Consider the following 72089-nt stretch of genomic DNA (forward strand, 5'->3'; position numbering starts at 1 on the left):
CAGGTTGCAAACGAATTTCAGCAAAGGAAAGCAAGGACAAATATTTTTACACTTGGCTGAAATTAAGCAAAATGTCAAATCGCGGCAAATTTAGTCGCGTGTGTCGAGTGCAATTACGGAGGGAGTATGAGGAGTAGCAAGTCGTTGTAAAGCTTGTTGGAAAGCTTAGAATCCCAGTTTCAAAATAAAAGTTAAATCTCGCTTCTATCACAAACGGTTCCGGAGATACGGCCGATTTAGTAAAGGTTGTTTTTCAAATTTTAAATTTGAAAGCTCAGAATGACAGATGACAGTTTTCAGGTTTAAAGATGACACCATGACACGATTCTAGGAGGCAGTTCTAAATAGGTTAAAATAGTTTGGATTAGATTATTTTAAACTAAGAGATTGGGTTTTGCACAGTTCTGGCGGTACTCACACTATATTTTGGACTAAGCCGTCAAGGTCTGGTCAGGTTGGACGGGACTTCCGGCGGGAGGTTCAGAAGTCCCGGCTATCTGGGTCAGCTCTGCTCTCTGGGTCTGTCAGGCACCGGTTCTGCTCACAACGGTCTGGTCTGTGGTTCTCTCTGGTTCCGGATACAGCGCTGCTTTCTGGATACTGCTACAGGTTCTTGCAAAAGTTCTTGGCAAACAATTCAAACAGCTCGCCCGGCTGTTGAATAGTTTGGTTGGTTTTGAGGCCTGCTGAAGAGAATTCAGCTTGTGGTTTAGGCCTTTGCTTTAAATTGTGGAGTCAGAGTTCTAAGTTCTGGTCTCTGTCTAGCTGGAGTCAGTATAGGTCTCTGGAGTTCTGGATGTGAATTCTGAAGTCAAAATGCTCCGCAGAAAGTGAAAAAGAAAAATCCTATCTGTCTTCCCTTGGCTCTTTTTATGTGTTTAGAAAGTGGGTGGGTCGGCTAATTCTGCATGCCCAACCCTCTCAACTTATCATTGGCGAGTTCCTCCTCTCTTCCTTGATTGGGAGAACTGGGTTGTGAGTCAGAGTGATGAGGTAGGTTTATGGTCAGAGGATCCTCCCCTTGTCAAATTGCACACAAATCTATTTCTGATCCAAATACATATTTATCTATGTACCATATTTCTAATATTATACGTCCAGTTAACATATTTTCTTTAGCATCAAACCATCCGATCCCTGTCTTTGTAAGATGTTGTGTCCACTTATGACAGAATTCTGCCCTTTTCATCCAGATCACGACCTCTGAACCTTTCCAGATTTTACACAAATGTGCACCAGGGATATGGGTTTCAGATGATAAAGTGTCAGATTTTTAACATGCATACATTTGGAGTAACAACCTTTTTTCCTCTACTATCCCCAAGAACATACCACAGGGTCCTAACACCTCTTAAAAGGTGCACAGAAAAATCACAAGAATGATGATGTTATTTATATAATTTTTACAAGTCCGCACTATGAATTATCCATCTTTTTAAAATTATGCTCTGGTCCCAAAGGGGTGTGGTTTTCCAAAACACATGGTGGAATTTCTGGTTTATCCACTTCCCCCAAGCTCAGCTTGCTCACAGATGCAGTGCCCCTCCCAGTTTCTCCCAAGAGGAAGCCATTTTACGACCCCCCCCAATATAACATTTGCCTGAGTCCAGGACAGGGCTTTGTTCAATTTCCTGCAGTCTGCAGGTACCACTCCCCTAATTCAATCAGAGAGGTGTCATCTCCTTTTGGCAGGGGAAGCAGGATGCAGCCAGGCCTGGGAACACAGCTGCTGAATTCCCTCTCCTGTCGGGGGTAGTTGTCAGGCAGAATACAGTTTCATTAAGCCAGGCTTCAGCTAAATGTCACTTTTGTTCCCAGTTTTTCTTTATTCAAATCAAACTCACAATTTTTACACATGCAGCTAGAATGCTGATTCTAAGTTCAAAACTATGACATTTAACAGTTGCAAACTATGTGACACTGAAAAGTAGGTCACTCATTTAATTTAAACATTTCGATTTTAGTGGTTTTAAATCCAATTTCAGTCAAGCTGCTGACATCCACAACTCAGCCAGTTTTGTTATAAACATTGTTTTGGGCTCTTCATCTTTCCAGATTTTGTATGCACACAAAACTTCATTCTGCCAGATGTCTGCTGGTGTTCAGTAAGATTTTTGAATATCATGCAATGTTTGAAATAGGCATTTTGAGCTTGCATTCAGGGAAACAAAGGTGATTTTAAAGCGCCTTTTTAGCCAACCGGCACTGCTGTTTTTCCTTTGGCACACATTTCACTCATGGCACTCCTGGCCCATCATGCTTGCACTGGTGGGTGGCAGGTTGGGCAACCATTTTGGTGTGCGCACAAACTGCGTTGTTTTCCTGGATTCTGGTGCAACTGTGGGCTTCTCCGCCATCTTGGATTTTCTAAGCCCACAGCACCAAATGTTGCAGCTTAATAGTCCAAACGTGGGTCAGGACACCCAACATGCGCTATACAAATGTAAAAATAAATAAATAAATACAGAAACATACCTCATTCACACCAGGCATTCCAGAACAGCTACATCTGCGCTTCCCATCACAAAGGCAAACCGCCACCTACAATTTATAACATTAACACACACAATGCATGATCACACACAACAATAAGCAAGACACTAAGAACACAGCAGTAACCATGCAAGTATCTACAACACGGTCCATTGACCCCACCCAGCTTCTCTGTCAGAACATGGCAAACCCAAAACACTGAACTCACCAGGAGACGTGAGCAGTGCTAACAAGCAAAGATCGCCCTCAAATCCTGCCTGCAGTGACTGCACAGGGAAAACACCACTCACACTAAGGATGTCACCTGATCTCACAACCAACCAGGAGCCTAGTGCACTGCTCGCGCACAAACTGAAAGAAGAAACAGAACGCCAAAGATCACTCTGGACAGCACAATAGAAGACACTAACCACACAGGAATCAAATGGCAAGCACAGACAAGCTGCATAGTGGACATACCTATATCCAGCTCTCCTGTTCCCCAAAGACATAGGAAGTAAGTAAGCTGAATTGTTCAGCACGCATAAAACCTGCACCGTAGTACACATAAACCATAGGGTGCTATGACGTACCGATTAACTAACCTAACAACATATATAAAACATGCAGTGTAGGACTAAGCATGTACAGCACAATGCATGCATTTGCAGAAACCTAACAATATATTCATCTCTTGGATGTGAAAACAGCGATGGCAGTAATCGTTAGCGAGGCCCCTGCAGCATTCATCCATCCCAACTAGGGAAATACAAGCACCAAGAAAGGAAAATACAGTCCTTGTTGTTAAAGTACTATGAATGGAATCCCTAGAAAAGAGCCACAACACTCGTGTAATAACAGATTCACATACGGATGTTTCCACACAATTTATGGGGAGACGATGCAAGAACTCGATGCTAACTACTCAAATATAAGCTACGGCGGAAGTGCAGAGGTGTGCACCCCCAATGTCTTTAATCATAGGACACCTCATGCACCCAAAGGACACGTGTTATCATTGTTATTAAAGATGTTGCTGGTTTGCGCTGTCTTCTCCTTAATGGATAGTGTTTTAGTGATGCATTCTTGCCTATAGGAAGTGATCTATATAACGTTTGCATCCGTTTGACCAGATCTGATAACATTAATTGCAGCAGAATGTCCGTTTTCAAGGAATTGATTAATTTACCTGGTGGCTGTGTGTCTCCAAAAACACGCTTCTTCAGAGCCCGGTCCGCATAGCTCCAGAAAAATACAAAAAAACGAATAGTAGAAGAGAACCCCCAGAATGCTTATCTTTCACAGTTCAGGTGGAGCACACAGGAATTAGACAAACAGCTTTACTCTGCAGCATAAGGACATGCAAACTATGAAGTGCTGCCAACTAACACAGTAAAAAGCGTTAGCTCCCATCTCCTGCCAACAAAAGATGCAACCACTTCTCCTTGCATTTGACCAATTATAGAGGCTTTTCAGCAGACCTGTACGGGCGCGCACTGGATGCCTTTCTAGAGTCAACAAACGGCGTGTACATCCCCGAGCTTTGATCAATCTGTCTTCTTGACAAATTGAATGATAATAGCTTCCTTCCAAAAAAAAAGAACAGACCTATGAGAGAAGCATGGCATTAAATCCTGCATTAAAAATTGCAGTCCAGATCTTCACCTTAATACATAAACAATTAATTGGCTACTGCATTTGGGCCTGCAGAATTCCCATTTTAAAAAAGTCGAAGCTTCTTTGACATCAGAATGCGTGCATGATTTATCCCCCCCCCCTATTTTAGATAATAGTAAATTCACCACAGAATCATTGCTGACCCTTTGCTTTATAGTGGCATGCATATCAAGCAATGATTCAAAATGGTCTCCCCATCTTCGTGAGTCGATGACATCTGGCGTGGTTGATGGGCCTCTACACATGTTTAGGCTTTTTGCAACAAGCATCCAGAAACCTGCATGATTATTCATAAGTGCTGCCTGTTCCAGAATATACCATCTTCCCCTTAGCATTTCCATGTTTTCCTCCTTCATTGTCCGTATTTAACTCAGCCCGACCCAAACTATCTGTAAATAGTTCTGCAGCAGATGCTGTAAAGCATCCAGGAGAGCCAACTTCTTTATTTGATGGATGACTCTCCTCTAGAACACAGAATAATGAGCACATTATGCACTGCATTTTCAAAATATTTAGCGCAGCGCAACGTGACTTTGTGCTGTGCTAAAAACCAATTTCACATTCATAGATGGGACTGTGCGCTGTCCCTCCACACTTAGCGCTCTGCACAAGTACGTTGTGCTGGAGATGTGGAAAGGGCCATAGCAAAGAACAGAAAGGGGGCGGAACATGCAAAATCCTCATTAAATGAGAAAAATGTGGAAGAACATGGGTGTGGGAAGGGAGGCACTGTGCAGCCAACAAACACATCAAGCGCTAAGTGAACTCTTTTCACAGAAACGATCATGCAATCATGATGACTCCAAAGGAGAGCTACCATCCAGCTATCTTACTGCTACATGTTACCAGTCGCAAAGTGCAAAGTGCATTGAAAGCTCACACATAAAAGTGCAATGCAACCCTAATCAACATAGGATTGCCACAATGCCGAATCCTGCATTGCTATTACTGATATTACGACATGGAAGGAGGAGGATGGAAGGAGCAGGATGGCCAGAAAATTCCAGCCAAGAACAAAATTATTCGGAAGATACCACTTCCCTCCCTATGTCATCCTGGACCTGGTCAGAAAGTGGGAGAATTACCTGGTATCACCCAGCATGTGCTCAGAAAAAGCATGCTCTTGTCAAAGTGCTTTCAGCCTTGCACTTCCTGGCCATAGGATAATTCCAGCATTCAACAGTCATTGTCGGCGGTAAATCACTGCCCACACAATCAAGATGAGTCCACAAGGTCTTTTGCTGCATCCTAGCATGTGTGCATAGGGACATTCACATGTCACACACACTGCAGGCAATGCAGAGAGTGTTCCCAGAAATCTATAAATTTGCAGACTTTCCTCAGGTTATGGAAGCTGTCGACTGCACCCATGTAGCACTTTTTCATAAAAGAATTGTAATTTTGTACAGGAATATTGTATTAGAGATATCTGTTTGACAGCAGCAAGCATGCTGTTTTTTCCAACGGTTGCCCAAAATGCATGGGCACCCGTAAGGGTCTAAAACCAGTGTGCACTGAACCTACCCTGCGCACCACTAAGATCCATAGAGGGTAGGACAACCCCCCCTTATTTCAGCTTTGCTAGCCCTCCAGTCCTTCCCGATTCAGGGCAGCCTCTTTTTGTTTCATCGTGTCATGATATAGCGCTTGCTATAATAGAGGCCTCTAAATCATGACCAAATATGAGGTCAGATTTTAGCCGGGCATAGGAGACCGATTTCCAACGTCTCCTTTATCTGCACTTCCATCCTGTGTTTTCTACATTCATTGGCATGGAACATTTTTTTACAAACAAACTGCCAGTTAAATGTACAAATGAATGCTTTATTTACCATGCCTTGGACCATTATATGTATGTCATAGTGAATGTTTAACTATGCTTTTGTGTTCCACAATGGACATTAACAATTGTCATATATAAAAATGTACTAAAATGCTTTGCATAAAGAAAACAAGCATCAGCTAATTAATAAAAAGCTGCAATTTTTCATAAAAGAATTGTAATTTGTACAGGAATATTGTATTAGAGATATCTGTTTGACAGCAGCAAGCATGCTGTTTTTTCCAACGGTTGCCCAAACTGCATGGGCACCCGTAAGGGTCTAAAACCAGTGTGCACTGAACCTACCCTGCGCACCCCTAAGATCCATAGAGGGTAGGACAACCCCCCTTGTTTCACCCATGTAGTACTTTGTCTATCCAAACCTCCCCACTCCTCGAGACACACAGCACATTTATCATAACAGAAAACATTGGCATTCTATCAATGTGTAAGTGATCTGTGATGCCAAGGAATACATAATGCATGATAGCTACATCTTCTGGCATTCCCCCATATAACAGGTCCTTGCATTGGGAACCTATGAAAACAGTCATATGACACACAGAAACACAGGAAGTCACAATACATGCATTGAATAACCATTTACTCCTTTGCAGGGGACGGTGCCCATCTGCTGTCACCATTCCTGTGGGCACCCATCAGAAATACACTTTCTGATGGGACTCTTCAGATGAGGCGCACTACAATGCAGCACACATAGCAACTACGGGCATAGTGGAGTGCATATTCAGAGTGCTTAAGTCACGCTTCAGCTCCCTTGACCATTCAGTGGAGTATTGCTATGTGCACCCCCTGCAGTATGCAAAATCATTGTGACATGTTTTGTCTGGAATAATCTGTTCTAGTACCTTCAGGCGTCTACACGCTAGATGGAATTACCAATAAAATGTCTCAGACCGAGCAACCAGACAGACTCAAAGAAGATATCAAAATACTGTTTTTATTTCAATGAAGGAAAGTAGGTTCAATCGTCATTCATCAAATGTATGCAGGATCACACATTTTCCCGATTACACTTAGTTTATATAATGCTAGATGTGTCATCTATGATGTCAACTTATGCAGCATATTAAAAAAAACCTATCCAGAGGTGGTATTGGATTAGGGGAACCTCTCTAAATATAGATTGCATGAGTGTTAGTCTCTCATTGGTGGTCCCTTGTCTGTAGGACACACCCTAAGCTACTTCTGCATTCGTAGTATACTGATTATAGCAAATAATATGGCAGCAGAATAGTAATATGCAACACTGTATATAAAAGTACATGGCAGGCTTTTCTGATTGGTTGGCAACTCAAATCCAACCGTTGACATTTGGCTTGTTAGCAGCACGTACATAGAAACGAAAACCCAGGTGCTTGAGATATTTCAACTCTCACCTTCTTTTCCAAATTAGTGTATCCTCTCTCATCAGTAGGCCTCATGCCAGTGTCCTCTGTTTGAAGATTAACCTTGCCAGTCTGCACTGCCCGGAAACATTCAAGGGAGTGTAGGCACACCATTATCATAGTTTCAAGACTAATGAATAGCCCTTGTTTGCGAGCTCTTCGTCAAGTGTTAAGAGCGCACACATGTGTCAATTTTGACATTGTATTTAACTCTATTTGATTCATTTATATTGGGTGCAGCTACTTCTCTTGGCCTTTAGAGACGTGCTCACTCTATCCCATATAAACTTTATATGCTTTTAATTGTCCAATACTTGGCATCCGTATTGTTCTTGTTTCTCCTAATCTTGAGAAACATGTTCTACCCACATTATCTTCTTGTTCGACTCCCTTCGTACCTTGCCTTCATCTCACAAAATAGCACCCTTGATCCCAGGCCAATATACTCCTTCATTTTGCAAGGGAAAAACAGCCTCTTCATCGTCTTTTTACTTCATGATCCTGGGCTCAAATTCCGTAGTAGCTGGGTTGATTGACATAAATCGTTGTCCATCTTCTTCTAGTGACCATCCTAAACATTGAATATATTCAACTAGAAGCAAGCTTCGATATGTTCTTTTTACCTTGTGTTACAGCATATTCACAGTTATTAACCAGTGAGTCACTTTGTTCTTCTTTGTGTTCATGATTACTCTATTATCAGTCTTAATGTTTCTCTTAGTGTTCCAGTTACATCATCATTCTTAAATATTTTTATATGGCTTCAGCATAGGTTCTTAGATCTTCTTTACAACATTATTTTTCTGTCATCAGACTTCGTTTTAATGTACATTCATTCTGTTCGTAGCTGCATTTTGACAGCTCGGCAAGTGGTATCCTTCTTGCTAGCATTCCTCCACTATGTCAGCTTGTGGGTACACTCTAAATGGTTGTCTGAGTGCACATTGTCTCTCATATACTCAACATGGTATAGTAATATTGCAAGGATTCATTGGTAACATGGGTTACCAATTCTGGGTTTTCATCTGCCATTCTAATGGGATGGTCCTAAGGGGGCAGAGACGAGGGAGAATGTATCTACCTGCTCCTCTACATTCCCCCCTCTGGTAGAGTTCTCAACCAAACTCTTTGCCACCTCTTCTGAAATATCTGCTCCATCTTCTATAATTTCAACATATTTTCCTTTCTTTGGGACCCATATCTATGTCACCCCCCTCAGGTGACCTGCATTTTATATGTTCAATCAAGAGTCCAGGTCATCAGATGGCAATCTCTTGCTGGTGCACAGAATATCCATCATCCCACATATTTCTCCTGATCCTTGGGATAATAGAAATTAGCTCCTGTAGTTGCAAGTGTACTTTCTTTTATGTTCTCACAAATACTGGCTTCAATTTGCACCTTTTCTGCAGTTATATTATCAATGTCAATTATTATCTTCATTGCAATAGCTTTTGTGGCTGTTTTTTTACATGGTCCCATGATGATGCTTATGAGTCAGAATCCTAGCAATACGAACACTAGTATTGCTCAAAGCATTTTGAAAGCATTTTCCAACCAAGTTAGGATCCATAAAAAGATGTAAACCAATCATCATTTTCAATTGAATCAACTTCCTTCACCATCTTCGTGTGCAGGTCTGTTAACATAGTTATTGCTTCTGTCAGGGTTCCATTTCCTTCATCATGAGTAGGTTTAAATGTACAGCTAGAAGGCCCGACCTTGGCACACATGCCTCTCTCTATCGCTGTTATTAAGTCCAAGACGTATCTCTCCTGGGGTGGGGGGTATAAGTCTTATTGCCCTCAATTCTTTTTTGATTGCATTAAATGTTGTATTAATTGTCTGCAGTAGCTCCAATCTGGTAATCTGGAGCCACTTAGTGTTTACTGCAGTTTGTATTCCTGGCATGAATATAGATGTAAATATCACTGCCATTCTGCTTAATCATTTGTGCTCATCTGGAAAGTCATAATAGGATTCTACTGATTTTGCTGAAAACCAATTCTATCTTTGTTGTATTTTTCGATGTAGAGCCCTTCTCTTCCTCAGCTGTGCATCCATCTTCAGGAATTCTGTAATCTGTAGGTCACTGTGTGGAACTACCAAGGCTGGTATGCTTACCAGTACCAAGGAACAAATTCCTCCCGATGTTGGTGGTAGCTTTACAAATGGTCTCGATACACAGGTCCAATAATGATCCATCAGGACTGTATCCATGTCTTGTATATCAAAGATTCAAGCACAATTGCTATTTTTTCCAACTTTCACTGTACCATTGGTTCTGAAACATAGAGAGGCATTCTTCAAGGGGGTATATCTGCAATGGCCACCCTTCATCATCGACCCAAGTCAACAGCATCACAATTGTAGGCCATTGGTCTCTACATTCTTTTTCCGCGTTTATGACAACTATGTCCCATTGTCCTGTCATGGCTCTTGCTTTCAACAAAATCACTCCTTCAGCCCATTGATCAGGAGTGAGCACAGTTCCTTTAATTTGTAATTGTCCTCTTTCCTAACATATCCATAGCTCTTCTTCATTCTTGCCTTGGCAATTTAGCAGCTTATTTCCTTTGACATTGATTCCTGCTCCATTTACTTCAGGTTGTTCATATTTTAGAATCAGATGCATCATATCTTAATGCTTTCTTGACTTTAGAGCTTGCACATAATCGTCTTCTCTTTGAGATGTTTTCTTGGTCATCCATACTAGGGATTCTGTTCGGCCCTGAAATTGTCCTCTTTTTAGGGAAAGTGCAAGGTGTGTCAAACAGTGTGCCTTTTTTTACTGATGCTTCTGTCGCTATGAATATTTTAGATGTTCACAAAGCATAAGGTATTAGGGAACATAACAATTTTCATCTGACCTCTCCTTCCCACCTCTTTCATATGCTGATACCACAGGCTATTTTTTAAATGAACCAAGTTCTCAAGGTACGTATCTATACCTTCATGTTTTTTTTCAACATTTCTTTTAAAGCAAATTAATCTTCTAGTTATATTACATAAGAGGCTAGCTGGGCTTACAGTGGCGACAATAGTAGATGTTTACTTCTCTCTTTCCATAATTGTATCATTTTGTAAAATCGTTCGCCATGCCATAATAATAAGGGGAAAAGAACAAATCATAATACCAATTGACACTATCATCAATATGCCATGGAATCCAATTGATCTTCTGGATGGCAATACTTCTCTTAAACGTTGGAATCTCTCCATTGTATGAATATGCAAATGTATTACCTCTTTTGTTGGTTGTGTAAAATGAGTTCTCATACAGCATCCAGTCACCAACTCTTGGGGCTCTAAATATTGATCTGAACCAGACTGATTGTACCTTCAATTAATTGTACAATGGACGTCATATTAAACCCTTCTTTAAACAACATACATCACCCTGCCGCTTTCTACATATAGTGTGTCTCATTTTCAAATGTGGTTGAATAATATGCAGCACGTTTGGCCTCTAATTCTATGGATTTGTTCCCATGAGAAATTAAATCTGTTCTTTTTTAATGTGCTGCGTACTTCACAATGGCTATGGTTTCTGGACATCTTAAGGTTTCAATGATCTTGTGTAATAGCTCTGCATGTTACACTGGAGTTCCGTCTGCGTGGAGGAAGCCCCTCCTTTTCCAAAATGAATGGCCTTTTTGAATGGTTGACATCAAATAGGTAGAGTCAGAGTACAAAGTCACGTCCTCATTCTCAAAAGGAAGACAACTGCTGCCCAGCCCACGAGCAAAGCTATCATGCAGTTTCACTTTGGAGAGAGACCAGCCTGCACCCAGTTCAATCCCGGAAAGAAACAGACCAGGGTACCCATAGATCCAGCTGCATGCAGTAGTGCCCCAGAGGCCGAGTTTTCACAGTGTGGTTAAGCCAAGTAACTGTCTTCATGAACCACATGGCTGCCCGGCACAGCAAACAGAAGATTGAAGGACTCCTGTTGCTTACCAGCCCCCAGCAACAGCAACACCCACAGGCCAGGCTAGGAGCATTATCCAGCACCTCCCCTCCCACAGAAGCCGCCAGCTGCGGTACTCTGGCAGCACCAGGAGGATCAAAAACCAGGTGGAAGGCCCGGTGACAATCGAAGCGAGAAGGTGCAGCGCAGCAGGAGCCAGAGGTTTGGCTCCAACAACACCGCAACCACGAGGCACTGCTTTAGCGGAGAGCGACCTTGTAAGGAGTAGGACTGGACGGGGGGCCGTAGTGTACAGCGGTCATGGCACCCAGGGCACACCTCACCTCCTTCCCACCCTTCCCCATGCCGAGGAGAGACCGCCATCAGAATAGACGGCTCAGGGCTCATTAACAAAGGCGCTATGGAGGTCCAGTCTCCGCAGTGTGGTGCAGTCGCCTATTAGTCCCCAAGATCCACGTGGCCACCTGGCACTATCAAGCAGGAGAGAGAAGAACTCCTGAAGCCAGCCAGCCCCCAGCAACACCCACAGACCCAGCTTGGAGCAACATCCAATACCCACCTGCATCACACAGAAGCAGCCAGCCACAGTACACCCGCAGTGCCAGGGCTATGCAAAACCAGATGAAAGGCCAGGCACAAACCAAAGGGGCAAAGTGCAGTACAGTAAGATCCAGAAGTGAGTCCCCAGCAATACGACTTCAATGAGGTACTACTCCCCAGGGTAGGGCTACCCGGTGAGGAGTAGGACCAGAGGGGGGGCCGCAGTGCATACCAACTGCAGCGCCCATTGTGCTCCTCACCCCCCGGACCCTTGATACCGAAGAGAGACCACCAACTAGGCGAGAAGCCCAGTACAAGCTAATAGGAGCAGAGGCCCACAGGCAAAGGATATAGACTCAGCTCCAAGGGGGCACACATCATATTACAAGTGAAACAATGTACTGTATGGCACTGCACCGGAGCACCTGTGTAATTCTCTTTGCCTGCATAAACCTTACAATGCAAACAACGCTAGGGGGGTACATCAAAGGACCAATCCAGCAGACCTGAGAGGGCCTACTCAACACCCCCCAGGGCACAAAGCCGAAGCGATGGTAGAAGTGGATTATCCTCCCTCCAAAATAGACATAGCAAAGAGGACTCTTTCCCCAAAAGAATAAGGGTTTTGGGAAGCCCACAGAAGCAAGCCAATCTCGCAAGGCACTGCCAGTCGACTGTGATCAACATGGACAAGGAATCCCCACGCCCACATACGAAGAAAGGTTTCCACAAGAAGATTCAAACCAGTAACAATCACAGGGTAAAACAGCATTGTGTAACCGCACCAGAGAGTGAGCAGTGATTGGGAGAGAGGCGCCACCTCCCCAAGCGCCTGAGGCAGGGCCCATACCAAAATCTGAAACTGCACTCCAAGAGACCCCATCAAAGGCATCCTTACACCTTCCCGCCTCTCACCACTGGAATCACCACCTAGCACTGACAAGAGCTAACCCCCCCTGCCAACAAAGCACGCAGTGCACCCAGCTGGCAGCCCGCTGACTCTGAGCCAAAATAAAGATTGTATCCAGCCGAGTGCACATACAAGGAGATCTGAACTCGCCCATAGCCCTGAAGCCACAAAAATTCCAGAAGCCCTCCTTAGGTGCCTGAGTGTCTAAGGGGATAGGATGTGAGGGAGGGGTTTGAGGCCCCCTGCACAGGATCTCCTTGGAGACCCAAGTCACACTCTAGATTGATTGGCTAGGTGGTTGTCCTGCCAGGACAGCCACCCTGCTGTGTGATTGACAGCCAGGCTTTTCGAATGGGGGAAAACTGCTTAAAAGCAGGTCTCCCGGACTTGGAAGGCAGAGTCACCACTGGAACGAGAGAACCAATGAGGAGCTGAAGGAAGACAACTGCTGCAGGTCTGAATTGCACAAAACTCCGACTACAGGGAAGATCTGCAAGGAATCTTCTTCCCTTACGCTTGGTGGGACCAACCAGCTCGCCAAACACCAAATGCTGGCCTTCCTCCCCTGGTCAAATTTGCTGTGCCTCGCTGCAGTGAACCGGATAGCCAAGAGGAACGGAACTTGTTTGGGTTTTCAGTGGCGCACCTTTTATTCGACGCATTGCTCTGCAGCTGGTTTCTTCCCTTGGCAGTGCATGAACCTCCAGTCTTCCTCCTTCTTGTCACCATGACAGTCGCTTCAGGAACCGTGAGCCTGCAGGAACTGCCAGGAACAACCGCCTCAGCTACAGCATTCTTCTTCATTTAAGGTACTGTGCAAATCCGGTTGTTCGTTCCATCCGACCGCAGGGAAAGTGTTTGAAATCTTTCACCTCTCTGAAGGCTCTGTCCTTCTCTTCTCCTTTGAATAACTTTTCGTCCAACAAACTTTGTTTTGAACTCTTGGCAAAGACTTAACCGCAAACTACTCTGAACTGTGTGATCCTCTACAAAGACTCTGAACTATTAACATTGGCCCAGGTCTATTGACTTTAATCCTAGTTGTAGTAAGCCTTTTCTAGATTGGCCTGCCTATCACCTGTTGGTGTTGTTGATTTTGGATAACCTTGTCTTTTCCTCCCTTTTAAATTGCTGGAGTGCCATTTTGCTCATACTTCATTTTGAGTTTAACTTTTCCGGAATTGATTGCGGGTTATTGTAGTGTATCAAGATTGTGATTTTCTGCTGCTTTATATTAGTGAACTGTTTTATAATTTATGGTGTACATAAATGTATATTCCTTTACTCAGAAACCTTGAATCAGTGTTTGTTTGAACCATAGCAATTGCTGTCCTTTGTGTAACTTCTGATACTGCTCACTTTACTCTTGAGATAAGTCTGGCTGCTCAGCCATCGCTACCACTTTACTGTGTAGTATGGGCTTGTACCAAAGGTGAATTTGTACTTACACTTGTAGTCTTAATTGTGTGTGGTGTTCCCAAAGGGTACTGCATATGATTCTGCCTAACACTGGTGTACAGTGATGAGGATAAAGTATAGTGATTACACTTAGAGTGCTGCTATTACCTTGGGTCAACTAACCACAATGCTAAACACCACTAAAAAGCAATTTTAAGCATGTCTGATATGGAAAGCTACAGTCAAGAGACCCTCCTTACTTACACTGTTGATCATTTGAAAAATCTGTGTAGAGATTGGAATCTCTCTGTTAAAGGCAAAAAGTCAGAATTAATTGAACATTTGTTGGAGAAACAAAGTCTGGGGAGTGGGTCTGAAATACCTGCCCCTCCAGCAAATGTGGAAAATGATGAGAAAGATAATGTGTCAAATATTATTGATGAGTTAGATGAGGCAGATGAGTCTCACAATGCCTCAACCGCGCTTAGAGGTCTATATAAACTTAACTTGGCCACTAATCTGACCAGTGTAAAACTGGCAAAATCCATTTTTTTGCCCAGAAAATTGAACACGCGCTGTTCAAACCTAAAGCTCTTTTCTCCATTGTGCACTCACTAGCTTCCTCAGAGACTCTTACCTCTATGGTTAAACCATCCCAGGAAGTGTGCAATGACTTGGCTTCCTTCTTAATTACAAAAATTGATGTCATTCGAGCTAACATCGCAAAATCTCTTGCTTTACTGCCTCGTGATACCACCTGTTTTGTCCCCCCTCTCCCTACTGACACTCTTGCAAGTTGGTCCTCGTTCCCTCTGTTCACTGAAGCAGAGGTCCTGGCAGCCATTTTAGAAATCAAATCCTCTTCTCCTGAGGATGCTATTCCGGCTGTTATGATGAAGACGATTGCCCCTGACATCTTAACTGACATCACGATGACGATAAATAACTCATACCAGACTGGCCTGGTGCCATAGGAGTTGAAATCAGCGAGAGTCATTCCACTCCTAAACAAGCCTTCACTGGACCCTACTATCCCGGCTAACTTCCGTCCTATCTCCCTTCTTCCTTTCCTATCTAAACTTTTGGAATCTTTGGTTACCCCTTTATTGTCTTCCTTTCTGGAATCCTCTAAAATCCTTAATCAGGCTCAGGCTGGTTTCAGGCCAGGCAGAGGTACTGAAAGTGTCCTTGTCTCTGTGCAAGATGACTTGTCCAGACTTGTCGATGCTGGTGGAGCCGGGGCATTGATCCTATTAGATCTCTCCGCCGCATTTGACATGGTGGACCATTCCATCCTCCTCTCCCGCCTCTCACAGATCGGGATCTCCGGCTCTGTCCTCGCCTGGTTTACTTCTTTTCTTTCTGATCGCACTCAGACCCTCGCTATGCCTCCTTTTCTATCTACACCCTGTTCCCTCACCTGTGGGGTCCCTCAGGGATCCTCTCTATCACCGATTTTGTTCAATATATATTTCTGGGCCCTGATTTGTCTCATCCGTTCTTATGGGCTTAACTGTTCCTCATATGCGGATGACACACAAATCCACTTAGATCAGGATCAATCTGAGGTTTCAGCCTGCCTCCATGACTGTCTTAGGGCAGTCGGGATATGGATGGATCAGAATTGGCTAAAGCTAAATGGGGACAAGACGGAGGTACTGTTGGTAGGATGCCCTCCCAACCCCCTACTGTGGACCCCTGCTTTTTGGCCTCTCTCCCTGGGCCCTTTACCTGGCCCAGTTATCAAAGTAAAGAACCTAGGGGTTATCCTCTCCGCTTCTCTGTCTATGGCTAACCAGGTCACGGCCGTTTGTCAGTCCACCCATCATCATATCTGGGTCCTTAAGAGGGTCATGCCTATGATCCCCGAAGCCCTTCGTCCTCCCGTGGTGGCTGCGCTAGTGCTCTCACGGCTGGACTATTGTAATTCGCTGTACCTGGCACAACCAATTGGTTTTATCCATCGTCTCCAGCGTATGCAGAACCTTGCAGCCAGGTTAGCCACTGGCTCCCCCTATGGGGCTCATACCATGCCAGTACTACACCAACTTCACTGGTTGCTGGTGCAGCAGCGAATTCATTTCAAGTCTCTGTGCATCGTCCACCGGCTATTCACGCCCAGGGTGCTGAATTTTTACAGTCTAAATGTATTAGATACATACCGGATCGGGACCTGCGGTCCACAACCTCTAACCGTCTGACCGTTCCTAGAGCTAATCGGGAAAGGCTTGGCGGCAGAGCATTCTCTATTGCTGCTCCCAAATTTTGGAACAGCCTCCCCCCTCTACTGAAAGCCACTGCCGACCATCTTGGTTTTAGAAGAGCTCTGAAAACCTACTTATTTTAATTTCTGGTCTTCCATCGGTTGTTCTTGGCCGAGAAGCCTCCTTTTCGAGCGCTATGATGCCTTTGGGCGACCGCGCGCTTTATAAATTGCAATAACATAACATAACATAACATAACCTGTGTCCACTGGGAGCGCTACAGGTCCTACACTCAGTCCTGAATGCATTGCTCTAGAAAAGATGAGACTTGAAACAGAATTCAAATGTATTATTGCTCAAACTGAACAAAAGCATCAAGAACTTAAGCTCAGCGAAATGGAGTTGAACCATGCACTAGAAATGAAGAAATTGTCTATTGAGAATGCTTCTCTCCCAGAGTCTTCTAGGTCTTCCAGTCATAAGAGACCACATGTGCCTAAAGAAATTGGAAGTATGTATGAGGCTAAGCTTGATATTTTGGATTGGTTGGCAATGTTTGAGTATAAGCATGGGATTCAAGACATTACAGGGAATCAGTTTTTCCCTGGCTCTTTTCTAGGCTACCCACTGTTGCATCTGATGGTGTGATAGAGTTGGGGGAGGTGGATAGGATGGATTGTGAGTGTGTGAAGCTAGCTTTAATTTTTCCTAGATTTGATTTGGGAAGACCCCTCCCCAGTACCTTAAGAGGTTTAGGGCCCTCAAAAAGCATGAAGGTACCCCCTGGGCTACCTGGGTATGTGAATGTTTGAAAAACTTAGATGGTTGGGTTAAGGGTTACAGAAATAACACTCATGAAGGTATGAGAAATCTTGTTATGTTGTAGTCAATATATGATGCCTGCTCTCCTGAGCTCAGACGGCACTTGGCTGATTCTAAGGAGATAGATCCAAAGAAGTTAGCTAAGGCTACTGACTTTTGGGTTGCCAACAGGGTTACTCACAAAGATTCTGGGGCAACTCAGAAGAAGGATAAGGGAAAGTAGCCAAAAAAAAGATAACAAGGAGAATTCTAATGCTTCCAATCCAAAAGAGGGCCCCAAATATAACAAGGGTAAGCCACAAGAGAAACCGAATCACGCTAGTGTACCTTCTATAAATACAAATACAAATACCTTCTGGACCCAAACCAGAAGGAGGTCAGAACAAGCCCCCATTCATCAAAACATTTGGGAAATGTTATGTTTGTGGGTCAACTGACCATGTGAAAGGGGATCCCATATGCAAGGGTAAACCTTCAGGGGTCCACACTGTCTCCGTAGCCTTCTCCTCAGAGGAAGAAGTACATATGGCAAGTGGAAATGTTCACCTACTGGCTGATGAACCCATGCAAGTCTCAGATAGTGTTTCTTTAGTGTCCCTTGGTTTGTGCGAACAACAGAATTTAGATGTCTATAATTCTATCCCAGATAATACTAAAGAGTATTATAAAGATAGTGTCTTGTGAATTTCAAGGAGACCCCTGCCATCAGAGACACTGGAGCCAGCATAACTGTGGTTGATTAATTATTTTTCAAGGTAGAGGATGTTGCTAAGGCACCCAAACACCTAACCAAGTTAAATGTTTCCCCAGTTACCAGATCTCATCCAGTTCAATGACATGACTGTCAAGATACCTGTTAATGTGCAGAGTGAAGTGCCTGGGAGAGTCCTGTTGGGTAATGACCTGAAAACTCTTGGAGTTGTGTCTAGCAACCCCAGGCCTCCAAGTAAAAGGAGACAGGAGCTCATTAGGCCTGCAATGGAGATGACCTTGATAGGCTCTCCAGGGGAATTGATTGAGGAAACTATCACCCCCAGTCCAAAAGACTTAATAATTGCTATCACCAAAAAGAAAGAGGCAAAAGGGAAACCTAAGACCTCCAAGAAGAAAGCATATAGCATCCCTGTGCTACCAACAAGGACATCCCCAAGATTGTCCAAAGTCACACGTGTGACTCCTCCACCAGCTGAGGCTGAGTGTAAAGTACAACCCTGTGTGGTTGATCCAGTTTCTGAAGAGTCAGATCTGGAAGAGGACCTTACTCTAGTTGGAAATCTGGATCCTGTTGACCATCCGTCACTGCAGTCTTTACTGGCAGAAGGTGGACCCAACAGGGTAGACTTCAGCGGAGGACAAAGAGAGTGCCCTACTCTTGAAGGTCTTCGACAACAGGCAGCTTCTCAGCTTGATGGCCAAGAGGCTGGGAAGCATAGGTTGCACTGGGTAGATGGCCTCTTCTACATTTAACAGACTGAGTCTGTCCCTGGGGACTGCAAAAGACTTGTAGTGCTCCTAGAAAACAGATTCCAGTTCCTACAGTTGGCCCAAGAGATCCCTTTGGCTGGTATTTGAGTTTCAAAAAGACCAAGGAAAGGCTCTCTTTATACTTCTACTGGTGTTACGCTCACCTGATATCCCCGGGGCGTCTGGAAGGCTCTGAGATCTGGAACCATGGATGCGTAGTTGCCCAGTGCTGAATAATGAATCTTAGTTTTTTGTAGGGTGAGCTATCCGTCCTGTGTTTCTTGTGCAGGGCAGTTTGATGTTTGTTGGCGAGCTGCCCGAGTTGCTTCACTGGTTCAGTTCGCCTTCCTTGGGCCCAGGCCTGCTCTGACCCCGAATCTGCTGGTAGGCAGGCAGGTTTGTTAATTGTAAGTCTTTGTTCTGTTTATGGTGGGAATTCGTTAATGTCTTTATCTCCTTCTTTTCAGGTGCGAAGGTCTTGATGCGGGCGTGATGATGGAGAGGCACGTTTCTAGGTAAGAGAAAGCGTGAAGCGCAGCGCCTTTATTGTCTTTTAAAGCTAAGCTGTGTTTTCTTCTTCTTCTCCTCACAGGCTGCTGTGGTGCTGCGAGTGGATGAGAGCGCGATCGAAACAGGCCCCCGGGCTCCGTTAAGGTAAGTACAGCACTGTGTGGTTGTTTAATATTGAAAGCGAACCTGAATATGTCTCTTTTCCTTTGCAGATGTTGCTGTGGTGCTCCAGATGGAAGCTTGGCATAGCACCAAGGAATTCAGGTACGACTGATGGAATTTGATGTTTTGGAAGAGTGCATTGTAATATTGTTTTTCCCTTTCTCGTTATTGCAGGTCGCAATGTTCTAACAGCAGCTTTGGTAGCGGTTTGGCGGAAGTCCTTAAGCTAGTATTCACAGGTGAGTGATGTTTCGTCTTCTCTCGGTTTCCACAGATTGCAGCCCAGGTGAGATGCTGAGTGCTGGATGGTGTTTTCTCAGGTAAGACAGAATAATCTTGTTCTTGCAGGATTACAGGAAGATGCTGTAGACCGGGAGCTGGACACGGTGAGCGTCACGGTGCTGGTGTAATAAACACTGTCGAGATAAGGACACGGCACAGCGATCTGGCAGTACCTTACCGGGCTCCTTCCGGTATCGTGGCGAATTGCAGTACTGCAGGCAGCGGTCTAGTGTTGCAAGCAGCGACCAACCTTTCCATGGCCACGCCCCTCTACGCACGCAACGCTTATCACGAGACGGCGACGGCAGTTCAGTGCGTTGCTACTCTCCACAGAGTTCTGAGACGCTTCGTGAGTTCGAACACTAACTATTTACTATTTGTTCTTCCCCATACTTAGAATTCCCTTTTTAGCTCCTCTGTCCTGATAGACACTTTAACCCTTGTTCTGGCTTTCGTCCCTATATGTGTTCCTAGCTTTCGGCAGAAGAATCCCTTCCTCACTTCCGAATCCCTCTGCCTGCACTTCAGGGCGGAGACGCCTCCTTTAACCACCAACGCTCACTGAGCGGGTACGTCTTTTCATATTTTTTCCCGCTGCTCTCTCTTTGTATAGTGGGGGGAGATCTTGTACCTTCACAGGTATCTCATTCCTTGTTTTCCTTCAGGCAAAAGCTTCATCTCATCTGTCGTGATTATATACTCCGACCCACGTTCGGAGCAGAGCCTTACTCACCATTTTATTCCGAGGGTAAGATTCCTCACGAATATCTTTAGGAAGTCAGTTCAACTCCCTCTGCTACCAGGTTCATATTTTTCTGTTTTGTTCACAGTTTTCTGGTTAGTTCCTACTAACATCCCGGGTCTAAAATCGGGGGACACTCCTTTCCTCACTCAAGGCTTATCTCTGGCTAGTTTTGGGTAAGCCTCCATTTCTTCTTTCTTAAACTCCATTTCTCAGTTTATGAATGTGTTGTGGGTAAATCTTAAATATCCCCTTATATTATTATCCAGTTCCAGTAGTCCTTACTGATTGCACGAAGATCATTTACTACATTGAGAAGTAACATCCCGATCATCTGGAACCTCCCCGGGGAGCAGCTATCTGGACGCCTCGAACCCCAGCAGCTCTTCTCGGCACAGGGTTTTTTCCCCTACGGGGGTTTTCCCTGGAGGGCTCACCCCTGGCCTGGACTTTTTTGTTCCGGCCAGTGGAGGGACTTCTAGGTATTTCCTCATTTTCGCCATAAATCGCCTGGAAAGGACTCAGGTAGGTGTTTTCTGTGTACTTTCTGGCCGTGTTAGAATATTTATGTGACAATTATTACAGTTAGCAACGCCCTGACGAAGAGAATTATTTTGACACGGCTTGAGCGTATCTGGGGAACACCTAGAGGAAGATGGATCAGCAAATCCAGCAGCTTATAGCTGCAGTACAGGCTTTAACTTCAGAAGTTCAGACCCTTAAACAGGAAAACGCTGCGCTGTTACAGAATCAGCAACAGGCAGCCCAACAAGCTGCCCAGCAACAGGTTGCACAACAGCAGGCAGCTCAGCAGGCTACAAGTGTGAGGATCCCTCAGTGTTCAGAGGTTCCTCCCGGGGCTCTACCAGGAGGAATGTTTTGATGGAAATCCTCATCGGGTAAAAGAGTTTCTTGATGCCTGTACTATACAGTTTGCTTTCAAACATGCTTATTTTCAGAATGATAGGGACAGAGTTGGTTATATGATTTCTCAAATGTCAGGACCAGCCCTAGCTTGGGCCACCCCATTGGTAACGTCCAATAATCAAATTCTTGACTCTTATACGGCATTCCGTAACAGCATCCGAACCATGTTCGCTAGGCAGGAGATTAGGGTGGCCTCTCAGGAACACTTGCTAGACATTAAACAAGGGAACCAAGACATACTAACCTATGTCACCCGGTTTAAACAGATGGCTAGCGAGACAACCTGGTCAGACGATGCTCAGGTGACTATTTTTCGTAGAGGTCTGTCAGAGGAGCTAAAAGATGAAGTGTCCAGAGTACCTCGCCCATCATCCTTGGCAGAACTAGTGGCATTGGTTATGCAGTTGGATTACAGAATCCGAGAACGGAACAATGAAAGACGAAGAGGCAGAGTCATGCGCCCGTTTCCTTCTCAGCCCTCATCGGTCTCAAACAAATCGAGTTCCGATGAACCTATGCAATTAGGAACCGCTACCCCTCGAGGTCCTTTGTCAATAGAGGAGCGTACCCGGAGAAGAACCAATAACTTGTGCATGTATTGTGGAGCCCATACTCATGTGGTTCAAGATTGTCCCATCGCTCCCCCTAGAAAGTCGGGAAACGCCAGCGCCCGGCCGTAGGAGGAACCACGGTTCGGGAACCCTCTCTAGATTTAGGTTCCTCACATAATTTGCAATGTTCACTTTGTCCTGATTCTTCTCTGACTTATATGTTGGTTCTAAAAGTAACTTTAAGAATCGGTGAAAATTTCCTTCCCGAGATATCAGCATTGGTGGACAGTGGAGCCGCTGGCAATTTTATTGACGACCAATGGGCCAGACAAAGAAACATACCTCGTTCGGCAAAACCCGAGGCTATTCCTGTCGAAAGTGTGGACGGGAGTCCGTTAATTTCTGGCCCAATTATGAGCCAGACGAATCCTTTGTCCATGTCAATATCCTCTCATCATGAAATCATAACTTTGGATATAATCCGTGCCGCCCACTATCCCATCATATTAGGGATACCTTGGTTAAGAAAACATAACCCTTTTATTAACTGGACGGCTGGATCCCTTTTCTTAGGGTCCGAGTTTTGTGTGAGGCATTGTATTGGAGATCCAGGGAAGAACAAAGAAGCTCCTACATTGTCAGCTCTAGAGAGTCCAAGGACCAAAATTGTCAGCTACATTTCAGGTTTACCGAAGGACTACCAAAATTATGCTGACGTCTTTTCTACCTCAGAATATATGCAATTACCACCTCATCGTCGCGATGATTGTGCCATTGAGTTGGTTCCAGCACAACCTCTCCCTTTTGGAAGAATGTATATTCTCTCTAACACCGAGAAAGAAGTACTACGAGAATATCTACACACTCATTTAAAGAACGGGTTGATTACCGAGTCTACATCCCCGGCGGCGGCATCATTATTCTTTATTCCAAAAAGAAATTGTTCAGAGCTCAGACCCTGTATTGACTACCGGGGCCTTAACAAGATCACCATTCCGGACAAATACCCTATGCCTCTAATTCCTGATATATTAGAAGCAGTCCAAGGGGCCAAGATATACACCAAACTTGATTTGAAAGGGGCTTATCATTTAATAAGAATTAGACAAGGGGACGAATGGAAGACTGCTTTCAGGACTCCATTTGGTCACTATCAATATCAGGTGATGCCCTTTGGTCTTTCTAACGCTCCAGCAGTCTTTCAGAGGTTCATGGACCATCTCTTCTCCGACCTTCTACTTCATTCCGTTATTGTCTATCTTGACGATATTTTGGTTTTCTCGGATAATCTTTCAGAACACAAATCTCAGGTCCAGGAAGTCCTTAGCAGACTGCACCGAAACCATTTACACTGCAATATGGAGAAATGCATGTTCCATCAATCACAGGTGACTTATCTGGGGTACATTTTGTCGGTTCAAGGTATTTCAATGGACCCAGAGAAGGTTTCAGCCGTTAAGGATTGGCCAGTACCCACAAACTGTAAGGATATCCAGAGATTCGTGGGATTTTCTAATTTCTACAGACGATTTATTCCAAATTTCTCCTCTCTAACACAACCCATGACTAATTTACTAAAGAAGGGGGTTCAATTTGTCTGGACCAAATCTATTCAAGATTCTTTTGAGGAATTAAAGAATCGGTTTACCACCGCTCCCATTCTGAAGACTCCGAATCAAAAGCAGGGTTTCATCGTCGAGACTGATGCCTCCCAACATGCTCTAGGAGCCGTATTGCTACAACAAGACGATCAGGGCCAAGAACGACCCATCGCATATTTGTCTAAAACATTATCCTCTTCCGAATGGAATTATACTGTCTTGGAAAAGGAACTGTTGGCTATCAAAAGAGCGTTCGAAGAATGGAGGCATCTATTATTAGGGGCCGTCATTCCAGTGGAAGTTAGAACAGACCATCACAACCTGCGTATTTTACAATATGCTCAAACATGCAACAGCAGACAGGCTCGATGGGCTCACTTTTTCTCCCCTTTCCGGATCTCCTTCTCATTTATTCCTGGGAAGTACAATTTGCAAGCGGATGCCTTGTCTAGAAAGGACCCTACTCCCTCGAGCCTCTTCCGTTCAGAACCCATTTTCTCTTGCTCCACGTTGCAGGTAAACAAACCCTTCGATTTTGTATCACGTCTGGAAGAACAATCCGGGCCGGCAGTATTGAAGAAACTTTCCCTAGCCCACCAGAAAACGCTGACCAAAAAGGAGGGTTGTTATTTCCATGGTCTTCAGGTTTACGTACCAACCAAGGTACTACGGAAGGAGGTGTTGAAGTGGTGTCATGATTCCAAGACTTCGGGTCACCGAGGACGGATTACCACCCGAGAATTGATCTCCCGTTATTTCTGGTGGCCAACGATAAGAAGGGATGTTCAACAGTATGTCAATTCTTGTCCTACATGTCTTCAGACTAAGAGTCCCCGTCAACATCCGGTAGGGACTTTAGTAAAGATGCCATTACCCACAAGACCATGGCAAATCATCTCCACTGATTTTGTGGTCGATCTACCTCCCTCAGGAGGTCATTCGGCCATTATGGTAACCATTGACTCCTTTACTAAATTGGCACACTTCGAGCCACTTAAGGGACTTCCGTCCGCAGCTCAAATGACCCGGAAGTTTATTGACAAAATCTTTTCCCGGCATGGATTACCGGAAGTCATCATCTCTGATCGAGGGTCACAATACACATCTAAATATTGGAAGCAGATTTGTAAGATCTTAGGAATTACACAAGCTTTAAGTTCGGGGTATCATCCCCAAACCAACGGCCAGACTGAAAGGCTCAACCAGACCTTGGAAGGTTATCTAAGAAACTATATCTCAGCTGCTCACGATAATTGGTCAGAGTTATTACCTCTAGCAGAATTTGCATATAATAATTCTTATCATTCCTCACTTAAGACCTCACCATTTTTCTGTTCATATGGATTCCATCCAACCGCATTTCCCAAGACCAAACACTCCGATGTCAAGTTTCCTGATGTTGAACAGCTGATGGGACAGATTCATGATGGTCATCTCGCTGCCTCAAAAGCCCTATCGGATTCTCAAGAAAGAGTGAAGAAGTTCGCTGATCGCCTCCGGACCCCATCTCCGGTTATCCAAGCCGGTGACTGGGTTTGGTTGTCCTTTCGTTTTCTCCCCAGACATCTTCGGCCTTCAAAGCTTTCACCGAGATTTCTGGGTCCATTTCGTGTTGAGGCAGCAAGGGGCCCAGTCGCCTTCAAATTAAAACTCCCAAGGACCTGGTCCAGAATTCATCCGGTGTTCCATGTCTCCCAATTAAAGCCAGATCTCAGAAGTACTTTTCATCCTAATATTTCGGTACGTCCTCCCCCCTTATTAGGGTACTCAGGTTCGGAATATGAGGTATCAGGAATTTGTGACTCCAGACTTCATCATGGAAAATTACAGTATCTGGTGGATTGGAAAGGGTACTCCCCTTCAGACCGCACTTGGGAATCTGAGAAAGCAGTTCATGCCCCCAAACTTGTGCGTCTATTTCATTCGAAACATCCTAACAAACCAGGGGGCGGTACCCTTAGGAGGGGGCATACTGTAATAAACACTGTCGAGATAAGGACACGGCACAGCGATCTGGCAGTACCTTACCGGGCTCCTTCCGGTATCGTGGCGAATTGCAGTACTGCAGGCAGCGGTCTAGTGTTGCAAGCAGCGACCAACCTTTCCATGGCCACGCCCCTCTACGCACGCAACGCTTATCACGAGACGGCGACGGCAGTTCAGTGCGTTGCTACTCTCCACAGAGTTCTGAGACGCTTCGTGAGTTCGAACACTAACTATTTACTATTTGTTCTTCCCCATACTTAGAATTCCCTTTTTAGCTCCTCTGTCCTGATAGACACTTTAACCCTTGTTCTGGCTTTCGTCCCTATATGTGTTCCTAGCTTTCGGCAGAAGAATCCCTTCCTCACTTCCGAATCCCTCTGCCTGCACTTCAGGGCGGAGACGCCTCCTTTAACCACCAACGCTCACTGAGCGGGTACGTCTTTTCATATTTTTTCCCGCTGCTCTCTCTTTGTATAGTGGGGGGAGATCTTGTACCTTCACAGGTATCTCATTCCTTGTTTTCCTTCAGGCAAAAGCTTCATCTCATCTGTCGTGATTATATACTCCGACCCACGTTCGGAGCAGAGCCTTACTCACCATTTTATTCCGAGGGTAAGATTCCTCACGAATATCTTTAGGAAGTCAGTTCAACTCCCTCTGCTACCAGGTTCATATTTTTCTGTTTTGTTCACAGTTTTCTGGTTAGTTCCTACTAACATCCCGGGTCTAAAATCGGGGGACACTCCTTTCCTCACTCAAGGCTTATCTCTGGCTAGTTTTGGGTAAGCCTCCATTTCTTCTTTCTTAAACTCCATTTCTCAGTTTATGAATGTGTTGTGGGTAAATCTTAAATATCCCCTTATATTATTATCCAGTTCCAGTAGTCCTTACTGATTGCACGAAGATCATTTACTACATTGAGAAGTAACATCCCGATCATCTGGAACCTCCCCGGGGAGCAGCTATCTGGACGCCTCGAACCCCAGCAGCTCTTCTCGGCACAGGGTTTTTTCCCCTACGGGGGTTTTCCCTGGAGGGCTCACCCCTGGCCTGGACTTTTTTGTTCCGGCCAGTGGAGGGACTTCTAGGTATTTCCTCATTTTCGCCATAAATCGCCGGGAAAGGACTCAGGTAGGTGTTTTCTGTGTACTTTCTGGCCGTGTTAGAATATTTATGTGACAATTATTACAGCTGGTTGCAGAATAACATGAAGCGTGTTCTGCAGTCAGGGTGTGGTATATATAGCCCAGGTAAAGTAGTACCAGGGAAAGTAGTTCCAGGTCTGCCACACCCAAAACACTAGACCGCATGGCTTGGTTCTTAGAACTAGACTGTGAGGGTGCTTCCATGTTGGATTTAAAGGCCCATGTACATAAATGGGACCTAGTTTGAACAGCCCTTCCTTCCTACATATGAGCCTGGTGCCAAAGGCACCAGGACTGGCTCCAGTAGCCGTTTTGCAGTGGTTGTAAGGCCGTCAGGGTTCTGGTAGGAACCTGCTTGTGGCCCAACGTGTGCCCCCTCACAATGGTCATGACAACTGGACTAAGATGGGTGCAGAAGTTGATACATTCTGTAGGAGCTGTCAAACTTGCCAACCCTCTGGCAAGAGTGGAGCCCAGAATGTGGCACCATTGGTGCCTCTCCCAGTGCAGGGAGTTCCTTTTGAGAGGGTGGGCATCGACATTGTTGGTCCCCTTGAACCTCCCACATCTTCAGGAAACAGGTTTATCCTAGTTGTAGTAGACCATGCTACTAGATATCCTGAGGCGATACCTATGAGAACTGTTACAGTTCAGGTTGTGGTTAAGGCTCTACTTGGTATTTTTACCAGAGTAGGTTTTCCTAAGAAAGTGATATCCAACAGGAGATCCAATAATAGGTCCCACTACATGCAAGCCATGTGGGAAAACTGTGGTGTCACTTACAAGTTCTCTACAGCCTACCATCCACAAAGCAATGGACTGGTAGAGAGGTTTAATCGTACTATGAAGAACATGATAGGTGCTTTAGAGAAACCCCTTAAAAGAAAGTGGGACCTTCTACTGTCATGCCTTCTCTTTGCTTATAGAGAAGTCCCTCAGGAGGGACTTGGATACAGTCCCTTTGAACTTCTCTCTGGCCATCCAGTCAGAGGTCCTTTGGCCCTGATTAAGGAGGAGTTGGAGAGTGCTCCTTCCCCCAAGCCAGTCAAAGTGACTGACTATGTGATAGGTCTCCAGAGGAGAATGTCACACATGATGGCAGAAGCTAGTGATAACTTGCAAGCAAGTCAGGCTTTGGTCAAACATTGGCATGACCAGAAGGCCAACATGGTTGAGTTTGCTCAAGATCAGCTTGTACTAGTTATGGTGCCAACAAGGCAGAGGCCCTTGCAGGACAAGTGGATAGGACCCTTCAAGGTTGTGGGAAAACTTGGAGAGGTAAACTATCTGGTGGATTTAGGCAGACCTAAGGAGGCTCCCAGAGTCTTTCACACCAACCGTTTCAAGGCATATGGCTCGAGACCAGAAGTGGGAGCTTTGCTTCTAGCTTTAGCTCAAGAGGAGGAGAAGAGTGAACCTCTACCCGACCTACTCAGAGGACAAACTTTAGATGAGAAAATAGAAGGAGTTAATCTCTCTTTTAATCTGACATCTGAACAACAGGAGGAGTGCAAGTTTCTGTTAAATCAGTTTGCCTCCCTGTTTTCACTATCACCAGGGTTGACCCCTTGGGACCAGCATACGATTCTCACTGTCAACTCTTTACCTGTGAAAAGCAGAGGGTAAAGAATGTGACCATGCAAGAACCCACATAAAGGAGGAGGTCAACAAGATACTTGACATCTGGGTTCAAGAGCCATCTACAAGTCCATGGTCTAGTCCAGTTTTTCTAGTACCAAAGGCAGGATCCAAGGAGTTGAGATTCTGTGTGGACTATAGAGCTCTAAATGCAGTCACAAACACGGATGCCCATCCTTTAACAAGGACAGATGAACAGGTGGATAAACATGGTGCAGCCAAGTACCTCAGTATATTTGATCTGACGTCAGGGTATTGGCAAATATCCCTGACAGACCATGCCAAGGAGAGAACTGCATTTTTGACCCCAGCAGGCCTCTACCAGTTTAAGGCTATGCATTTTGGATTAAAGAATGCACCTGCAACATTCCAAAGGATGATCAATTAAGTTCTGAATGGGATGAAGGACTTCTGCATGACATACTTGGATGACATTCCAGTGTTCAGCCCTACTTGGAAAAACATGTCGATCACTTCGGATATGTATCGCTGGATCTTCAGCAAGCCCATCTGACCATAAAGGCAAGTAAATATCAAATTGGTCAGAGCAAAGTTGTCTACCTTGGTCATGAGGTAGGAAGGGGTGAAATAAGGCCATTGCCTTGCAAAGTACAAGCTGTACAAAACGGGGCCACCCTTCCTACTCAAACCTAGGGGAGATCCATGTTAGGTCTCACTGGGTACTACAGGAATTTCATAGAGAACTATGGGACCATAGCTTCTCCCTTGAATGTAGTCGCCTCTCCAAAATTCCCTAAGAAGGTTAGATGGAATGAGGAGTGCACTCAAGCCTTTGAAAACCTGAAGAAAGCCCTTTGTCTAGCTCCAGTCCTAAGAGCTCCCGATTATCACCAACCCTTCATTGTGAAGACAGATGCATCAAATACAGGTATAGGTGCAGTCCTTAGTAAACTGGATGAGAAAGGTAGGGAGCACCCCATTTGCTTCATCACCAGGAAGCTGAAGGAACCAGAAACAAGGTGGGCTACCATTGTGCATGAGCGCTTTGCTATTGTGTGGTCTCTGAAGAAGTTTAGACCATACTTGTATGGATATACTTTTGTGATTCAGACATACCACCAACCCTTGAGAGGGTTAATGCAAATGAAAGGGGAGAACCCAAAACTACTAAGATGGTCAATGTGCCTGTAAGGGTTTGATTTCACCATTGAGCACAGGTCAGGATGTCACCACCAAAATGCCGACTAGAGTGAAGAGATTCATCCAGGAGTGATATGATATGATATGATATGATGTGATATTTTATTTGTATCGCGTTCGTACACAAGTGTTTCAGAGCGCAACTAAGCAAGAGAGGGGAACAAGGGAGAACACAGCACAACATAAAAACGATCTTACTAGGCCCAGTGACATTGAGAACACGCAAGTGCATGGGAAAGGGAAAAGGGAAACAGTGCATGGAAGGGGCAGAGTGGAAAGTGCAGGAGTCGAGGAGCGCAGATAAATAAAATAAATAGAAAATTGAGGCAAACTGTGGTAGCGCAGCCAGCAAGTGGCAAGTGCTGTGTTTAAGGCAGCAGACTGGGTAAGTCTGAATAAGTGCAGACAAAGAAGAAACATTGGGGGGGGGTGTATGGGTACAGATACAGTCCCCAGTGCAAGGGGTGGCCAGGAGGCAGTTCAGGAAGGTGGCAGGGTGAGCAGGTACCTGGGCCCAGGGGACAGAGGGTGTCCAGGTGCACAGTGTCAAGAGTGCAGATCAGCAGGGGAGAAGGGGAGCGAAGGCAGAAGCAAAGAGGAAGGTTTTGAGGTGCTTCCAGAACCGGAGATGGTTCTCCTCAAGTTTTAGAGTGGCAGGGAGGCTGTTCCAGAGGGAGGCCCCAGCCGAAGATAGAGATCTACCCCCCAGCTCGTTTCTTTGAAAAATGACTGACCCTGAGGGTGTTAGAGGTAGAGGAGTGAAGAGCTTGAGTGGATTACATCTTCCTGTCCCTTAGTCTGGGGGTGGGGGGGGCATTGTTAGGGAGCATTTTCCAGAATGGCTAATTTCCCTTACCTGTTGAGAACCTCAGCAGCTTTGCTGGATTTCTAGGATTTACTTTTTAACCTAGTAAGATCGTGAGCCTTTTTTTTCCACTCTTACATGTGTTTTGCTGTGTTGTACAGTTTGTACTCATGGACTATGGAGTCTCACTCACTCCATAGGCATCATCTTTTTACCTTGTGTCAAACAGCACCTTTAGTGCAGTGACACAGGGTTGTCTTTTTAGACTTCCCACTGTTAAACTCCATTATCTGGGACTGACAACTGTCTCCCAGAACATGTAAAGTTGCCATTGACTTTACTAGTCTTTTTAAATTTACAGACCCAGTACAACTTATCTTCCAATAGAGTACTGGAAGGGTTAATAGTTGTCCCTTTTTGTCTGATTCTCATGGAACATATTTTGTTTTCCCTTTCTCTAAGATTTGGCCGGTGGCAGTGGTATCTACCATTTTTATTATACCGCAAGCTAAGAAAATAGCCTTGGTACTGTTAGAGGCTATGGTGGTAGCCTCAAACTCTAATCCGCTGGACCTGTTTAATTTTATTTGCTTCCGGTCGGGTTTATTCACCATTTCTTTTTGTAAAGGTCTTTCTCGTGTTTTTTTTCTCTGCGCGCCAAACTAGGTTTGGTTCCTTTGTTCGCTGTCCTTTGGTGGGCTTCTGCACCGGCGTCTGAGTGCCTCAGTGGACAGGATGTGAGGGAGGGGTTTGAGACCCCCGGCACAGGGTCTCCTTGGAGACCCAAGGTGCACTTTAGTTTGATTGGCTAGGTGGCTGTCATGCCAGGACAGCCAATCTGCCGTGTGATTGACAGCCAGGGTGTGTGAATGGGGGAAAACTGCTTAAAAGCAGGTCTCTGGGATTTGGAAGGCAGAGTCACCACTGGAACGAGAGAACCAACGAGGAGCTGAAGGAAGACAACTGCTGCAACTACTGGAAATCCCTGTGAAGCCCTGTTGCAGGTCTGAATCACCCGAAACTCCGACAACGGCAAAGATCTGCAAGGAATCTTCTTCCCTTGAGCATGGTGGGACCAACCAGCTCACCAAAGCCAAACGCTAGCCTTCTTCTCCTGGTCGAATTTGCTGTTCCTTGCTGCATTTTAAGAAGTGCACCTTTTATTTGATGCTTTGCTCTGCTGCTGGCGTCTTCCCTGGGCAGTGCAGGACCCTCCAGTCTTCCTCCTTGTCACCACAACAGTCGCTTCAGGAACCGTGAGCCTGCAGGAACTGCCAGGAACAACCGCCTCAGCTACAGCATTCTTCTTCATTTAAGGTTCTGTGCAAATCAGGTCATTTGTTCCGTCCAACCGCAGTGAAAGTGTTTGAAATTTTCGCCTCTCCGAAGGCTTGTCCTTCTCTTCTTTTTTGAATAACTTTTCTTTCGACCAACTTCGTTTTGAACTCTTGACAAAGACTTAACCGCAAACCTCTCTGAACTGTGTGATCCTCTGCAAAGACTCTGAACCATTAACATTGGTCCAGGCCTATTGACTTTAATCCTAGTTGTAGTAAGTCTTTTCTAGATTGCCCTGCCTATCACTTGTTGGTGTTGTTGAGTTTGGATAACCTTGTCTTTTCCTCCCTTTTAAATAGCTGGAGTGCCATTTTGCTCACACTTCATTTTGAGCTTAACTTGTCCAGAATTGATTGAGGGGTTATTGTAGCGGATCAAGATTGTGATATTCTGCTGCTTTATATTAGTGAACTGTTTTATAACTGATTGTGTAAATAAATTATTATTCTTTTACTCAGAAACCTTGAATCAGTGTTTGTTTGAACCATAGCAATTGCTGGCCTTCAGTGTTTGTTTGAACCATAGCAATTGCTGGCCTTTGTGTAACTTCTGATAGTGCTCACTTTACTCTTGAGATAAGTCTGGCTGCTCAGCCATCGCTACCACTTTTCTGTGTAGTACGGGCTTGTACCAAAGGTGAATTTGTACTTACACTTGTAGTCTTAATTGTGTGTGGTGTTCCCAAAGGGTACTGCATATGATTCTGCCTAACAAGTGCACAAAATAGAAGACAAGGTAGACACGCTGGAGAACTACCAGCAATCCACAGACGTCATGGAAATGAAAATGGAGGGCCGACTACAGTATTTAGAGCAAAGGAACTTCGCCCTTGCGGCAAAGCTCGACGACCTAGAAAATAGAGAAAGAAGTTCAAACATTTGTATGCAAGGGCTCAAAGAGGCCCCATACATGAACCCAGCGAGTCTAGAAAAAAGAGTGAAGGCATTAGTAAAATCCCTCTTCACTGTACCCCCTGAACCCTGAGCTCGAATTTGACAGATTGCATAGAGCAGGCGGCCCAGAAGGGGGACCACGATTGATAGCAGCAAAATGTCACTACTAAAGACAAAAAGCTAAAATCGTGAGGCGAGCAAGAGAGAGAGAGAGAGAGAGAGAGAGAGAGAGGTCATAGGCTTTGGGGACTCCAGAGTTAAGATATATCAAGATCTCTCGGCCACGACTCTCACCCAAAGACAAGCCTGTCACCCCCTAATGGCCTGGCTATGCAAGCACAACACGAAGTACAGGTGGGTCTATCATTTCTCACTCTCATTTGACTACGCTGATGAAGAATATAGAGTTGTCTCCGGGGAGGAAGCTGCACAAGTACTGAAAGGACTTAGAGAATATGAAGGCTCAGCAGAGACAGAGGAAATGACATCCCCATCAGAGCAAACGAGAAGACCTCCAGGACCGAACCCAAGAAGAGGGCGATCCAGGGGGATGAGGAAATACAAAAGACTGAACCCCTCCTAAAAAAGAATAAGCAGAATAAGTAATTAGAGATTTTTGTTTGGATGGACTGATTCCCAAAGAAGCAGATACTGCGCTCAGGGATGAAGGGACTATGTTGAGTTAAACTTTGCAAGTGGAAAAGCGATGGGGGGACACTTTGCCTAGTTCCACCTCTCTTCAAACTCCAGGATTCACAATCTACCAGGTTGGGCAGCAACCATTATGGTCAATGAGCATATCGACCTTCTTTGTCAAAAAGTTAGGATGTTGTAACGTTTGGGTTCAAAGGGAGATACCCATTGTGTGGCCCTATGCTAGGCACTCGGGCATCTCCAAAGTTGAAGACATTCTTTCTTCTTCTTTCATTTCTTTTTTCTTTAATGGGGAGGGGGAGGACAACTCTCAAGTCTCAAGTATTACTATCAAGATAGGAGAAAGGAGGCCTACGGAGGAAGTACCCCTCCGAAGCAAATCTGTTAGCAACCAAGCTTTGATCTCAGACCTTATGAGTCCAAGCACATGCAACTTGGCAACTGAGGTGTTTAGAATGCACAAAGGCAGACAAACAGTAGTCGCAGGATTACACACTCACTCAAACACTAGGAACGCCTCGCATACACGACAGCAACCCAATGGCAGCTGATACAATACATTTGGGGTCCCTAAATGTTAAGGGTCTCAACTCGCCGCAGAAGAAGGTCCATATTAGTAGGATTATTTCAACAATCCAAGGTGGATTTGCTGTTTATCCAGGAAACCAAATTAAAAAACAAGGAGGAATTTCCGCTGCGGGGTAAGCAGGTGGGGGGGGGGGTGTGGACCAGAAAAAAAGGGTGGAGTGGCCAAAATATATCACCACTCCCTTGAGCTAAGCGTCTCTCAGACTCACAGAGACCCAAGCGGGGGATTCATTGTAATACACTGAACCATTAGAAAAAAATGTCACACTTTGCTCAGCATACACTCCCAAAACCCTACAATTAGTGTTCTGCAAAGACCTCTTCACACGGTTAGACAATGAAAGGACAGGCTCCCTGATCTGCAGAGAGGACTTCAATCTGATCATGAACCCAGCATTAAATTGAAAATCCTACAGAGATGGGGCAGGCCCCGCAGGATACAGGGTCAATCGAGAACCTGATAAAAGAACATCTGTTGATAGATGCTTGGAGGATCCAACACCTGTACCTAAAATCATATACGTTTTACTCACCCCCCACACAACACCTTTACCCGTATGGAGGGTGACCTTGAACACCATTTGAGAAGTGCCACCATAGAACCAGTGGGGTGGTCAGATCATGATATGGTCATAGTTGGACTAGACCTGGGTAATCAGGCAAATAGACAAATGCTGGATATGCAACAAACTGCTTTTCAGAGATGGGCTTTTTTAGATAATCTCTAGACAAAGAAATAAGAGAGTTCTTTGACACAGGAGACCTACCTTGCAACACCATTTGGGAGCGGCAAAGGCCTATTAATGGCCCAAGGGGCTTTGGGCAAAAGAATCAATCAGCTTATCAATCAGCTTAGAGAAACCCAATTAAAGAAGTATATTAGTGAAAAAGAGTCAGCGCTAGGAAATGATAAAGCGAAAGCCACAGAAACACTAGCAGAAACAAGAGAACTCAGGCAGGAATTGAAGGAAATATGGCAAGGGAAAGCACTAGCCCACCTTAGGTTTGTCTAACATAGATACTATGAGAAGGTGGACAAAGCGGTTACACAAGATAAAATCCCGGCCCGGAGCCATCCTAACCGACCCAACCGATATAACGGCCTGCTTTGCCCAATAGTATGAACAGTTATGATTGATTTGATTTGATTTTGATATTTCTTAAGTGCACAGTCACCCAGAGATATCTTGGCACTGGAGTGTGAGGTAGACATCCACAGTGAAGTGACGCTGAAAAGGAGGAGCAGAGCTGTCTAAAAGAGAAGTGGCTTAATCACTTTCCTAAAGGCCAAGTGATTGGAAATGTTTTGTTTTTTATGGGACCTGAAAGTGTGTTCCATAGTCTAATAGCGACTATAGAAAGAGCTCTGCCTCCAATCCTCGTGCGACGATAAGAGGGCACGATAAGCAGATCAGCAGAAGCTGAAAGGAGTTGGCGGCTGGGATAATAGCATGTCAATTTAGCCTGCAGAAATTCAGCACCTAGATCATGTGTGGCTCGATGAAATATAGAGTCTTAAACCTTATACACTGGTTTAGAGGAAGCGAGGGCAAAGATCGCAGGACCAGGGGAGCCAGTTGCCACCCGAGATGCCAAAATTCTGCAGGCATTGCAATCTGTGGATAAGCCCCTTTGGTTTGAAGCCCCTTTGGTTCGTCTAAATACAAAGAATTGCAGTAGTCCAACCAGGATAGTATCAACGCTTCTACCACAGGAGGATGTAGGGACGCAGGAATCAGAGGGAGCACATTGTTCAGAATTCTCAGCTGGAAATGTCCCGCTTGCCACACGGTCGCAACTTGATTAGCCATAGACAAAGAAGCTGAGAGAACCACACCAAGACATTTTACCTTACCCACCAGGAAAGGAAGGACACCAAGGGTGTTAGACCAGAAGGAATAAACCAAGAGTGAGTGATCCGAGGGGCACCCACCACCAAGACCTCTTTCTTGTCTCCATTCAATTTGAGCCAATTGTGGTTCATCCATTCTCCTATGGCAGCCAGGCATCCTCACAGGCACAACGACATCTCAGCCTGATCAAGATCTAAACAGATCAGGATCTGAGTGTTGTCTTCCTAGGAGTAACACCTGACGCGTAGGAGCGGATGAGACACATAAGTGCCCAAACATAGATGTTGAATAGAATCAGAGATAAAGACGAACCCTGTGGGACTCCACAGCTAAAATGGCATGAAGAAGATATAAAGGGTGGCATGGAGAGAGTGTGGGTACGATCCGCCAGGAACGAGGTGAACCAGGCAAGTACCTGGTAGATATACCTATCTGGGCCAGCCGGGACAACAGGATGGAGTGGTCGACAGTGTTGAATGCCGCTGATAGATCTAACAACATCAGGGCGCCAACGCCACCTGAGTCCACCAGCCCGGTCATATCATCCTGGACAGAGACCAGAACACTCTCCCTGCCTCTAACAGGCCTAAAGCCAACCTGCGCAGGATCAAGGAGATGAGAGGGTTCACAAAATGAAGACAGAAGGGGTGATACCAGAGATTCGAGTAGTTTGGTAAGGAAAGGGAGAAGGAAGATAGGGTGAAAATTAGCCAAACAGTGGAGTCAAGTAATGGCTTTTTTAAAAGAGGGACGACCCTTGCAGCTTTTAGTTCAGGCGGGACTAGACCAGATTGACATGAATTGTTCACTCCTGCTGTACAAATTGTCAATAGATCTGGAGCAATATTTTTCATGATATCTATAGGAATAGCATCCAATGGGGAACAGGATTTAATCTTTTGAATCGCTGATAAGACAGTGTCCTCTGAAAACATGGGGAAGGAAGACCATTCCATAGGCTCAGCCGTATGTACGAGATGGGATGGACAGTCTATATTACCCAGAGGGGTAACCACAGCGTTTGCAATTTTACGACAAATATCTCCAATCTTGGTAATGAAAAATTGGGATAGATCGTCACATAATTCTTGCGTGGGTCTAAACTTCGCTGTAAGTGTGTCAGATGTCGAGAGTGATTTGACAACAGAGAACATAGCTTTAGGTTTACATAAGATGGCTCCAATTTTCTGAGAGAGATACAGTGTTTTTGCTACTTTATTATCTGCATGGTAGACAGCAAGGCATATCTTGTAAGATTCCCTAGAGAGGGGGGGTCATAGAGTTTACGCCACTTAAGTTATACACTTCCGACTGCAACCCCTTCCCCGAGAGCTTAGCAAAATTCATGACTAAAATGTCCTTCCTTCCAATACAGCCCTCGGACTGTGATGAGCTTAACGCCACCATTACAACGGAAGAAATCGACCACACCATTACAAATATAAAAGCAGGCTCTGCCCCAGGCCAAGACGGCTTCACCCAGGCTTTCTATAAAAGGCTAAAAGGTACCCTTTCCCCATTTCTCTCTTATTCAATGACATTATGTCAACTGGTCAAGGCCCACCATCATTCACAGAAGCTAGAATAATCGTAATTCCCAAGGAAGGAAAAGACAAATTAGATTGTGGCTTGTAGAGGCCCATTTCATTACTGAACATAGATGCCAAGATATATTCCAGTATCTTGGCCAAAAGACTGAGCAAAGTCCTCCCTCTCCTAATTCACAGCGATCAGGTGGGATACATGCAAGACAAACAGGGTGTGGAGAACATCTGCAAAACACTCAATTTAATAGCATCAATAAACCCACACGATACTGACCTGACCTTAATCTCGGTTGGCGCAGCAAAAGCATTTGACCGGGTGCAGTGGCCTCAGACTTGGTTGGATTCAGGGAGCACAAGCACTTTACAACAACACAAGTGCAAGAGTAGTGGTCACTGGAGTAGCATTCCCCCTATTTAAACTAACTAAAGGAACCAGACAGGGCTGCCCCCTCTCACTGATAGTCTTCATTTTGGTTATGGAACCCTTAGACCATTTGAAATGAGAACGCAATAATTGGCCTTCAGAAATTCGGCAAAGAATACAAGCTGGCCCTGTTTGCGGATGACGTCCTGGTTTATTTAACCAACACTACACAGTCCATCCCAGCACTACTAGCCAGGATAGAAGAATGTGGCACATTCTCAGGGTTCCATATCAACTGCAACAAAACAGTAGCCTTACCACTGAAAGATGAAGAGGTGCACCCAGATTCAAAACCCAGCAAATTGGGGACTAATGACAGTAGGCAAAAACTTTTGTTTTTGGGTATAACCATAACGAAACAGCTCAACAAGCTTTACCAAGCAAATTAGAAACCGCTCTGGTCACACATCAAACGCGACCCAGAGAATTGGGCGAAACTGGGATTCTCCTTGGCAGGTAGGGTTACAGCAGTAAAGATGAATGTCCTGCCACAACTTCTCTTTCTGTTTCAATCCCTTCCAACAATCCTGCTGACTCCTTCCTTACGGAAGTCAAGAGCACCGTGCTCGCATTTTTGTGAGAATAGAAGAGGCTGCAAATTGCACACAGCATGCTAATCCTCCCCAAAGAGAAGGGAGGCCTAGCATACCCAGACTTTCAGGAATACTATAGAGATGCACAGCTTCGATTACTGGTAGACCATATCCACAAAGTCAAACATAAACAGTGGGTTCATTTAGAAAACAGGTTATTTGCCCAGGTAATCCTGGGAGAATGGCTGTGGGTCCTCCAAAAATCTATCCCGTGCAGAGAATTAGAACACCCTGTTCTGGGAGTATTATGGTCTATCTGGAAAAAAGACAACCCAAGTCTTTCTGGAATAAAAACCTGGACGTCACCCCTCAGTTGCATCGGGCCCCCGATCAACGATCTCCTAATAGACCCAATCCGCTTTTAGCCACAGTACGAACAAGGGATAGTTAGAGCGGGCCAGATGTGGAGATATGGTATCTTCCTATCCAGAGAGGAACTGGAGGAGGCACAGCAGGGTATCAAAATGAAACTGCTCCCCTACTTACAATTAAAAGGGATCCTGACAGACCCAAGATGGAAAACACAGCTGCAACGCCCCTTTACCCCCTTTGAAAACATATTAAACAGCCAACCAGCATCCAAATGCCAGATCGCGCAAATGTACAGGACTCTAATCGAAAGAGGCCACATGCCAACCCCCCGTACTCAAACTCAATGGGAGAAGACACTGGGATAGGAGGACAATTAGGAACGATGGAAAGCAATATATCGAGCAGTCTGGAAATCATCAATAGCTGTCCAATACAAAATGCACAATAGTAGAACCCCAACCCCTAACCAAAATGTACACTGGGACCAGCCCCTATTGCTGGAGGGGGTGCACGCAAATTAGCACATATTGGCATCAGTGGTGGGACTGCCCCAAAGCACAAACCTATTGGAAGGAGATCCTAGGCTGGATAATTGAGATAGAACGTATCAACAGGGAACTTACCCCACTCCTAGTCCTGTTTAGTGTAGAAAAGAATGAGGAGCACTACTTGGTTCTGCCGCACATGCCCAGAAATATTTGTATGACCATAAAGTGGAAGGGAGCCATTCTGTGCACCAGTAAAGACTGGCTACGTAAAGCTAAAGACATCTATGATATGGAGAGCCTCATGGCAGTACTCAATGACCCAAAAACACATATAGACATGCAATGGCTTCCCTTCCTAGAGTACTGGGAAGCGAATAGAGCAATCTCTTAAACCCTCCACCTCATTGAAAAACCCCAGCAAAATTAAGGGCGAACACCCGATCAAAGAGCAAAGAGTTGGGCAACCCCACAGCATGCCTAGCCATCATGCAACCCTGTGAATCTTCATATAGGGAATTTTGAAAAACACATTTTTCAAATCAATAACACTAAAATACCTGTCTTTTGACAGAATATTGCACAAAGATCCTGTATAAATCTCCACAATCCCCGTTGACGTTTTAACAGGGTACTCAGCTATGATATACATAGAATCTGATGGTACAAAATGTGTGTTTCATTAGGGCATATATAGTTTTGAATATCCACTCATCCCCTTACCTGTACATCCGGAACTGTTTTACACGTGGCAAAATAGCTCCTAGTTTAAGCTTAATTTTCACTGCTATCATTCCTTTCAATAGGACTTGTGGTCCCTAAAATACTTTTCCAAGTTTTACAGAAAATATGCCTTTTTTTGTTTTTACCAATGCCATTCTCTGTAGTATCTCTATGTTCTCAACTTTAATCATATAAGTGAGACTTATAAAGAATAATAATTCATCATCTGAATAGTCATACCTAAACAGTTCTTCATCTGTCAAGTTTATCAGTCTATATCCTTCATTGAGGGCTATCACTGTTCTTCATCCCCTTCCCTCATTGTCTGTCTCATGAAGCATCACCCTTTCTTCTCTTACCACTGCTGCTTCTAATTCCAAAGGAGTAACTTGTCCTTCTTCATCATCCATGGGAATGTCTGGTCTGAACAAAATTGTATCAGGTTAATCATTTTCCTGGCAATTTAGGTAAACATGATAATAAAACAATCACTCCATATAAAATACCTTCTTGTCTAGAGAGACTCCCTGTAAGGCTTTCTTTACTTTAAAGGCTAATATAAATTCCCTCCCATTCATATAATGTATCTCCTGGGTTTAACACTTTATACCTTTGTCAGTAAAATATATCATCATGTTAAGCTTTGTCATTAAATCACGTCCTAGTATGTTTAACGGTTTAAGTTTAGAGTATAGCAATGTCATAGACATGTCGTGTCTCCTATATAAATGGGTAATTTGTCTGTAAATTGTTCTAAATTTTCACCCCAGAAAATGTCTGAGCATTCATGGCAATGGCTGACATTGGAAATATTCCCTCATGAACACAGGAACAAGGCGCTCCAGTGTCTTCAAGAAATGAAAACATCTTGCCTCCTATCGTCACCTTGACCCTTGGTTCCTCTTGTGGGTCTGGTGTTGCAGATAGTACTGAACACATCAGGTTGTCCTGTGGGCTGTCCTATAGTGGGAATAAATTCATCCCATGCCTGTGAAAGGATTCACTCCCACCACAGTTAAACTCCAAATTGTAGGTCTTACTACTTGTGTAGCTCCCGTGTCCATTTGCCATTTGATGCACCTGCATTGGGATGTATTGTGCTTGTTGAGTAGGTGTCTGTTGCATTTACATAGGTGCTTGCTGTTTCTGCCCCTATAATAACTGTTTCTGCATTGGTGCTTGTTGGAAATGTTGGGGTTGTGACAATTGTGTCTGTAGTGGCACTTGCTGAAACCGTTGTGGTTGTGACGCAAATGCCTGATTCTGCCGTGTGATCTTGGGGATAATATCCTTGTGAATCTGTATTGTATTGTGGAGCATATCCCACACCACTCCCCGCCCCTTAGAGATTGCCAATGCATTTGCTGCCTGCCTCCTCTGCTTCTACATGCTCTAGCCATGTGTCCTATCGTTCCACAATTCCAACATATTAGTGGCAGTCTGCCATTAGATCCTACCTCCTCCTCCTCTTCGAGGCCCATTCCCACTGCCTGTTGGCATATAATTTATACCCATTCTGATCTTGGACATTGATTATATTCTTTTTGCTGTGGTAACTGCACTACTTGTGCCATGCTTCCCTCATTATTTACACTGCTCACTCTATGGCGAGCTTTGTAATTTCTTCTGCACCAAATTCCCCTCTTCATGCTTTCTACTCTCAGCTTTGCTCATGTCTTTTTCTTTTTCAATTCTGCAGTAATGCACAATTGCCAATTGTATTTCTGGCGATGGTGCTGCTTCCATTCCCACCTGATTCTTTAAATGCCGTTGTACTGGCTCTGGCAGCCCTTGACATAATATGTGTTAAAATAATGCTACCATTTTATCCCACGGTTCGTGCATCTCCGTACTACATCTGTCCTGAATATCCAGAATAATAGCAATGGGGTCTTCATCCTCCCTATTCTTTCTAGTCATTATCGCCCCAATATCCAATGTATCTGGATATTGTACTCTAAGCGCTTGCCATATGTCTGCTCTACAATTATTTATTGAATGGCGCTCCATTGTGCATTGTGTTCTGCGCAGTTACTTTTGGATGCCCTGCTCTTTTTCAAATGTCATCAGCTTGATCCCCAAGGATAGCTGATAATAGGCCTTTTCTATCGCCAATAGCTAACGTCATTCCTGACATCCTTTTCACTAATTCTTTGATCCATTTTCCCACACCAAAGTTAAACTTGGTAGCATGCGCTCAGTTTTTCTCATCCATCTGGGGCCACGGTATATATTTGGGTCAACCCTCTCCTTTCTCTGATAGTGGGAACTGTGAAAACCCTGCTCCATGATCATACCTAGCCACACACCTACTTGTTTTCTCCCTGGCAATGCACTTAAATTGCTCACATAGTAGGAGATACAACCCCTGTACTGTGTGTTCGTGCTTGCAGTCGTTCTGTTGTTCTCCCTATGGGGTCCTCTAAATCTGACAATTTTACCCATTTGTCTATACTTCATATCATTCAATCCATATGCACCCTCTTATCGCGTCCTCTCATTTTGTTTACTTCTTCATCTGACATTATTATGCCCCAACTCGTATGACTATTGTCTTCTTCCGCGTCATCAACATATAACCTACTCAAAGATAATGTTCTACGATAATCTGTTCTGACCTCATCTAAGCTTCCTCATGTTTCTTTAAAGGTGGCTCCTTGTTCAACTTTTTGAGTTGCATATCCTTCCTTACCCCTCACTTGTCTATATCATTTCCCAGTCTTTGCCCCTATGGCCTGTGTGTCCTCTTCTCTCCCTGTGGTATTTATAATACACCTTGCAACCCTCCACGGGACAGTTGTGACCCTCTCTCCTCTTCGGTTCACTCTTGCGTTTCTTTAGGTATCATGCTTCCATGGCACAGATATTCAATCAAATCATCTTTAAATCCCCTACTTCTGCTCATTTCTTCCTCTCTTCTCTTTATTTCTCCCAATGTATCTTCCTCTCACCTTTGTTACAACCTACATACTTTCAATCTTTAGGTTTCTGCTTCTTCTAGTTTCTCTTCTTCTAGTCTCTCTTTTTCTCTTTTCGCCTCAGGCTTTCTGTGTTCTTCCCTTCAGTTACATTCTGTGTCCCTTTCTGTTTTGTATAGTCTTTCTTATTCCTTCTCTTTCTCCTTCTTATCTCACTCCTCCCTTTCCTCTCTTTCTCAAACTGCATCAATACCTTTATCATCTAGTTTAAGCAATATCGGTCCTCCTATCCATTTTTAAGCAATATTGGTACTCCCATCCATTTGTTCTGTACTAATGTCGTATCTTTAGCTGTATCTTTTATTCTTTTTTGTTTCTCTTCCTCTTCCTCTATCTCTATCTGTTTATTCCGTCTATCATGTTTTTCATCACGCTGTTTACTTTCATTGCATGTCAGTATATATTTGCATTCTCTGCTTTTACTCTCTTCCTCAGTCTCTTCACTGTTATAGGCTGGGGTTTGTATGGTGGCTTAACATACCCCGCTGCTGCTTTCAAATCATTTAGAGGGTAAAATCCCTTCTCTTTATCCTTGTTTCCTGGGAGGAAAAAGATGAGCTGAAGGTGCTACATCTTTCCCTTTATGCTGATTAAGCATCCACTCCTTATAGACTTGGTCTTCTTTCTCATTCTGGTACATTTTCAAAAGCTCTAGTACTGCCAATCTTTTTTCTATCTTCTTTCCCTTATGTGTGGCATGTAAATATGTCACCAGATTACGAAATGCCGTATTTGACAAAGAACCTCCTGGAGGCCAGAGAACACATGTCTTAAGGTTGTGGCCTAAATCCATTTGGAATGATACTGCCTAATGGCTGTATATCTTGGTAATGGTCTTCATACCTTTGTGAAAGCTGTTTCTTTCATGATGGAAAGTCCATTCAGACTGTTAATACTTACCCAATGTTTTCTTCTTCCTTCCAAGTTCATTAAATATATTTTTTAATATATTTGAGCAGGCACCATCAATCAGTTCTCGTATTCCAGAAAATCTGAATGTTTTCCCTACCTTTGTTTATTATTTTTAAATAAAAACATCTATTGAAATCATTCTTCTTGCTCCTTCGTTAACACTTTCTGGTCATTGTTTTATATTGATATTTATTTTTTGAATATCTTTAAGCTGCCTTCTTTATTTATAATTTGGTTTTGTCTAATTCTGGCTATTTGATTGACGTCAATCCTTTGTCCCAAAAATGTAAGGAAAAAATCCTTTTTTATTCATTTTATTTTTATTTGTGCTATCATTCCTTATTTTTGTCATTCATTTTAAGCATGTTATCCTTTATGCAAACATATTTTATCTCTTACAGATGTGCACTTTCAATATATATATATATATATATATATATATATATATATATATATATATATATATATATATATATATATATATATATATATATATCCAGTGTATGAGTAAGAAATATTTTGCTTCGGGAAAAATGGCATCACAATTGGATAAAGAAAATGTACACCGTGAGGAGGCACATGCCTTATTTAGTGAATCTCAACAAATCAAATTATTAACCAAAAATATTACTGAAAAAAATGATGTGGTCAGAAGTGATATCAGTTTACTGAAAGAATTGGAAAGACTGCAAAAAATAGAAGTGAATAAATGGTGGGAGGAACATTCACTCCAGAACTATGTAGATGTTGGAAGGATCCCACTGGTGTTAAGAATCCTAACATCACCATCATTCAAGGAACAGGACCCGGAAATGCTTAAAGAGTGGGGTGATTCCACAAATTTGCGTACAGGACAGTTTTTAAATATTATTATGAAATGTGCGCAAATTGATAGACAAAACACTTTGTTGGAAATAGAAGAGATTAGTGATCAACTCTCCTCAATATTACCTAGTGAAGAAGGAAATAAGCTCAGGAAAAGCATGGAGGTACGCCTGACATCTTACGAAGAAGATATTAAACTGTGCAAGCAGAGAAAGTTCCTTTGTGATAAAGAAGACTATGAAAGAGGAAGAGTTTACACTTTTGCTCGCAGATTGGACCATGTAAGAAAAAGCATGATGAGCCAAAATGTTGAAAGTAAGGAAACAACCCCAACCTCGAGTAAAGTAGCAACACCATCGGATTCTGATGCATCAACTAGTGCTAATGAAAATCCCCCTAAAAAATGCATTTTTTAGACGAAATGAGGATGCTTGGACTGGATGGCCAAATAGAAACAAAGAAATATACAGGAAGAGGCCGGGGCAAACATCAGGGCTCAGGTGGAAGAAGAAAACAAGGAGGGGACAAAGGAATAAGCAGCTCAGAGTCGGATCAAGGTACAAGAACATGCTCTGGGAAGATAATGGCACAGTAGAATCAAACAAGTCTGATAACAGCATCATTAACCTTTCGGATTGCACCTTTAATGAGGAACAAACAAAAGTTCTCCAATATGGATTTAACTTCTGTCATACAGCAGGTTAGGACTACATGGAAACCAACATTGATTTTTTTTCAAATAAGACTTGCTTAAAAAAATTCTTCATTTTGAATCCACCTAAAGAAAAACCAAGTCTGCTTTATAAGGTCGAACAGCAGTGGCCATTGAGGATCTTGATGTATTAATTGATCTAATTGAACTGGAATCTACAGGAGACCCAATGGATGGGGTTTCAGTTATTACTCCTGAAACGTTAAATATAGAGACAGATTGGCCTATAGTAAGTACATTAAAGGCCAAATCTAGATTCAATCAAATGTCCCAACCAGGCGGCAAGGTCGAAGCCTTCCAGGATCTGGTTATTCAGTATTTGAAGAAAGCAAGATCATATAGAAATACAACAAAACTAAACTTTTCATTAAAGGAAAGGACGTTCTTAAAAGATTTGCAAGAATTCAAGAATGTTGTCATAAAATCATCAGACAAGGGAAGCAACATAGTCACCTTAAATAGGGACGACTATGTGAAAGAAGCACAAAGACAACTCTTGGATAATAGCTACTATGAAAAACTTGAAGAAAATCCTTTAGAGTCAATACAAAATAAAGTTGAGTGTTTTCTGAAAAAATGGATGGAACTAATTATTCTTGATGAAGATGATTCAAAGTACCTGTACAACAAAACTCCTATCATTCCAACGATTTACTTCCTACCTAAAATCCACAAAAACCTGACTTGCCCCACAGGAAGACCCATTGTTACCCTAAATGGTGCCTCCTTAGAGAATATGTCAAAATATGTTGATCAAACATTATTGACTTTAGTCTTCACTTTAGCATCATATCTACGTGATCCAAAAGATATTTTGAGTAAGATTGAAGGAATCACCTGGGAAAAAGATTTTATGTTTGCAACATTGGACAAAATATCACTCTACACCTCCATCGAACACAGTGATGACAAGAAAGCATGCACATACTTTCTCAACAGCAGATCATTAAATTATCTTCGTCATGGCCAAATGATCATGGAGATGATAGACATATGCTTAACCAACAATGTCTTTTTGTTCGACAATATCTATTACAATCAACTGCGAGGAACGGCAATGGGGACACCTTTTGCGCGTCATATGCAACTTAACAATAGGCTGGTGGGAAAAATTAATTGTGTGGACAGACGCCAACATCAAGCATACCAATTGGGTGGTCCTCTGGCTATAGTTTATTGATGACTTATTTATCCTTTGGAATCATAAAGAAAAAGAATGGCTCGACTTTGTGAAAATTTTAAACATCAAGAATTGGAATCTCAAGTTTACTGAGACACATAGTTGTGAGTCTTTAATCTTTTTAGATGTATTGGTGAAAACAGATCAAAAAGAAATCAGTACTGAGCTTTATCGAAAACCCACAAGCTCAGACATGCCATTGTTTGCCGTGAGTAACCATCCAACTCCATTAAAATGGAGAATACCATATGGGGAATTTGTTACAAATTGCCGTAATTGCAGTAAAATGGATTGATTTGATAGAGAATGCAAGATTACAGCTCAATATTTTGCTAAACAAAGTACCCTAAAGCAATCATAGAAAGAGCTTATTCCAAAGCATACAATTTAGATCGTACAGCCTTACCATCAACTAATCAAACGTCTGAAGAAATAATGAAATCAGATGATGTAAGACTAAGACTCACGCATGGTACTCATGCAAACACAATAAGAAAAATACTGCACAAACACTCGCATGTTTTAAAATCTGATGAAGCGTTATTACCTGTCTTGGGGGCACGAGTCAATTAATCTACAGAAAATCAGCATCCCTTAAAGATTTGTTGATCAGTAGTTTTATGCCCTCCAAAACGGGAATTCTCATTACTCGAACATGGTTGAGTACTAAGAATACAGGATTTTCCAAGTGTACTAAATACAAAGCATGCCAATATGCCCTTAACAACATTAATTTTGCTCATCCCATATTGGGCCATAAGGTGGAAGTGAAAACTAAGATCACATGTAACATTGAATTCGTTGTGTATGTCCTGTTATGTTCATGTAATCTCTGGTACGTGGGAAGTACCATTGGTAAATTGATATTAAGAATTTTACAGCACATGCAAGATATCAAGAATGTTGACACTTCTTATCCTATGATAGTACATTTTAGAGATGCACATCAGGGCAGATTGGACAGCTTTAGATTCTTTATAGTACACCATACTAAATCTAATCCACGAGGTGGCAACCAAGAATTAGAACTACCCCAAATGGAGACAAGGTTTATTGTAGACTTTGAAACCAAAAAACCAGGAGGACACAACCTAGATGAATAACTATATACATTTCTAGGAACACATATACTTTTGATTTTGCAGACTCAAAAAATGTGTGAACAATTCAAGATGCTCCGACAATTTGGGTTTTTAGAATTATTTGCTAAGGTTGTTTTTAACTATGTTGATAACTATGTGTGTGTTCACTTATTGTGCAATATTAAGAACTATACAGTCCACTAGTTCACCAATTCTGGAATTTATATGATGCAATGCCCTCTCTCTCCACGCATTCATAATATCAGTCCTGAGTTAAATGTTCATTGGCAGCCAAAATGATGTATGTTTACAGCACATGGCAATTTAGCATCTCTATTTCCCTGTTATAGAGGAATGTATAATTGATTAACGGAGTCACTTGCTTACAAGTGAGGTTTTGCATACATAATGCGATTAGAATAATGGAAAAGAGATGCATAGATTTGTTTACAGCACTATGCACTTTAGTATTCTTCAATATTTCCACTATAGAGTTGGTTAATTGATTGACAGTTATGTTTACAGCACTATGCACTTTAGCATCTCCATTCTTAGATGTAGAAATACATAATCAAGGAGAGGAAAAATGGCAACCCGAAGATTAGTGGGCTCCACTACACTATATATAATTGCAAAATGGGATTGACACGCATATTAAATTGTGTCAGCTGTGCATTATTACATATTGATGGAATTTAGTCTTATTTTGTCACATAAATTCATGGAGCAAGACGAATTCAGCATGGGCAAATAAACACTTGGGTATTAAAGGGTATTCAACTGCGTATATTGAATGAAGATCAAAGAGCATAGCGCTTTATTAATTGTGAAACACAGGTATTGGTGTTTATATTGAATGCAGTAATGTCGTATTGAGTACAAAAGAATAAACATGTGTGAGTTTATAGTGGAAGAACTACCTCATGCACTGAGCACTTTATTCTTAAAGAATTTCATTTTAACATTTATTTAAGAAAATTGTGGATTGGACACACTGTGAAACGAATTGAATTTTTTATTGTGTTGTTAGACAGAGTGAGAGATGAAGTCCATTCCAAAATGGCCACTAACATTAACTAACCCAATATATAGGGCTCTGCATTGGGAGAAAGTCAAAAAGGACAAACTTTTTCATTAGAACCATGGAGACTGCATTTTTCATTTAAAATGCACTGTGTAATGTATGCATTTTATACGTGATCAAGCAACGGGAGCATTGTAAAATGTGTTGTATCGTTTAGATGACAAAATAAAGCTGGATACTTTGAATAATACCTTGGTTGTTTGATGGACTGATTGCGAGGAACCACAGGATGGCATTCTGACTATTTCATGCGTGCTGTCCCTGTTTTTGAAAAGTGCATCGACTTTTCCATTTAAAAAAAAAACTATATATTCACTGATGACATCAGGCAGGGTGAGCAGCACTCTTCACATCACAAAAATTGGCAAAGTCCGGACACCAACTTTCAAAAAGAATAATAATCTTTATTGATGCCTTACTAAGTGGCACAAAAATTAAAAAGCCATCAAAATTTGGCTCTCCCAAAGTGTCCGTGTGCATTGGGAACGTTAACACGTTTTGCGGCTTGCCTCGCCGCTTGATCACAACAATGCGTCCCCATCAAACCACAGAGTTTTAAACAACATGGTGTAGAGCAACCGGCCACCATTTTAGCCAAAATGAAAGAGGGACTGCATTAGAAACCACAGCCTCCTTAGCGCAGACCCATGGCGGACATCTTTGACTATTTCAAACCGCAATTGTAGCATGGATGCAAATGCATAACACTACCACATAATTTATCTGTAAGGTCCCTGTAGGTTATCCTTAATAGGGACCTAATTCGGAGTTGCCATGTGTATTAGTTGCACTGTTTGCCCGCCATGGACTACCACAGGTGAAGCACATGTCAATCTAGCCCCTCGTAGCCGACCACATATTTTAACACTTTGCATGCATTTAGACATCTAGTTTAGCTTGCATAACAGACCCATTAGGAATGTAATGGACATTAGCATAATTCGTAAATCATAAAAATGCAATCAGTTAATATGCTTTTCCCAGTTCCAGATGTAATGGCATAAATGCTAAATCAGCACTTAAAGTGCATGATGCAAAAAACACGATAAAGTGCAACAATCTCTCTAAAGTGCATAAGTCACTGTAAAGTGCATATTGCAGGGAAATTGTGCTAAGGTGCATTGATTGTTTTAAAATGCAAAGTGCACAATTCAACAGTCTGGGATTGTTCTTATTTGATCCAAGTGTGTGCCATATCGTCTCCTTTTGTTCTGGCTCGGCAGTTGTTTCCACAAGCTCTACACTACATGTTCATAATCAAACTCTGGTTAAAAAGACTATATCTATTGTCACACAAATGTACAAATATTACTAAAAAGACAACCACCTAGTGAATTAAAAAATGTGCTTCCAAACAGTTTAAAACCAATATTAAAATGAGTGTTTACAAAGATGGAGGGGCAAAGATAATTGCCATCCTCCTCTTGATACTCTTTCATAATTGGAAATTAAGCATCTTACAATATTTTCGGGCTCGACATTTGCAGAATCACTCGGATTCCCTTGTCTTGTTATATATAATGTCTGTGACTTACAGGAAGAGGAGAAACAGGGGAACAGAGAAGAGAAACAAAGGAAGAAGAAGAAGAAGAAGAAAGATATAAGCAAAAAAGCATAAAACATCAGTGGAGGAAAACAAGAAGCAGAGAGAATCACTCAATTGTCAATGTCTAGAGTTCCCAGTCTATGTTATGTCCATTAGGAAATTTGCTTTCAAAGTCCAATATATAGCGAGTCTCTTTCTGTCTCAGGATTTTTTCTTTATCGCCTCCTCTTGGTCCTGTCTCAATTTTATGAACACCAAAGAACCCAAAACTACTCATGTTCTTGTCGTGGAACTCGGCAAAATGTTTGGCCATCAGGTAATTGGTATTATTGTTAACAATTGCCCTTACATGTTGTTGGATACGTGTCTTTAATTTGCATTTGGTGCTTCCTATGTACCACTTGTTACATGCACAGGTCAGCACTTAGACAGCGTATTCCGTCTCACAGGTAATTTTGCCAGATATAAAAACTGTTTGGCCAGTGATGGGATGTTTAAAAGAGTTCCGAGTTTTGGCGTATTTACAGATGTTGCAACGGGTACATTTGAAAAAGCCCTCTTTTTTGTTATTAGATAATCAACTCGTCTTGTTGCTCTCTTCTTCATGAGTCATATAGCTCTGCACTAAGACATCCCTTATGGATCGATTTCTTCTGAAAGTTATCTGTGGGCTGTTTAGGAAGTTTCTACTGGGATCCTGGTCCGCCATAAGGATTCTCCAATGGTTTGTTAAAATACGCTTGATCTTTGGTGCCTGAGTATCAAAAGTTAAAATTAAATAAGTGCTGTCTTTCTCCATGTTCTTTTTTCCAACGTGTTCGGTTCCTGCTATGAGACTAGAACGTTCCTAAGCTCTAGCTTTGAGATATGCTCTTTCAACGACTCTCCTTGGATATTTTTGTCTAGCGAACCCTTAAGCGGTGATTCTTCTCTCCATATCATAGGATTTGAAGGTGCTGTTGTTTCTTAGTAACCTGATAAACTCTCCGTAAGGAACGCTCCATATCAGGTTTTTAGGGTGTCAACGATGTGCATGGAGTGGAGTATTTGTCCCTGTGATTTTTCTATGTAGTTCGCTAGTTAACTTATTGTCTACTATTCTCACGTTCATGTCGAGAAAAGTAATCAACGTGCGACTGTGTGTTTCTGTAAACCGGAGATTATTATTGTTGTGATTGAGACGGTTGACAAACTCCATCCATCCTTGTTCGGTGCCCTTCCATACTATGAAGAGATTGTCAATGTATCTCAGCCAGAGAATAATGTTGTCTGTGTTTTCATGATTAGTGTCCGTCCAGACCTCCCTTTCTTCCCATGCGCCCATTGTGAGATTTGCATAGGACAGCGCAAAGGTAGTGCCCATAGCAGTTCTTTGCAACTGTTTAAAATACTAATTGTTAAAAAGGAAAGTGTTGTTGGTCAAGCATAAGTCTATCATTGACAATACCATTTGAGTGTGTTCCAGGTAATTGAGGGATCGAGTTTGTAAAATGTTTTGACACGCTTGTTTCCCATATTCGTGACCGATAGACGTGTACAAGTGAAACCACATCCATACTGGCTAATAGATATTCTTTTTCCCAGGGAATGTCTTCAATTCTTGATAGGAAGTCCGTTGTGTCTCTTAGGTAAGATGGTAATACCGAGACAAATGGAAACAGAACTTCATCTATGTATTTAGGCATATTTTCCAATGCGGAACCTATCAAGCAAATAATGGGTCTTCCTAGGGGTTTCTTCATGTGTTTATGTACCTTGGGGAGAAAATAAATAGTAGGTGTAATAGAGTTAGTGATCGTTAGGAATTTGGGACTCTCTTCAGACAGAAGGCCTTTTGCTTCCCATTCTGTAAGTAGCGTATTAATTTCGCTTTCAAGTTCTTTAATTGGATTTTGAGCAATTTTCTTATAACATTTGTTGTCATTGAGCTGTTTGTAGGCTTCTCTTATATAGTCCTTTCTATTATGTAGGACTATATTCCGCCCCTTATCAGAAGGTTTAATGATGCAATGTTTAAGTTCATGCAACTCTTGTAACGGCAGTCTGTCTGCAAATGATAAATTGGCATTCCAAATTTTATTCTGATCCTTTCTTCTAAGTTTTTTCAAATCTTTGATCACTAAAATTTGAAATGCCTCAATGTTATTATCAAGGTTTGCCACAAGATATAACTTTGGTTTCAGTTGACTTTTGCTCATCCAGTCTGTTCTAATGTCCAGCTCTTTGAGGTCTATGGGGTCACCTTGAAATCCTGCAGCTATGCCTTTTTCCAGGTAGACCAAATCTGTTAGTGTGGTTAACTCCTTGATTCGAACCTCGGTGGAGACCGTCTCTTTGTCTCTTGGGTGCCTTTTATATTCATTCATTGCAAAGAATTTCTTTAGGCGTATTTTATGTATATATTGGTCAAGGTCAATTCTTGTCTGCACATAATCGTTATTTGTTTTAGGGCAGAATTTAAACCCAGATTGAGTACTTTTGTCTGGTTGGGGGTGAGGACATGGCCTGATAGATTAATTATTCTCAGCTTTCCTCAACGTCCTCAACATTTTGTTCTGCTATTTTCCAGAGCTCAGCCATCTGGCCGGGGTACTGATTGTTGCATCGCCTGCTCCCCTTCCCCTCCTCATGGTTTTCGGCCACCTCTGCCTTTCCCCCAACTTTGATTTCCACCTCTTTTCGGCTTGTTTCTTCTACCGTCTTGGCATAATAAACGCATTTCGTCTAAAAAATTCATGCAAACGTTGGGTTCATCAGTTTCGCTGCTTGTGAGATCTGATTCTCAGGTTGATGCATTGTCACTCAATTGTTCTTCATTTTCTTCAGTTGATCTGGCTAGCCTGGATAGGGATGCTTGCCTCATCTGGTCAAATCTTTTGGCAAACATATAGACTCTTCCTCGTTTGTAATCCTCTTTGTCTCTTAAAAACTTTCTCTGTTTCATTTGCTTTATTTCTTCCTCATATTCAGCCAAGTTCTTTTCCATGTTACCCCTTAGCTTCTTACCCTCTTCGGTTTCAGGTATCTTTTTGAGTTGCTTTTCTATTTCATTGATCTTTTCCAATTTCTTTGTGCGGTCCACACCAGCATATGATATGATATGGCATTTGTAACGCGCCTATACACAGGTGTTTCAAGGCGCGACGAGGCAGGGAGGGGAGGAACAAGGGGAGACAGACAACGATCCTACTAGGCCAGGTGTCATTCAGATCGCGCAAGTGCAGGGGTGGGGGAGGGGGAAAGGTGCAAGGGGAAAGGGAGGGTGGAAGTGCAGTACAAGGTAAGTGGCGTAAAGTAATAAATAAATAGGGCCAGCTGGTGGCAAGTGCAAGGTAAGTGCAGAACAAGTGCTGGGAAAGGGGGTGGCTGTAGGGATACAGAGACAGTCCCGCAGTGCAGAGGGGTTCCAGGGCATCAGTGCAAGTGGAGAGTGGCTGGGCCCAGGACCGAGGCCGTTAAGAGTGGTCCAGATTGCAGAATCAGTGCAGTTTCAGTGAAGAATATTAGCTGTTCAGCAGGGGAGAGGGAGAGAGAAAGCAGAAGCGAAGAGGAAGGTTTTGAGGTGCTTCTAGAACCGGAGATGGTTCTTCTCGAGTTTCAGGAAGGCAGGAAGGCTGTTCCAGAGGGAGGCCCCTGCCACGGAGAGAGATCTACCCCCAGCTTGTTGCTTCGAGAAGCGGCTGACCCTGAGGGAGTTGGAGGCGGATGAGCGAAGGGCTCGGGAAGGAAGATATTTGGGAAGAGAGAGTTGAAGGTATTTAGGACCCAGGCCCCAGAAGGCCTTGTGGACAATGCAGAGGGTTTTGAACTTTATCCTCGCAGCCACTGGGAGCCAGTGTAGAGATTTAAGTCCTGGAGAGATACGGTCCCTGGGCTTGAGGCCAAGGACAAGTCTCGCAGTTCTGTTCTGGATGAGTTGCAGAGGGCGGAGAGTGGAGGCAGGCAGATTAAGATAGAGGCTGTTACAGTAATCCAGCTTCGAGAGAACCAGGGCTCAGGAGACAGTGAGCTTCTGGGGGAAGGAGAGGAAGGGAAGAATACCTCTGAGGAGGTGCAGCTGGTAGTGTGACTTCTTAGCGACGTCAGAAATGTGAGGAGAGAAGGAGAGTGTGGAGTCGAAGATGACCCCAAGGTTTTTTGCCTTGCAGGTAGGAGCAGGGAGGGGGCCAAGGGAGGCAGGCCAGAGAGCTGCAGGGAAGGAGGGAGTGGGTGTACCGATGAGTAGAATCTCAGTCTTACTGGCATTAAGGCAGAGGTCATTGGCGGCACACCATTCCTGGATAGCAGACAGACAGTCAGAGATGAGGGAAGGAGAGGGGGAGGCTGAGGGTAGCCTGAAAATGAGCTGGGTATCGTCCGCATAGCACTGGAAATTAGGGCAGAGAGCGGCGATGCGGTGGGCAAGGAGTGCCAGATACTGGTTGAACAGCCAGGGAGAGAGATTAGATCCCTGGGGGACACCACAGGTGGAGAAAAAGATGTCGGAGAGGAAGGGCCCCAGTTGGACCTGGGAGGGTCGATTTGAAAGGAAAGAGGTTAGCCACGCCAGAGCCTGACCAGTGATACCCAGGTTTTCACGGAGACGGTTGAGCAGGATGGCATGGTTGACAGTGTCAAAGGCAGAGGAGAGATCGAGCAGAATGAGAACACACGGAGTGTTGGAATCGAGGTTCAAGAGCAGGTCTTCACGGATGTTCAGGAGAGCAGTTTCCGTGCTTCTGGCAGCTCTGAAGCCAGATTGATGGTCATGAAGACTACCAACAGATTCAGCATGGAGGTTAAGCTGGGAGATGGCCAGTTTCTCCAGGAGCTTGCCCAGGAAGGGAGTGTTGGAGATAGGGCGATAGTTAGACGGGCAGGAGGGGTCGGAAGAGGGTTTCTTGAGAAGAGGGTGCACAAGGGAGTTCTTGAGGGGGGAAGGGAAGACTCCAGAGGCGAAGGAGTGGTTGCAAAAGTCAGCCAGGGCAGGAGCCAGGGAGTCGATGTGGTCCTTGATAGTTTTGGAGGAACAGGGGTGAACCTGTTTAGACAAGACTTTCATAGATCGGACTTGTCTGGAAACCTCGTCAGCAGAGAAAAGTGGAAGGGCAGAGAAAGAGGGAGGAGGGGTGACTGCAGAAGGGCCAGAGGAAGAGGTGGGAAGGGAGGGAGGGATGTGAAAGGAGGAGAGCGAGGACAGGATGTCCTGAGTTTTAGAGATGAAGTGAGAGGCCAGTGCAGTGCAGAGGGCCTGGTAGGGGACAGGAGAGGTAGAGACTGCAACAGGGTTGGCCAGCTCCTTGCAGATTTTAAAGAGTTCGGCAGAGTTGTTAGATGCCGCGGAGATGCGGGCTTGAATAAGGGCTCTCTTCTTGGTAAGAACGGAGAGCCGGTACTGCCTTTGGAGCAGGCGGCAGGCCAGTTTGTCAGAGGATGAACATGAAGCACGCCATTTCCTCTCTGCAACCCTGCACTTGCGTTTTAGGGTGACGAGATCCGAGTCATACCAGGAGTTACATTTGGCTTTGGGCTTCAGGCGGATTCTCATGACGGGGGCAAGGATATCAAGAGTAACAGATATAGCAGAGTGGAGCATGGAGAGGGCTGTGTCAGGATGGGAGTCAGACGAAGGGGCAGGGGGGGGCGAGAAGGTAGCACCAACAGCTGCAGGAAAGTTTTCGAACATCCGTTTGTGGCAACGCTCCATTCCTGTAGCATCGTTGGATCTAATTCTTCAAAGGAAGGGATAGTTAGAATTCTCAAACCTCGTGGAATTCTGCCTACTTCGATGTAGTTTTGGAGCGAGTGTTCCTCCCACCACTTACTCAGTTCCCTGCGTTGTAATTTTTCCAGTTCTTTAAGCAAGCCCAGTTCACTATCACTTTTGGGAACTGTTACGGTGGGTATGCTGATGTTGCTAACTTGTAAAGTCTCATTGAACAAAGTTGCGGGTTGTGCCTTTCTGATTGCCTCTCTGTTACTTTGGGAGTTGGCCATCTTGCTGGGTTAGCAGAAAGATTCTGTCTGTGATCCGGTACTTATAAGTGTGACTGTTTAGCAAAATGAATCCAATTTGGCAGCACACTGTATGCGATGTGAAACTATCAAACACAGTATTGATATATCTGTGTGAGTCATGGGCTGGTGAGGAAAGTCGTGTTTGGGTTTTGTTACGGTTACATCCGATACCTCTCTGACAATGAGATGCAGTTTCTGCCCGACACTAGTACTCACCCTGCTTCGTTCTGCTGTCCGTCCTCCGACGTGCAGCTTCACTCCACTGCGGGTTTTCGTTGATGTCGCGCTTCTTATGCCTCTCAAGTTTGTCGCCGTGTGTACGACCTGAGCAGCAACGGGACGATGAAGTCTTCCAGACGTGCTGTGGCCGTACGCTCAATCCCAGAAAGAATTCCACTGGTGCTATACTCCGTGCTCACACGTTGCAGCGTGTAAATCTCTTCAAAGCACTGATGACATCAGGCAGAGTGAGTAGCACTGTTCACATCACAAAAATCGGCAAAGTCAAACACCAACGTTCAAAAAGAATAATAATCTTTATTGATGCCTTACAAAGTGGCACAAAAATTAAAAAGCCATCAAAATTTGGCTCTCCCAAAGTGTCCGTGCGTGTTGGGAACGTTAACGCGGTTCGCGGCTTGCCTCGCCGCTTGATCACAACAATGCATCCCCATCAAACCACAGAATTTTAAACAACATGGTGTAGAGCAGCCGGCCACCATTTTAACCGAAATGAAAGAGGGACTACATTAGAAACCACAACCTCCTTAGCGCAGACCCAAGGCGGACATCTTTGACTATTTCAAACCGCAATTGTAGCATGGATGCAAATGCATAACACGACCACCTAATGTATCTGTAAGGTCCCTGTAGGTTATTCTTAATAGGGATCTAATTCGGAGTTACCATGTGTATTAGTTACACTGTTTGCCCGCCATGGACTACCACAGGTGAAGCATGTGTCAATGAAGCCCCTCGTAGCCGACCACATATTTTAACACTTTGCATGCATTTGGACATCTAGTTTAGCTTGGATAACAGACCCATTAGGAATGAAATGGACATTAGCATAATTCGTAAATCATAAAAATGCAATCAGTTAATATGCTTTTCCCAGTTCCAGATGTAAAGGCATAAATGCTAAATCAGCCCTTGAAGTGCATGATGCAAAAAACCTGATAAAGTGCAACAATATCTCTAAAGTGCATAAGTCACTGTAAAGTATGTAGCCGGTAGTGGCGGCTGTGTAGTTATGGTTAAGTTGCTAATCCCATAGGAAGAGCACTTTTTGGGTGGCTTATAACTTCTCTCTCCCTAGATGAATCCTCAACAAACTTTGCAAACAAAAGTATATGACCCACTCTGAATTCTTTTGCAAATTTTGGTGAGGTTTGGTTCAGGGGGGGCAAAGTTATAGGGGGGGCCAAAATGTCTTTTTTTTCCATAGACTGAATGGGGAAAAAAACTTTACGCCGCCTACAGCCCAAACCGCTGGACGAATTTTCACCAAATTTGTGGCAGGAGCAGCGGCTTGGTCCTGAAAGCGTGCTTTTGTAAATTTGGTGAAAATTCATCCAGTAGTTTTTTTTTAAAAACGATCAAAAAGTAGGTCCCAAAGAATTTGCGATATCTATGTCCGCTCCACTGACACACTTCCCTGTTTGTTCTGCGGTCAGGATATCGATTGACTAATTGGCTCACGTCATGTCCGCGACATGTGGCATGTTCCCTGATTGGATGATGAAGAGCGTGAAGTGCGTCAGATTGTTTTGATGCACCCACCAACTTGGATAGGTGTTTGGTGTCCACGGACATCGCGGTAAAAGCATATTAAAAAACACAACATTGCACTTGTCAAACTTATCAAATAATATCTGGGGAGGTGAGGGGTGATGAGGATGGGATGGGATATGGCTGCAAGAAGCAAAAAACTGGTCTTCTTTTGTCGCAAAAGTCACACGGTACATTTGGAGGTGTTCCACAATACGTGCCTAAAGTACAGGTGAAAGATATTGCATTTTGGCATTCAAGGGATTGAGATGTATAATCATGGAATTGTGGACTTGTAAACATAGATTGTTGCTTCTGCAGTCTGTGCAGACTGCAACCCCAACCTTACCTTGTGGTATTACAGAGTAACACTACATTCCGAATGCCCGTTCCTCTATATTGTTTATATTGGTTGCCCAATATTTATTAAAATTAAATAGAAGCAATTTCGGGTTATTTTACACTCTTAATTAAAAAGGTTGATGTTTATAAATAGATGTGCTGGTGCTACACCCAGAGCGCGGCAAATAAAGGGCTAATGTGTCTGTGTTAAAGTGTAATTAAAAAAATAATGGAGTCAGACTGGCGCCCCCTAGAGCCTGGCACCTCAGGCAGCCACCTGCCGTGACTGATGGATCTGGATTTGAATAATAGTTCTCATGGATGCGGTGAGGCAAGTTGTTGCAAAGTAAGAATGTATTTTGATTGTGAGTGAAGGTCACAGCTTTCAATTTTTGCTTGCGAGCTAAGGAAGCCCACGCATCAGATACACAGTATAAGGTTCAATTATTTTTTGACTTTGAGAGAAAGGGACCATTCCGAAAGGAATTGAATGAATGGAGGTTTGTAATAATAAAGATATGATAAGGTTATGCATTCCAAAATTGGGTAAGGAACATGTAAATTCAGTTTATGAAGAATCGTTGGTGCGAACGCAGTGAGCGTTACGGTCTGAGTTACGCCAATAGAATGGAAATGGTGAATATAACGTAGGTTTGATTTTTGACGATTGTATACCGGAACGAGCATTAACTTATTATTATCTGAACATTATTTCTGGGTTACATTCTTTTTGTTTGTTCTGTGTGACTTATTGCAATGAAACACAAGTACAACCTTTGTGTATAGTCGTCTTTTTAACGTGCTTATGGGGAGTCCAGCATCGAGGTGCATGTAGACCACCACTTGGTTCCCCCAGGTTCAACGCTAATATTTCATTAAAATGTCATGTATGACCATCTCAAATTGTGTACCACTTTCCATGTTGTTTTCTCTCTGTTGAGATTGTTTCATGTCTGTGCTAATCGTTAGTTTAAACTCTATGCCGAATTAATAAGTCAATAGATAAATTGTAATAAAGATTTGGTACACATTTCTGTTATGTTTTCAAAACAGATACATTCTGCCATTCTGCGATTGTCATAGATTCCAGATGCCAACTGATGGGTTTTTCAACCTGCAACTGAACATAGTTGTGAACAACTGGATCGCAGTGACTCTTTTTTGGGATGATCGCCAAGGGCACATATGCCCTTACGCTGTACTAGCAATTCGGAGCAACATAACATCCTTTACGGTGGTCTAGCCGCAAGTTGATGCAGAATCACTGGAATTCACTTTGTGACCCAAGCGCTTCTTTTACCAAAAACGAACACCTTGTGTACGCAAAAAGAACAACGCGAACCTCATGATAAACAGTTTGGATCGCGAGCGAAGAAACACATTTGCAATTTGATTGAATATGGCAATAGTCGGATGTTCTCGGAGCGTTTATTGTGAAATAAAAGTACTTTACAAATTGTACAGTGTTGTTGTTTTCTTTTAAAGTACGGTTTAATATTCTGAATTGTGACGTACTGTGTTGTGAGTCGATGTGTGTTGATTTTCGGGTTCTGCGTCACATAGGTGATTATGGGCGCGTTTGGCTAAGAAACTTGCGTAAGGCGCATTGGCAAGGATCTACAAGCATGGTTTTGCAAATGTGGCAGTGTTTTCTTATTTGACAAGTGTCATAATGTAGTTAAAAAAAATAGCGGTATAGCTTTAGTGACTGAGGGTTGGCCTGTGGGCATGGGCAGGGGCCAGAATGTCCGGGTCATGGAATAAGGTCATGATCCAGACAATCTGGCTACTGGCCATGACCAGAAGGGACACAACATAGGATTAAAGTGGCCACGTCCACCTGGGACTGGCTTTGTGGTAATTGAAAGGGATGAAAAATGTGCTTGTGGTAATATGGTCATAGGGTTTTCTCTTTTTGCCTTCTGCAGGCTGCCATGGAAAGCGAAGAGGGGCCCTGTATGGAACCCCCGCCTTCCCTTTCCATGGTGGCCATCTTGGAAAAGGACAAAAAAATCCTATTTTTTAGTACCACGGGTTCCCGCTTTGGGAACCTAGCCTGCTAATGGGCTTCATCCCCCATTTCAGAGGCTGGAATGGGTGGACAATGGTCCAGAGACATCGTTATCCACCCTCGCTTTGCTTGGGCTGATAACTTGGGCTGCTGGGCCGGTATCCACCGTTCCAGTACCTGGAACGGAGGGTGAACGCCCCAATATTGCCATTAGTATAACACAAAATGCAAATGGAAATGTTGCAAAATTTTATTGAGTGTATGTACTTTACTGAGAAATATAAAGTAGATGGAGTCTATGCAGTTTTTTTTAGTTCTATTTTTTAACTGTGAAAGGTGGTTCGTAAAGGAACAATTATTTTGTTTTTGGATGGATTTTTTTTTTTGGGCAAGAGAGCTTAGAACGAAAGGTGGGGAGGGAAATGAGGGAAGAGGCACCAAACACTAATATGGAGGGGCAGGTGGACAGGGGAAAATGTTACGCGTGTGTTTTCTTTAAGGTAGGGGGCAGTGTTTCTCATGCTCCTTGATTACAGCAGTGGTGGTGTCTCATGGGGAGGAGGGGTGGCCTTAGCTGATGCCATTTTAAGATAAATAGCAGTTTTGCTAAAAGTATGTACTGTGTACTAGATTGTTAATGGATGAGTAGGAATAGGTGTTTCACCTGTGCAAGGGAAATTTTGAAGTTGAAAGTTCCTAGATCAGTAGAAAATGCAGTTCTAAACTGTCTGCGAAGCACAGATCTTAGTGTGAAGTGCGTACGGGTTCTCGGACATGTCATCATGGTGCGTGCCAGCATATGGTCATGTGGCACTCTCCGGAAGGTCTGCAATGAAGTCAGATGTTCGTAGACATTATGGTTAAGTTGCACTAGTAAAAACCTATGAAATTCAATGAAAATACTTTGTTAAGGGAACGTTATGGTTAAGTTGCGCTACTAAAAACCTATGAAATTCAGTGATCAAACATTGTTAAAGGGACGTTATGGTTTCAAGTAAAACCAAAAAAAACCTGAAATTCGCCAGTTATGGTAAGTTAAGCAACCATAACTCGCGCCACCACCGTGCACTGCTAAGACTAACACCCAGGACATCAAAGATGACATCACAAATGTCATTGATGACATCACTGATGGCATCACATGTGCATTTACTTTTCATGAAAAGTCTGTACAAGGGATTCTTATTATAATGTTGACAAAAAAGTGTCAAGGATCATTGTAATAAATATCATGAGCTACTTAGTGCATTAAGCAATGCATTGATATAAATAGCATTGTATTATGAAGTTCTATCCAGTATACTAAGCAACTCATGCAGAAACTTAGGCAGTGTGGGCAGTATACATGATGAAGGTGCAATATTCATAATCTTGCCATGTTGAAAAGTGAAATGATAACTGCTTTCTTATTAGAGTTTTGCGTACTGTTTAACATGTAATACGCAGCTAATAAAACCCACTTACTACATAACTGCATTATTACAGACAAAACACAAAGAGACAACAACACATACAAATATGAGTATATACAGGGACAGAGAAGTAAGCAAAAAAGCAGAAGTAGTAGCAGAAATAGTTCATAACCTAACTGATTATCTTTATGCAGAGAAATGATTGCTCTGTTTCAAAGCTGCTACTTACCCTCTATATATATGAATCACATGATGTGACTGGACCCTAAGGAAAGTAGTGTGAGTACAAGGTATACAAATATGAGCATATACAGGGAAAGTACAGTAATAAAAAACAACAACAGAACTATCAGAAAGTGTTGATAACCTTACTGATTATCTTCATGCACAGAAAGGATTGCTGTCTTTCAAGCCTGTGTCCTTCCCTATGTATATGTTTCATATGATGTGACTGGACCCCAAGGGAATTACTGTAAGAACATACTTGAAGGATAAGTCTACAAATATAGTACCTTTTCAATTTTTAGTTCCTGACTATTACTGAAGAAAACCATATGGCATAGATATGTCAGTAAAGGAAAAAAGGGGGAGCCAGACATGTGATGTCATCAGTGATGTCATCAATGGCATGTGTGATGTCATCTTTGATGTCCTCCTGGGTGTTAGTCTTAGCAGTGCACAGTGGTGGCGTGAGTTATGGTTGCTTAGCTTACCATAACTGGCGAATTTCAGGCGGTTTTCGGTTTTACTTGGAACCATAACGTTCCTTAACAATGTTTTTTCACTGAATATATATATATATATTGCCATTGCATATGTCTTCCATTACTGTCTTAGTGTCTTAGTAAATGTATCTCCTCTCTTTTTGTTACTCCCTCTGGGAGTTTTATATGTGCTCTTCTAATTGGCTCTCCATTTAGGATTCCTTAATACTCCTATATGACGTTGTAGCGTGTGACCTTTCTGTGCCTCTTGTGCCCATGAATTTAAGGTATACTTACCTCTTTTCCTTTTATAAACCCCAAAATCCAGTTACTCGTTTTGTCTCTTGTATATACAACATAATACAATCACAGTTCCTCCCCACTCTATATTTTTGCCAACTGCAATGGTCTACTTACATCTGTCACTCGGCTTGAGCCTCTCTGCATCGACTCTTCCACAATCAACCAGTTTGCCTTGCATCCATGGGGCACCTGTAGTGACTGGACAAGAATGTCTTCGAAGGTGGGCCTGCCGACCGTATGTTAATCACGTGATTCTTTAAGTGCTGCTCTCCACAGGAAACACTGCAATCGTCTGGCTCGTGGTGGGAGCCGTCGAATGTCCGGGAGTCTGGGTCTGGGCTCTAGGTTGATTAGACCTGAACCATCTGCACTGCTACCAAAATGTGCTCTAGCACCTTGAAGCATCTTTGTGCTAGATGGAATTACCAATAACATGTCTCAGACCAAATAACCGGACAGAGTCAAAGAAGATGTAAAATACTGCTTTTATCTCAATGAAGGAAAGCGGGATTAGGCGTCATTCATAACATCGATGTATGCAGGATCACACGTTTTTTTGATTACACTTAGTTTATTGAATGCTAGATGTGTTCAGTTGTTTAGTTTTAGTGGTAGGGTTAGAGCAGCATGTTTTGGACAGACGACCACATTTTACTGTGAACTTCACTACTGATGACAAGCACCCTAGTTAATTGTGTTAGGTAGGGAAATCCACAGCTTAGTGAAAGTTAAGCATTTTATTTTCATTTTCAATAAAGGTTTCTTGAGAATGGCAACTTCTGGTCTGTCTCCTTCATCTGACTCTCAATATTTGGTGTGAACAGTCAGATGGCGTCAACCTGATACAACGTTAACCTACATCAGAGCTTCCCCAGAACCTAAACACAATAGAAATAGATTGGGCCTCATCTCCCATATCTTTAGTTCTGAAACTGCTCTGCCTTATCAAAAGAGTTTAGAGGGGAAAGGTTATTACATATTTGGTTCAAGGCTGCAATGGATACCTGGACGGGAAAAAGTTGTTCTTAGTCTAGGTTTTTATATAGGCATCTCTCCCGGGTTTTCCGTCTATGTGAATGTGCTGGCTAAGCATTGTTGAAGAACCAGATTAATTGCTCTTTCCCTTTTACACCAAGAAGAGGAGTTCAGACTTCTGCTCCGAAATTATTCTCAGGACCATAGTGAAATCTAGAGGGGGGAATTGTCAGCCTATCTTCTATAAAACATTCTCCTATTGGGACCATTAGATCAGGAGACCAGATAGCAAAATCTAGGAAACCCAGAGAAATTGTGCCTTAGAAGAAAAGATCCAGAGACCTTCATAACAAACATAAAATTCTGTGGTTCTCAATTATTTGAGGAAGGTTCATCCTCAATCGAGGAAGGCTGGAGAGGAGCGGGAAGAAACAGGCACCTAAGCTGCACCGTTTGGGGGAAAAACTAGCAAGAGTTTGTCAACCTGACTCTAGTCTCAGGAGGGACACACAAGGAAACCTGGAGAGTAGCTGTAAGGAACATGTACCCAAGCTGCACTGTTTGAGGAGCAAGCTAAGCAAGCTAGAGAGTGCCTGTAAAGTTGAATCATGTCCCGGGAGGGATACGCGAGGAGGGCGTAGTGTCCAGACCAGGAAGAGAGAAACCCTGGGAGAAGTAATTGTGGCATTACTTCAATTGACTTGCCCATATGGCCCGGTGGAAATGTGTTTTACATGTTGGGGAGGGACTATCAAAAGGCTTGAGGTGGCAAGGGATGGTTATTTTAATGCAATTCCTTGCTTTTGATTGTGTGCCTAATGGTGTCAATGTGGGGGGACATTTGGTGCTGAGTGACATGTTTCATGGTGGTGTTTTAGGCCTTTTAATAGGGATGGTTACTAATTTCGTTATGTGTCCTTTCAGATGTACCAAAGAGTAGAGGTGTTTGAGGTATCTGGTGACAGATCATTCACCTCTTCCCATTCACTTCTCGAGGTTCAGTTTATTGTATGCTGTTGCTTTCTGGTGCCACTGATGTTATGGTGTCCCTATGACACTTCCTTATCCATGTGGATGTGCTCACACTTTCCTAAACAGGTATGACTTATTGTCATTTGGGATGGCAAGAAGGGATGTGGCCTCACCCTGGATCACTGGGCTACATGCATCACATGTGGACTACGCCATCTGTGCATCATGGGACAAAAGGGTAGCTGCAGTATCAGTAAGGTTGTCTGTTGTACAGCTGAGTGTGGTCCAGCGGGGAGCCATGGAAGAGGTTATTGTCCTGGATTCAACAGCACTGATTCTAAGTGATCATGTTGGAGGATGATATGTTGCAGTTGTACTTCCTGGTAGCCACAGGCTAGAGTAGTTGGGGTAGGTCATTGCTCCACATTGAACTGGGCCATGGGTGTCATTGGTGTGCTGCCTTAATATAAGGGTTTGCGGCACAGATAAGGGGGGGGGGGTTCTGGGATGAAGGCAGACTTGTGGTCGCTGCTTTTAGTTAGGGGGTTGGGTTGCAGACATTTAGGGGTACTGGGATAAGGGAAGACCTGTGGGTTCTGCCTTAAATTAGGTGTTTGAGGTGCAGGTTAGTGGTGGAACTGGTATGAGGGCAGACCTGTGGGCTCTGCCATAAATTAGGGGTTTTGGGGGCAGATTAGTGGGGGTACTTAGATGAGTGTGGACTTGTGGGTGCAGCCTTAAGTTAGGGGAATGGGGTGCAGATCCATGGGGTAACAAGGACAGCGACTTGTTGGTCGCATGAGAGGACTGTAAGTAACGGTGATTGATGGTAAGTATTCCTTGATTACTTTTTTCCATGGGTATTGCACCAAAGTTGTTTGACAGCGCTATGTTTTGTTTGCCATGGGGGAGTGTTGTGGGAGTTCCGGGTGCTACCCATCTTTCTTTGCGCTGCCAGTTCCTACGTGTATTTAATTCCATGAAACAGCTCCCAGCACTATTCTTTTCATCAACAAAACGTTTTTACTCAGGTTAACTACTTAGTGCAGATCTAGCATCTTTTTTTGTAAATGAGGCCCTATATCTCCCAGTGCAGATAATTGTATTTTCGTAGTTATCCCGGATTATAATGTTGCAATGTTTAGTATTTTTACATATTTGTTTTCTTTGTTTTATCTTCTGTAAATTAGTTTCTATTGTTTCTTGTTATTAATTTCTTCTCTAAGGGTCCTTTTATTTTTTAATTGTATAGTAAATTGACTCATTTTAACTCGGGTAGGGTAACAAGTTGTTTACAACTGTATGCACTTAAAGAAAAAAATATAATAATACACGTTCAACATCCCTCAATGAGTGGATTTGTTTGTGTTAATTTCACTGCATGAGAAAGAAAATCCCATGTCCAAGGTTTAGGAATGGATAGCTGTTGTCTCAATGATTTTGTGACACCAGAACCCACGTCATTACCCTCATTGCACAGAGCTACTATCAATGCATCATGATCAGTTTCAATTTTAGACTAGCTTTCAAATTCTTTCGCATGAGACCAATTACCCACATTTACCAAAAAACAATCAATAATCGATCTTGATCTCATATTACAAAAACGTAAGCTCCCCGGTGTATCTCATGGATATCTGGCATTTACAGAATGGAAGCTTAGCTTCACTAAACTGTAAGGGAAGATTCTGCACACAAGATGTGATTGCACATCTGTTATTACTGGGGGTGGAATGCCAAAGCTAGATTTCCCTCCCTAATCACCCCATTGCAAGTCCAATGTTGCACGGTATTAGCACTAGGGACAAGTTTGACATACTGCAAAAAACATTGGGGCCGTATTATAAAATCTTTGCACCATGGCAAGTGCAATTTGAGCTTGTATAAGCATTAGGGATAGACTGTCCTAATGCAAGAAATATACACTTTCAATACATTTTTAAACCAGCACAAGGTTTGCCCTAGTGATAGTACCATCCCGTATTAGCACTAGGTCAAAATATGACCTGCTGCAAAAATACAGTGAACACTGATGTTTTCTGCACTAGGGCATTTTTTTCCGTGGTGCCCATAACATGACAAATTTCTCTTCTAATGAGCACGTTTTCTAATATTACTTCAATGTGTCTGGCACTAAGGAAAACTTTGCCCTCGTGCAAATTCCGTGCAACATTGAACTTGAACCTTTAAACATTTTCTCTAGTCTGGCTCCTGTTGTTCATTTGGGCAGCCTCCCAGTTTTTAACTGCTACACTTTTTTTTAGTGGGGTGGGTGAATCAGCAATGAAGAGGTTGTGGAAGGTGCCAGTTTGTCACATATAATTGTGTTTTTTGGCATGTTTTGGGTGAACGGTCACCATGAGGGAGATGACGGGAAGGTAGGTAAAATGTTACCTTTTTGGCACGGATGAAAGAGGGCTGCAACCACTGCATAAAATCAAAACTGAGTTTATATCAACAAGAGGGATATATTCCAACTGGGGTGTCGAGTGATAGCATGGAAAACTCAAGCTTCACTCGTTCTCTATCTGACATGACTTGAAACCACTGACTGGAAGATATCACCATTCTTAATAGTTACACATCTGCAATTATACACCATCAACAATCAGCCTTTCTGAAGTCGCATTCCCATACTGCAATGCCACAGACGTTGAACATTAAACGTGCTGTCCACTGTCATGATATCACAGCAGAGGAATACATCATTTATCCGACTGGTACCCCTGTGTCTCCTCAGATGCAAGCAAAGATGAGGAGGCTAAGCGTTCTCAGAGACAGCTGCCCCATGCTGAGAAAGAAGCCGTGTATGTTGAGTGCCAACAACTAAGCATGGCGTTTTGCTCAAACAGTGTTAGAAGTGTGGGTCTGAATGTCAGAGAGATGCTGTCTGAGGGTCACTTTCCTTACTGAACATTCCAGAGTGATAGAGCGGGGTTACGGATCGACGGCTATCGTACTGCTTGTAGGTAAATGCTCTCAGCTGCAGCAATGAGAGAGTATTGGAGGGATACCTGAGAGAGGTCTGAGGAGGTGGCAGGATAGCAGTTTTCTTTTGGGGGTTGTGAGGGAGACTGAAAGCAAAGAAGGGAATTGGGGGAGTTTTGAAGGGCTACATGTATGTTTTCCCTTTGGGATTCTGGTTGATCACTGCACAAAGATGCAGGGATGCTGGCAGGTCGCCAGGTATAACGTTTGATGTTTGTGGCGTGGGAAAGGAAGGGAATTGCAGGACTATGACGACTAAAGGAATAGGAGTCAGATTCCCTCTACCCCTCAGTTATCAGTGACATCATAATTAACTTGAGCTTCAAAGTCATTGTCCATCCGTTGTCATTCAGAAACTAAGTTGAATTTATTTGTATTTATTTGTACATTTGTTGTGAGCGCACAAAGCCCATGGGCATCTAGGCGGTGGTTTCAGACACGAAGATGGTGGAGAAGTGACAGTTGAAAAGAAAGGTTTTAGGATTTTTCCTGCAGACTTGGAAGGAAGGGTCCCCGTGCAAAGCTGAGGGGGAGGTCATTCCAGGCTATAGGGGCATGAATGGGAAAAACAAGCCTCACAAGCTTTCTTCCTGTAGAATCTGGGTGTGTCCAGGTGGTGCTGGTATGCAGTTCTTACTGGTCTGGTGGAGGTGTGGCTTTTGATTTTAGCTGGCAGATTGGGGGCGGAGGGGCTCATTGGCAAGACAGCGGTTGGTGACAGTGAGAATCTTAAATTTGATACTGTCTTTGACAGGTAGCCAGTGGGAGGATGTTCTTGCCTCAGAGATATGGGTGCACTTTCTGATGTACAGTGCAGCAAGGAGTGCATTGTTGTGGGTGGTCTGAAGTTTGTGCAGGTTCTTTTCTGATGTGCAACAGAGTAATGCATTGCAATAATCCAACTTCAATCCTATTAGGGAACGGGAGATCTCGAGGCGGTTCTGGGAAGTGAGGAATGGTTTACTGGAATTGATGAGTTTGATAGCATATCCTGAGGAGGAGGCAATGTTGTTGACGTGTATCGTCATGCAGAGCAAGGAGTCCAGGTTCACACCTAGTGTTTTGAAGTAGGAGGCAACAGGAATCGTGTAGCCATCGATTGTCAAGGTGGTAAATTCCTCATGTAGTTTGGCGAGGCGCCCATGGCGTGCCAGTAATGAGGAGCTCGGTCTTGTCATCATTGAGGCATAGTCTGTGAGCATCCATCCATTACTGGATGGTCTCATAGATGGCATTGATTCGGAGGGTGTCTGTAGGGTGGTCGCCTGTGAGGGGAATGAGGATCTGAGTGTCTCCCATAGTTGGTATACGACACACCAAGAGAGTCCAGGAGGTCAAAGAGGGGTTTGGTGTACACGTTTTATAGGGTGGGAGAAATCCTTGGGGTGGGTGTGGGTGTGGCGGCGGCATCCCCGACAAAGACTCTGGAGGATCTGCTGGCCAAGAAGGAGGAGATTCAAGCAGTAGAATCTTTGGAGAAGTGTGCTTAGGAGGAGAGGAGACGGTTTGGCAGAGACCTTGTGGTCTACGAGTTGAGTATATCAAATTTGCTGGTAGTTGCGCATCTTTTTTGTCATATAATTTGTATGAGTTCAGTTGGAATCAATTGCATAGAATGCAGCACAGGGAATCCTCTATTAAACTGTTGTGACGTTATGTCAGCATAAAAAATAAAAAAATAAAACTAAGCCCATCTGGACTCAAGGGAAGCAAATAAGATCTGGTGCCCTGGACTCAGCAGCTGGCCTGTCCATCCAAGTGATTGGTCTACTGTCCTGTGCAGCACTACTTACACCACTTGGGAGAGCAGTTACATGATCAAAAAACAGCCCAGCCATTTAAACAGTCCCACTGCAGAGGGTGTTGTTGTTGATGCCTGGCAGAGAAGTTGTTGAGGGAAGTATGCAGAGTGGCAGGTTGCCAGACATTTATTGCATCTTTGGTGGTGTTGGACTTGAGACACACACGGGAGGCGAGGGAATGTGGCAGAAGATTCACTCTCATTGTCTATGTTGCAACATGGAAGGACTCAGTAGGAAAACAATGATCTTGTGGGTAGTTATCTGTCTAGAAGCCTTTTTTAATCTTGCAGCCCTGTTGTATCCGTACATGCTTCTATACATGTTCTGGTCGGTCCAACATACTATGTGGGACATGTCGTTCTGTGGTCCAATACATCTTACACTTGGGGGTGATATTTCGCTTGTCTAGTCCTGGAAGCTGCTCTGTTTCCTTGTTTGCTCTGGCACATTGTGCTCATGCACTTGCTATCTTAAGGCAATGCATTTCTTATGTATGCCTCATCATGCAGTGTGGTCTGTTCTTTAACAGTGATTCTCTCCCTGCTCTATCACATTACACAGTGGGGAAATATGCTGCAGGACATTGCCATATGTTGATCTGTAACACCACCCCTGTCGCCTTTAGCAATCCAATGCCTCTGCTTCAGCACCATTACCTCACAGGTCTAACTTATGCTTCCTGTATGATTTATTTGTTTTGACATTGCAGAAATGGGAGTCAAAAAAATACACGCGCATCCAAGAAAACCTTTAAAAATAGGTTACAGTATATTCAGAATGAATGTATTTTCAAGACATAACACATGCTGTGCGAATAGTCAATAAGTAGTGACTATTTTTCTGGAAATGGGCATAAAGGAAGAAAAAAGTGCAAAGCATAATAATAATAATAATAATAATAATAATAATAATAATAATAATAATAATAAAAATAATGCTAATAATCATAATAGCAATGTTTTAACGATTAAGGTAATTGATCCAGATGTTTCTGCATAGGAAAATATCTATAATATTATGACATGGAAGTTGTTCTTCATTGCGTGTTTCTCGTCTGTGTACCGTCATACTTTGTATAATGCTCTTAGAGTGGGATCCCATCATACTTTAGGAGCTGTTCTTCAGAACCGTCTCTGATTAATCCTCACAGGCAGTGACAGTAGATCCTCAGAGCCACACCTGTTTTTGGTCTCACACCAGGCACTGGGAGCTGTTCTTCAGCACCACATTCTTCTGCGTCCTTCCCTTCGGGCACTGGGAGCTGTTCTTCAGCACCACATTCTTCTGTGTCCTTCCCTTCGGGCACTGGGAGCTGTTCTTCAGCACCACGCCCGTCTCTATCTGTCCACCAGGCACTGTTGGGTGTCCTTCAGCACCGGGTGGTTCTCTGTTTTTATTAAAGAAAGGAATTAAAACAAAGTAATAATCCAGTTCACGCAATCCTTAGTGTAGACGTACATTGGTGACGACTCTGCTTAATAATAATCTTCACACCAGGGTTCGCATTGTGACATTTTTGCACCGAGATCAGAACAATCATAATAGGTTTTCAGGAGAACGTTGAAAACTTGGCTGTTCAATTAACTTTGCCGTCAGGGCCTTGCCCCTATTGCGTTTCCGTTCTTCATTGTTTCTTTTTCTTCTCCTCTCTCTCTCCTTTTTCTTTACTATACTTCTATATTCACCTAAGATTCTGCGTAACAGTCGCTTGATGCCGCTGGGTTTAGTGTGCTTTATAAATGAAACCCAATAATAATAAATAAATGCATCCTTGTGCATGGTATTAACACCAAAGGAATCATTGCTCCAATGCAAAAGACCTATTTGTTTAAACTGTTTATTGTTGTTGCACTGAGGCAATGGTTGCCCTAATGCTAATATTCTTACCTATCAGCATTGGAGAAAACATTACCATGGTGCAAACAACATTGAAAGTTACCTATTTGCACCAAGGCAAAATTGCAATTTTAAAAATTGCACTTGCATCAATATAAAGTTTATGTAAAGGGGTTGGTCAACAAAAGCACTTTATTTTTTTGTTGTTCCATAGTGCATGACAAGTTTCCTCAGGCTCTCTCTTTTTGAAATGAAGACTTCATGCTCGAGGAGGACATTGCATAGGACATGTCTGTTTGATAAACTTCCTGCTACTCACCCTTCATCAGGACTCAATCTTTGTATATTCTGGGGTATACCCAAATATTCAGTGGGATACATTTGCATTCGCCATGCACCCCTTTGTTTATTCCTTGAACTCCAAACTATGCCCTTCTGTCTATACATCCAGGATCTTCTTTTGGCACCTCCTGTTTCTTTGAATGTATTCAATCAGGCAATTGTTGGTGGCATTTTTGGCATCGTGTTCTTTGTTGGGTGTGTTTCTTAAGCACAACTCCTTGTATGGTGAATTTTATCATACCCTGTGAGCTATTCTTCACCACCACACCACTTGTTCGTCTAGCCCATCATGCATTAGGAACTATTCTTCAATGCCATATCCTCTCCTGGTTTGTCACTTAATGACAGGGGAGGACTGGAAACATTTGGCCGGGTAGGCAAGTTTACTTTTTTGGTCCATCGTGCAATGGCCTAAGCCCACAGTGTAGTGGACCCAACTTCCAGAACAGGTACATTCAATACCAAACCCCATACACATTCTCAGGAATATATAGTAGACATTGTTGACATTACTTTCCTTTTAAGCAACATGTTTGTTATGTTTGTGGTTTCTTAGAGACCTGGGCCCTTGGAAATTATCCCACTTACCAAACACAGTAAAATTAGTTCACCAGGAAAATATAATTGGTGAAATGGGAAAGCTGAGATTTGAGTCCAATTTACAATGTTTTACAGTTTGCAATTTGACAGCAGGCTACATCTCCTCACATCCCGTCTTTAGTTTTAGATCAATGTAAAGAGGTGGCA

The sequence above is a fragment of the Ambystoma mexicanum genome, chromosome 3q (genome assembly GCF_040938575.1).
Source record: "Ambystoma mexicanum isolate Mex_15411 chromosome 3q, UKY_AmexF1_1, whole genome shotgun sequence".
NCBI classification, from domain to species: domain Eukaryota; kingdom Metazoa; phylum Chordata; class Amphibia; order Caudata; family Ambystomatidae; genus Ambystoma; species Ambystoma mexicanum.